The 72,089-nt window shown below is 37.3% G+C and overlaps 1 protein-coding gene across 2 annotated transcripts; it reads left to right on the forward strand.

Moving 5' to 3' along the window:
* The first annotated feature begins 22,003 nt into the window (after positions 1 to 22,003).
* On the forward strand, positions 22,004 to 47,227 carry LOC149303212 (synaptosomal-associated protein 25-like). Of its 2 annotated transcripts, none has more exons than XM_089481540.1 (7): positions 22,004 to 22,075; positions 23,565 to 23,606; positions 26,919 to 26,967; positions 43,100 to 43,217; positions 45,767 to 45,892; positions 46,666 to 46,810; positions 47,159 to 47,227. In XM_089481540.1, exons 1-7 carry the CDS (start codon positions 22,004 to 22,006, stop codon positions 47,225 to 47,227), a joined length of 621 nt encoding a protein of 206 aa, XP_089337666.1. The 2 variants fall into 2 exon arrangements, with proteins under 2 accessions (XP_089337666.1, XP_089337665.1); XM_089481539.1 differs by lacking the exon at positions 43,100 to 43,217 and adding an exon at positions 43,347 to 43,464.
* The last annotated feature ends 24,862 nt before the right edge of the window (positions 47,228 to 72,089 follow it).

Below are 72,089 nucleotides of genomic sequence, written 5' to 3' on the forward strand. Positions count from 1 at the left end.
TCTGTGTACATCATTTGGAGGCCACTAGCCTTAAAGTGCGGTCTATATGAAAATATTACATATATATTTTATATTATGAAAATGTCTTTACTCATATCAGCAATAGCATTTTATGGGGATCTTCTTTAGCAGGTACCTTCTTGATGTTGCTTGCCTGATATCAGTGAAATGTTATAAAATAGAATCTCAATATAGAAATTCTAAAATGTATAACAAAATGTATAATGTTGATTCTTAGGGAAGGAATGTTTTAACATGACTCCATTGCTAAAAGAGAACTCCCCCTCCCTTTTTCCTCTCTCCTTCTCACTACCATTCTCTTTCTTCTCTCTCTTTCTTCCTTCAAACTATCTTTTTACTTCTCTCCCTTCCTCCTCTCTAACTCTATTTTCTGTAGGCATGATCCAGCAGTCCCTCTCCTCCCCACACACTGCACTAATCTTCCTTTGGATTTTCGGTCATGCTGAGAAGAGTATTCAGCGAAGGTCCGCTCATAGTACGTGCCCTTTCTCCTTTTCTGTGTATAGAGATTTTAACTGCCAGATACTGTGTTTAGTTTAGTAATGTTGTTTACTTTTTTATTTAAAAGAAAATAATGCAGGAATTTTAGAAATGTTTCCAAATGAAATCCAAAAGAAAATTTAAATAAAAGATTGTGTTATATGACTAATCTGCATTTAGTTTGAGTCATCCGCTGATCAAAACACAACTGCTTGATAATGAGAGAGTAGCATAAAATTGGCAAGATGATGCTGGCAATAATTATACATCTGAAAGCATTAAACTGCATTACATCCAAGGGCACCAAATGAACTGAAGCCCTTGTACGCATTTAATTAGGCCTTTTATTGCTAGTAGTTATTAGTGGCCTAGATAGATAGATAGATAGATAGATAGATAGATACATAGATACATAGATACATAGATAGATGAAAGAAAGGAATGCTAATACAGAAAGAAAATCATATATATTTTTTAATGTAACGTAAATCAATAATCTAAGTTTAGCCGAGAAGGAAAGACAGAGTGGACGACATGTGTGAATATTTATTTTTTCAAATATAAGAAGGAATTTATTTTACTCTTTAAATTGTGGTGGAATACTCAGTTTAATAGACGTTCATGTTGTATAAAGTACAGACAATAATTTTATGGCAGTGAGATGTCTATGTAAAAAATAATAATATAGATAGATAGACAGACAGACATATGATGTATTGTAATCTAGTCATGCGCAGACTGGCCATATGGTCGTATCATCTCAGAAGGACATTTATCCAATATTGACTTTTTGTGTACAATATAACTTAGGAAATGTTTCACCAACTGTATTGTTTGTAATTTTTAGATGTTTCTTTCAGAGTTTCACAATCATTTTGGTAAAACTGTACCTTTTGTACCTTGTATCCTAGGTAATTGCTAAAACAGCTCTATATCTGGTATTAATATACCTGGGAACTTTACAGGGTTGGCCCCCTAGCGGTCTCCCGCTGACGTTCTTAATGGGAGACAGAAGAGAACCAAGTCGAGGGGGGGGGGGTAGGACTAGCCATGCACATAGAGGGACTAACCCAACATACATTAAATGGGTTGGGGGTTGGCAGAGCTTGGAATAAATATGAAGAATTGTTGGCTATCATGGAATTTGCTAACAGAAGAAAAAGTTTCTTAACCTGATGTTAGTTAGCCTCATATAACAACTTCTCCTTGGGCCAAGTTGGCCCTTAGTGAGTAGACCCCGTGAGGTAATCATCTTGTGGGACTTGCTGCAAAGCCTTTCACACAAAGCCTTTCTTCAGCTTGTTGTAACCTTTTATGACCATGGCAAAACTCAGGACCAACAAGTAAAGTAAAATAGTTGGCCAAGGATTCTGTACGCAATAGTGGGCATTATCCATACTCATCTCTAAAGATGCTCTTTTCACCTCTACACCAGGGCTCTCTGCTGTGCCTGGGGCATCTGCCTCATTAAGCCTCTGCTAACAACACCCCTAACATTAGTCTTTGGTGGTGAGTCACTGATCTTGAGTGTGTGTGCTGGTTATATGGTATTATATATTATTAAACTACAAGCATCATAGTAGGCATTAATCACCCCCATTGTGTCAGGAGCCATGCAGAAGAGACACTGTGGTCATGAAGAAAATGGTGCAGCATCATTTATTTCTAGCATCAAAGTGATGCTGAACCTTCCATATAAACAGGAATCTGGACATCTGATCTGATGTGACCATGCAGGTGTATGCTTAACAGGCAAATACTAAAAAATATACTTTTATATCTTATAAAATATACCTGCTATGAAAACCACAGCTGACAAGTATGTAATGATGGGATTTTCTAATGCTCTATTACAGCGTTTCAGCGTATTAACACTGTCTGGATACAATCAGGCATAATTCCTGCATTGCTCAAGCACATCAAAGACATCAGGGAATAGAAACCACTTAAGCTCATCTTTGTCGCCTGCCCACGTAATTTGACCATATATGGAGCGAACACGGGGCAGGGATCCCCCTTTGCACCATCGCTTTGGCGAAAAGAAATCAGTGCTGCATTCACTCATTTTATTGCACAAAGACACAGAAGAGAAACACAAATCAATACATTAGCTAAACGAAATTGCAGTTTTTTCACTATTTTCGAATGTACATCTCGGTCCTTTTGCAGACAGCTGCTGGAAACCGTACATGTTTTAAAATGCGAAGGGTTGCAGCATTATACGGCAGACGATGACTCAAGCTCCCCACCGAGCCTTTCTGCCTCCCCTCCCCACCTTACCCCCCGCCCCATGATAGATGTCTATTAAAAGCTGCTGACGTCAAGAAGGACGGCCATCTTTGATGAGGGCAGAGCTCTCTTCCATTGAAGAAGAAGAGTCGAGGAGGTCAGGGACGGTGGTTCTCGCCTCCTGCAGCCACAGCCTCAGCCAGGGTTATACGGCAGACTGCATCGGCTGAAGCCGGTGACGGTAAGGAAAATGATTACTTGTATCCCTCTAATTTTTTCACCCTCATTGTTGCTATTTTTCTATACATTGAGAGGAGGAAGTGCTGGATAACGACAGCTGCAGCCAGCAAATCCGCTCTCGCTTGTTTAACAAGAAGGCAAAGCTGCTTCTTCTTTTTTTGCTTGCAAACGCAGGCAGCTTGGAAGCGGTGATCTGAGCAGCGGCTGCCCGGATTTATGCAGCAATCATTGCGCTGCTCGGTGTCCCCCGGTGGGGCTGCGGGCTGCGGGCTCCGCACGCTGATCGATGATGATCTGCGAGCAGCCGGGAGACTGTGCTGGTGGGCGGATTCAGCACCACGGACAGCGCTCCAATGCAGCGTACGTGAGATCGCCCTGCAGCGCATAATCGGTGCCTTGTACCCCTCACTCTGCGGACGATGGCAATACCCGGCAGCCTTATACCCCTCACTGTGCGGACGGGGGCAATACCCGGCAGTCTTATACCCCTCACTGTGCGGACGGGGGCAATACCCGGCAGTCTTATACCCCTCACTGTGCGGACGGGGGCAATACCCGGCAGTCTTATACCCCTCACTGTGCGGACGGGGGCAATACCCGGCAGTCTTATACCCCTCACTGTGCGGACGGGGGCAATACCCGGCAGTCTTAAACCCCTCACTGTGGTGGACAAGGGCAAAACCCATCAGCCTCATACCCCTCACTGTGCCTAAAGGGGCAATACCCACCAGCCTCATCCCCCTCGTTGTATAAATTGCTATCGCGACACAGAATACAAGGTGATCATATAGTGCAGATCTCTCCTGCAGTAAAAAAGTCAGTTGGTATTTATTGTGATGCTAAAAATATGTGTCTGTAATATACGTGGATGTATGTGCGTGGAACACATATATGGGATGGTATGTTGGAAGCTGACTGTATTTACATACACATAGAGGTTTATAACCACAGTTCTGATCACGTTATAATAGATGTTGTCCTATGTTGGGGAGTTTCTATATGCTGCGTGTAACAATTATGTGTAATATATATATATATATATATATATATATATATGTGTGTGTGTGTGTGTAATATACATATATAACTGGCTATAAGGACAGCATTTGTTATAGCCCATTGACTCAGTGGGAAATTACATTGCTGTTTTGGAGTCAAGAAGGAATTAACCCCTTTTGTAGGACAGTGGGTTTTTGCCTTTGGGGTCAACAGTGGGGTCGAACGTGATGAACTGTCTTTGTTGAATCTAAATTACCATGTACCAAATATTTACATCTACAGTATTTCTCTACATCGTGTTCTTCCTTCTGCAATCTGGAACTCCAACCGCTGTAGGATTTTTGCACGTCCAGACAGTTTTGCGTATTTGCGTCAAAAGGCTGCCTTTGAAGCTGACAGTTACGTGATGGGGCATTAGTAATTACTGCTGGTTTTGTTACCCGCTAGTGAGAAAGCAGAGGGGAGGGGGTCTGCATTACAGCTCGAGTAGGGAAGGAGGCAGGGCGCTTTCAGACCATTATCTCCAGAGGGAGCGCTGAGGATTCAATGCCAGCGCCTGCAGAGCTGTTTGCAAAGCTTAGGGGCTTTAGTGGGTATTCACATGAACATTATCGTTATCGTTTTTTATATAGCGCCAACAATTTACGCAGAGCTTCTTACAGTCCGTACATTCAAAGGGTACGACAAAACTAGAACTGACGGACTAAGGCCAACCCATACATTAGGTCACGAGGGCCCTGCTCCCAGAAAGAGCGGAGAAGTCCCGCAGGGCACCTCTATGTTTGTGATATTTAAAAATAAATAACCCAACTTGAACAAATTGAATTCAGGTTCTTCTAGTGGGGGTAAATATAGCATCTATATACCCCATCTATGGCGCTAATTACCTTTAATTGGTTGCAGAACCCAACTTGTAATCAGCCTACAGGGTAGTCATTACCCCAACATTAAAGAATTAGAGTTGTTTGAACGTTACCTGCTAGATGCCAGCTGTCTGCCTGCCTAGAAATGAAAAGCAAGACTGGGATATATTTACGTGACTGCAAACAGAAACCTGTGCCATGAAAAGGCTAGCACTGTGATTTATTCAGGGCAGACAGGAGAGCCGGAGAACCCCACCCCGTTACTGCGCTTCTAGAATAAGCGTACATGTTGAGGATGCAACTCCAAGGGGGGGGGGGTTACATTTACCGCTGCAGCATGGATCTAAAAAAGCAAAAACACCATCAAAAAGCAATTCTAATTCTTAACAAAAGTGAACGCAACAGCCATGAGCAATCATGTTTTTCATATACAGTATATATTTTATTATTATTATTATTATTATTTTTTTTTTTCGTATTGATTGCCAGCCTTTGAGCCTTCATACAGCTTCATCAGCTAAGGTCAACAGTGTTGATTGGTTTATGTAACAGTTTGGATTTAATACGTAGCGATGCCATAATACAATATATAAAATGGCATCTGTGGTTTAATAACAATTGTGAATTATTTTGGGAAAACATTTCGTAACGACCTTCTTGCGTCCATTTTAAAACATGAAAATCCATATTTTTCTTGTAACGCGTGGACACATCAGCAAATTGAATAAAGGTTTCTGTACCAAGATACTCAGCGAGGAGGAGGGGTTGGAAGGAAGAATAACGTTAAAATAAATGATTGACCTGAAATGGAAATGTGTAAGCGTGTAGAGACATTTTCAGTTATTTAACTAATGGGTTGTTATGAACGTGCATACATAAATCATGAGAATACTGAAACAGATGGTATCTGTGTCAATGACAGTAAAGCTATAGGTGCTAGTCTGTATTAATGGAGGCTGTTCGGAGTGCCGCGTTTTATATATATATATATATATATATATATATATATATATATATATGCTATTATGTTATTAAGTGGATCTATTGCAGAAACTGCTATAATTTATACTATAGTTATATGCAAATTGTTGAATTTAGAGGAAAGTGCAAGATCTTTTGTTGGTTTCTCTGTCTCCAAGTCGAGATCAATAGGTCAGCAGCCTATGGGAATTCCCCGGGGTTCATTAACTCAATAAATACGGGGATTGCTTTGGTCAGATAATGAATATATTATCTATAATGGTATTAAACCAAGAAGGCAAAAAACAACTACCATCATTTTGGTTGTTAAATGTTAAATAATAATTTTTCAGCTATCATAAAGTGGACGTCTCCAACCAATATGCACCTGAGATCGGCTTCAGGTAACAAATAAAATTTTAAGGTGCTGTTCCACTTAGTCAAAGCATTCATTCAGCTCCCATTGAAGCAAATAAACCTTAGCAGCTTTTTGATTTATATTTAATCACATAGAAACAGCACTGACCTTTAAGAAGCATCATTAAGCAACCTATCAGTGCCCGCCTTTTTAATCACATGACAGTAAAGTGTTCCCTTAAAAATTATATGTGATGTTAAATTTTACAAGATTTAAGGATTTCTTTTTTCTGAAACAGAGTATATACAGGTGCTGAACTAGAATTTTTTCTTCAAATTGTGTATTAAGCTTTACAATGAGCCAGCTAAATAATATATAATGTCTCTATAATTATAGACGTAATGTACTGTGGGCTGGGAGTGTGTTGACACAATGTATTTGTCACCATCCTGTAATGCATTCTGGGAGCATGTATACGAAGATGTTTCACTAGCTGTTTATATGGATGCATTTAAGTCCTCTTTAGGATATACCAATGAAATGTTGGTATGAAATATGAATAAATTTAGTAGATTTTAACCTACCTGGTCAAGTGGATTAATGATCTAGTTCCAGTAACCATTATTATGATCTACAGATGTAAAATGAAGATTTCAAAGGACACACAGCAATAAAGCAGGGATAGTTTGTTGGGGGTTAGTAAATGTATTTTTTTTATTCTTATTCTTTATTTATTCATTTTTTGCTCTGTATTAAAGGGACGGTTTAATGTGCCTTTAAAGAAGAATGCATGTTAAAGTATTCTATGGGAAAACTCTTACCTGACCTAGAAGCTGCAGCCCTGATGCTGCAGGTGATGGGGAAATGCATATTCCGGAATTCAGCATTATAGTGCAAAAATGGCTGGAGTGTCCCTTTAAATCATTTTTTGAAAGCTACATGACTATTTTGAGAAAACCATAATTTCCAGTCTACCCCACAGAGACTTCATGAGCAGTTGTTTTTATTGAGTGGCACTGGCAATTTTAAAATTCATGAACTGGGGTTGGGAACCTATTAAATTAGTGAATTAATGATGAGGTATGATAAAGATGTTACATTTCCTATTCAATCGGGGGGGGGGGGGGGGAGATGTGCATTTGATGGACCACATCTACCCTTCTAGCCTGTGGAACAAACCTTATATAAATACATTGTGGCAGCACAGGGTATTGGTTTAGGAGACATGGAATCTTAAGTTACGTGTAATAGTATAATATGTGTAATGATATTTTATCCTCGTCATAAGGATCCAATAATCCAGTTGCTCAAAATGCTTTGTAGTGATTTTAAATATTATTCCTTCTAAATTGGAAATAATTGTCAAACGTCTGCAGATCCTATTTGTGTTGCATCACTGTAATTCAGAAAGCTAGAAAGCAATACAGTATGGGCATCATTAGGAAATGGCTGATAATGCCCTCTCTGTTGATTTACGCATCATATTAAGATGTCAGGAAGGCAACTTCTTAAATATTTAATGACCCACATGAAAGTCATTGGAAGAACATTATCTGGAAACAGCAAAACTAAAGATTATTCTAGTTTCATGGGTCATAGCTCAGGAGCTGAATAGTGTATTAATGATATTCCTTAAAATCAAGACATCTAGTGAAAAGGAATCAGTTACTGAAACACCTGGTATTAGCTTAACGTTTCAGCAGCATGGATCGGAATATTAAATATTGTATCTTATGAATCTGGTCCCACCAAGTTTTATTGACCTGTGCATCAGTAGTGGACAATTGAATTAGCAACGGGTTAAAATACATATATTATATATGTTACCCAATGATTGCTCACGACAGGACAAGCTACCAGTTTTTTAATATGGTACTCTACTTTAAATCCAGTAAGTCAAATAAAAATCAATACATCATATTGATGAAAGGAACACAAACACATCTTACTGCCTCATTTGTTTTCACATTTTTAATGTAGCAGTATGATACGGAGTAAGTGTGTTTATATTATAGATTGGTAGACAATAACAGTGTTAGAAACAATCATGATGTGACAAAACCTCTTAGTTACCCTTAAGAGGGTGAATAAATGTCACATTTCAGGATCTTAACCACAGCCCTCGTAAACAATAAGGCTAAGGAACACTACATTTCAACATACATTGCATTTTTATTTACAGGTGCACAAAAGAAAAAAATCCCCAAAACAAACTTTCTGGATATACTTTGCTGGCCCAAGTTTGCTAGCCTAAACACCCACTAACGATACCCCCTGGTAGACCCAGCTAAGCCAGGCTCTGGAAAACCACCAGAAAAAACACACAAGTCCACGCAGGTAACACACACTAGGCTTGGGGATGTTCAGGCCTCTTCTTTCCCTTGGAGTACACGGGGAATTCCTCTCCCATCAGCAGTCCCTCCTATTGGGAGGTCTCAGGGTGTCCATGGCCTGCACCTCTTGTAGGATTCATGAAAATCTCAGACTGGATCGTACAAACCCGGCTTAGGCATCCAGTCTCTTGAAAATTTGTAGTTGGTGCATTGGCCCTCCCTGCTCTCCAAACGCTCCACCCCAGGGACCCATACATAAGACTTGCACATCATTTGCGCTCCAGATACACACAGACCATCTCCCTGGGGCTGTAGAGTGTAACAATGACAAATAAGCAAATATTGTGTTGCCTAAAATGTTGTTTGATGTGATAATTGTAATAGATACAGAATCATCAAACCTTCCTTATATGGACAGTTTAATGTCCCTCACACCCCCTTTAAAGAAGAATGTATACCGAAGTACTCTGTGAGTAACCCTAACCCTCTGTGAGTACTTTAATATGCATTCTTCAAAAACAAAACAAAAAAGATAAAGTACTTAACCTGACAAAGAAGAGGCTGCCCTGCTGCAACAGATGCCCTCCTTCATGGTCTCACCATTCACTTTGAAATCAACGGCAGCACTTTCCACACAAGCGTACTGGCTGGAGTGTCCCTTTAAAAGATATACAAACAGAGCACCACTTACTTCCAATCTTAATGGTGGATCTTACAGGGTGCACCCTCAGCAACTTCCTCAAAATATAACGTGCCCTGTAGCTGCACAATGGTTATAGTGAGGAAATGGAGAACAACAACCACACCGCTTAAAAAAAGAGACGATTAATGAAGTCAGTTCCATTAGGCACATGGAAGAAATGTCGCAATGGATGCTCTACCACATATGAGAAGGTCTGGAATGGGTGGAAAAACCTCTCGATATAACCCAGAAAAAGAAGAGTGACATGTTAACTAATAATAATGGTATTGGAGAAAGCAGAGATAATCTGGAATGCTGTGGGGAGGTCGTGATGTATTATGTTACGCTATTTTGCATTTGTTACATTTGGACAAATACAACAAAAGGAGATATGCACTTGAGACCCCAGTCTGTCTGGTCTATGTACTAGATAGCTTTCTAGATCGCTTTCACACTGATAAAAGTAAACAGATGTATATTCTATTCCCTATGGGATACAGGATGAAGGGGGTTGTGGGTGTCATACATATATATGTTTAACTCGATACATCACGGAAAAAGTATATAAGCTGATGAAATGTGTAATGTAAATCTCTTGATGTGGATTTAAGGTGTTATATTTTCTGTTCTTTTATTTAGTATATATGCCTTCTTTTCTCTTTGGAAAAACAAAAACAGGAAAGTTAAAAGAAAATACATCATGCCCTGAAAAGTTTGATTTTAATAAAACTCAACACAGGTGTCTAACTCCATCATTCATAACACAGAAGGCAAATTGTTTGTAGCTTGCTGTCAGAATCGTAACATCACTGGAAATATACAGTATGAGTTCTGAAAGCATTGAGGAACTGCCATAAAACATTAAGAATATCAACGCCGATGCATATCAAGGAGGCACATTTAAAAAAGTAAAAGGTGGCCATGGTAGCCCAGAAGAAGGTACATGGAATTAAAGGGATGGGGGAATGTGTACAAAGACAATTTGGTTTAAATCACACAATGGAGACACAGTGAAGTGTCCGAAGACAATTAAAATTTCTGTTTAGAATTAATTGCAAAATAGGACCCTCTGATGACACTTGAAAGAACATTTTTAATCATTTAACTGATATGAAAATATTTAATAGTGAAATACTTTTATGTTTTATCACATTCTAATTTCATTTATAAATATACATTTTTACGTGTTAGGATAGATTACATGGAATAAAAAGTTGAGTTAATCAACCATGCAGCACCAGATGTTTTGGAAAATGCATTCTTTACATTTATAGAATACATTTTTTTCAAAGGAAGTAAATGGGCTGAGAATTTAAGTGAAGCCTTATAACCTTTTTTTTTTAAAAAAAACAATAGTTTTTATGAAGCCATATGTTTATACTGTATGTCTTAATAAGCTGATTTCTTAATCTTTCTATTTTGTTTTACTGTAAAGAAAACTGAAATAGCATGCTCTAAAATGAAAACTAGCTCGGTATTCTTAATCACCCTGCTGTTAACATTATATCCAAGTTTTAAAAGAAACATCTGGCATAAAATTTGTAGTAATGGGTTTGTAGTTTTGAAATGCCTGCACTCGCAACCCTACAATCTCTACTGACATCTGCAGAAAGTCTATGTCTTTCCAGCTGTTAGGGGGATAGGTGGTAAAAATATGAGAGATATTGGGTTTGACTGATCAATGCTTCATTAAAGATGGCACATGTTTGCCACTAATCACGTTGACATCCTTTAGGTACCAAACACGCTCTATTCCTTGATGACTTAATTTAAACCCTGCATATGACTTGCTCACTACAAGGCTGTGTTGGGTAAAATGTTGGAAATGCTTTTGGGGAATGGATGGATAAATAGATAAATAGATAGATAGATAGATAGATAGATAGAGCTGTAGGTATGGATTTGCCACCTATCTTTAGTGTTGAAATTTAATTTAATGTGTGCTTGGTGTTCATAAACATCGTTCTTAATACTTAGACAGTTGGCATACCATGATGTAATAAAGATACCGGGCACACGCAAATTAGTTCAGGTTTAAGCTGACCTACACATTTCCTATCAGCTTTGCCTGCACATTGTAGACTGTGGGCAACATATTATCTTTATGTTTGCTCTAATTGTGTTGTTTTCCCATGGCAGTAATTGTTGTGCATGTTTTGTTTTCAACAAATGCCTTCCTTTAATTGCATTTTATAACAAAAAAAAAAACTGCAATGCATGGAGAAAGAAGGTCTGTCTGTGGATCTGTATAGCTTTGCCCCAGAGTACCGAAGAGCTTAGGCGTTCACATTATAAATCTGGGGTGCGGTGGCAGGATCCTCTAGAAACCTGCATTGTAATCCACTAGACACACAAACAGGCATGGATCACCTCTCTCACATTGGTCCACTACTACTACTGAGAAGCATTCAGCAACATCAATATGCTTGTTAGAGGGCTCACAATGGTTGTGGGTCCATATTTTGCTGCCGTAGTGTGGGCCTAGGGCACCTAAAACCTGAATGAATAAAAAATGAATAAAAATTGTATAATAAGAGATATGGCATTTTAGTGCATGCGCATTAATGTGTGCATTTTTTACTCTTACAATGCAGCCAGTTATTAGTTCCATTATCAGATTTTCCATTTCATATTTGTTAGGTTAGAGAAATTAAATACTGTATTAATGAGCTTTGATTGGTTGATTTGAGATTTGCTTGAATTACATTACTACTGTGCTATAGCTACAAGAATATCCAGTCTGTGCCAAAGGTTGTCATTACAGATCATGTGCATGGAAATCATAAAATGTCTTTAAGGGGTGAAAAGCTGAATGCTACATACAATAAAAAATCAAACTGTGCGCATCAGAGCGCTCTTCTCAGTATGTGCTAGTCCACCAAAAATAGCAACTTCTTAATCTCCCTATAGCCATTCCATTGAAGTGTTACTCCTTGGACATTGTTAGTAACAGCGCACTGCTTGTGATTCTTACTAGGATGGGGATATGATGGATTAATCAGGGTGCTGGTGTTTGTTAAGAAGGAATAGCAGTGGCAGGTTTTCTAATGACAGTTTTGAATTTATATTAATTTGGGAGTCAGCTGCAATGTTCATGTAACTGAATCATTCTTTGTGAACATATGTTGATAATCTAGCTGTAGACTTATTGCCTATTGCTATAAAGCACCCGGTTAGTATATTTCACAGGGCTTTACGTGATGTGTACTGTGCGAGAGGTCAAGGAGCTAATAGTGTTGCTGGGGAAGACATTGCAGTCTCAGAGTAAGGCTTACTATTGTCTCCGTATCTTTACCTGAATTCTGGAATTTGAGAGAAACAAGTCATTTAATACACACATTTGGATGCCCACAGACCTACATGCAAGTAGTGTTGTTACCAATCTCACCTATCAAAGTGTACTTCTTGTTAATGACACTTTTCCCTGTAACGCCACTCTCTCCTGATATTGCTAAATAATCACCGTAGCATCATCTGGGTTTGTCCTACGCATGTGACCTGGTGTTACATGCAGCATTTCAGTCCATGGTGACTACATAACCCAGACACCGGCAAGTCTTATTTGTCCATGTAGTGAGCCAGATTGGTAGTCTTGGCAAGTCTTATTTGTCCATGTAGTGAGCCAGATTGGTAGTCTTGGCAAGTCTTATTTGTCCATGTAGTGAGCCAGATTGGTAGTCTTGGCAAGTCTTATTTGTCCATGTAGTGAGCCAGATTGGTAGTCTTTCGTGTGTGCGTTTTATTATTCTTGTCCTGGTTTTTTACCTTGCAATGCATGTTGACTTAATTTAATCTCTGTCTGCCCTGACTTTAATTGACTTCAAGTTAACATTTACCCTTAGTTCTTTGGTTCTCAAAGTGTAGCAGCTATGTCCTGGCAGTCATGGTAACTGGAGGTTTATCCAAAGAGGCACATCACTGTTATAGGCAGAAAACCAGCACTGTCTGGGTTTCTAGGTTCTGAGAATAAGGGCCCATCTGTGACAGGGAATAATTTCACTTACCCTGAACAGCTCACTACCTTCGTTATTATTATTAAAAAAATTTGTTCTTTTCCAGAAATGTTATCTATGTACCCTATAAACAAGATGTGCCACTTGATGCTAGCATCTGCCTGATACCTCCAACACCATCAATCATCCTTTAGACCCTTTGTTTCTCTTTTCACTTTGTGTGTTTCTTTGTGTGTTGTCTGTTCAAAGTTCCCAGATGCATCTCCTCTATTTATAATAATCCAAACGCACGTTCACATTTTACCATTTGTCCCATACCCTTACTTTGCCTCCTATATATATATATATATATGTATATATATATATATATATATATATATCACATTCCTTTTTCCATAAACCATGCCACATGGTATACACCTATGGAGCTAAAACAACACAAGAACAATATAAAAATGTAATTTATGGAAATATTAATGCCGTTTAATCCTTAACACACTGGTAAAAAGTTCTGTGCTACGATTGTGAATGCTGACTCATTTTCTATAGTAAAGCTGTAATTACAGGTAATTCAAATTCTTCCTTGTATAGCTATTTAAGGTGTGATTACCATATTAGCCACACAATATAAAATGCAGATTAATCTGGATAATATTTACATTATTTAAATTGACAGTATATTTAATATAATTCATATATTGCAGTCCCATGATTTTCTTATTGCTTCCTACAAAACATACATTCAAGGAGTATACAGGGACTGTAAAGTGGTCAATTTTTATAAACAATATATCTATATAACATGGTCTAGATGGCCCACCATTATCTTGAATCAGAGCACCATTTTTCCTTTACCTGTGACATATTAAAATCCACAGAACTGTTCCAGATTCACATGCTACCATACATTTTAGTTCATAGTTTTAGTATTCAGGCACCATGATATGCTGTGAAATACAAAGGCAGAAAATTTGTAAGGGTCTTGTGTTTAATGTCATTCGTTCATTACTGTTCAAACCATTATGGATCTCTCCTATAGTGTTTGTATGTATACTTAAGCGATGGGAAGAAATGCTGTAAAAGCATTTTACAATAGCGTGAGCAATAGCACACAGTAAATGTGTTCAGTTGAACTCATCTCCTGTAAGGCAAGGAGCTGAGCCAAGGAAAGAAGCAAATTCATAGGGGTTCTCCTTAATCCCTCCAAGTATTTGTAAGGTGAGAAAACTGCAATACAAAGGGGACAAATAGCTATCATATGCATTAAAGTGTATACAATGGATGGAGTGAATATAAAGTCTATAGGGTGGTGCTTTCTATAAAATCAGTTCTATATGTCTTATTTCTCAATAGTGTCTACAGTAGTATGGCCTGTATAGTACTGTTAAGTACGTAAGAGCACAGCTAAATAATAAAAGTTTATCTTCTCAGGAGAATTAAACATGCCTTGCGTGTTGACTAGTTCATTATTACTACAGAATGAGTTGCTTCCCCTAAACATTAGATTTATTTTTATCTTTTGAATAAATTCAGTGCACAGCTAGAAAAAATATTATATCTGTAACCCATACTTATGGCTTATTAAAATGTATATATATATATATATATATATATATATATATATATATATAGCTGTCATATAACCCCAGTGCTAATGTGTTTGTTGAATAAATTAAAGATTAAGGGGTATAAATTATACTGCCAAGTTGTGCGTACTGCACCGTTCTGCAGTTCTGGAATAGTTACATGAACAATGTACAATGAGAATTGAAAGCAACCTATATTGGACAAAGAGTAAGGAAACAAAAGTCCATGTCCTTCAAAAGTTAGTTTGGTTATGTAGAACTTTGAGTTGTCCAAATGTTCAATGTTTGATGTCGTTATTATAACTTCTTTCCCAGATGCTTAAATATAGTTGGACAAGAGGCGTTTTCTAACCAGAAATGCAACAAATATTCAGAAAATTCTTGCAGTTTGCATTGGAATATTGGTTACAAAAGCTAAAACTCGAAGCTTAGTGAATACTGTAGGTGACTTTGCCAGACTAGAATAGATGAATGTTTATACAGTATCATTGCTGCCTTCCTTTAATGGTCACAGTAGAAATGTTTAATAGCATATACCTTGTAATCGTTCTCCTACACTATGTTTCATAATATGTGCTCCATCTTGCTAACTGGAATCATAATGTTGCAGAACATTGGCATCACACTTTAGAATGTATTTGGTGGCAAAGAACAGATAATTCAGCAGACCTATAATGCACACACATTTTTAATGTTGTGACATTAAAGTCCCATTCAAGCTATTTGATAGCTTTTTTCCACATTGGCCAAATGATGAAAGTCATGATATGGAGCTTTGACCGAAGCAATTGGGGTCTTCGTTGCTGTGTGCACTGCTCATCTGGTTTTGGTGGTGAGATCCTGGTTCCTTTATTGTTTTCCTTCAGAGTTTGCTCCAAGTCAGATTTATGATCTGGAGCTCCAATTAGAATGTTTAAATGAAGGTGCACTTATGGACAAAAGTGAAAGAGTCTGTACGATCTACCTATATGTCACATATCTCTAGATATTTTTGGTAGTTGTATCCAACAATTGAAATGCCTGTACCTTGATCCCAAGGCAAAAGTCAAAGCAACATAAATAAATAACTGTTACACTGACAACAAAAGCAATGTATTTTTGCACAAAAGGCTAAAGGTATTTAAAAACGGGCTTCTTATTTTATTCCAAGTGGCATCTGTTGCAGCATATGGCAAACTACTTAAAATTATACTAAGACAGTTGGTATGCATTACAAAATTCAACATTAAACGAATAATGCTGTCATCATAGACTAGAAGTGGACGTTATTAATATATTTTCCTTCAAAAAATGGCCTAAATAAGTAATTCATTGGAGATAGTAAGTAGTATATGTGGTTGGTATCTATTAGTAAAGAGTAATGCAGTTTAATGGCTTAATAATATATATGTATTTTTTCTATATGTAGAACCTGCAAAGTTTGCCATTAAACTTGCAGCTATGACACAAAACTATTGACAACCCTTTCTCTGCCTGATTTAAGAAAAAGGCCACCTGCTGAAATTTCAAAAATGGCGCTCTTTCACAGATGATATTTCATAAGGAAAAATCTGAAAAGATTCCTAAATCTGCTTAAGGTTAAAAAAAAAAAACAGACCCTGATGGTTCATACCTGGAAACTTTGATAATCAGTTAGAATGGAGAGCAGACAGGTGGTTGGAAACATATTATCAATAAAGCAGGGGGTAAACTCTTTTTTTATTCAAAATCCTGTAGAGTACTAATTTGAATCACTAATAAATTATCACTGCAATTTCAGGACCTTTATTTTTTACATTTGGCCACACTTAGATGAACAGTATCTTTACTTACAGTAAGGGGTCGAGTCACAACATTTCTGTGTCTCAGCTGGAATCAAGACAGGTTGCTAAATTATCAGAGAAGGACATATAGCAGAGGTTGTCTAGCCCAAGCATGACATTTATGATAAATAACTGGGGAATTGCTGAGAATGAGTGAAGAAATATCTAATAGTCAATGGTGTTCTTATGGGAAAATATGATCGTAGGTCAGAAGAGATTCTAAGATTGGGGACTCATTGTGAGTGGCATGACGATACATACAGTTTCCACAAAAGAGTGAAAATTGCTAGAAATAGGAGAGATAAACCATTGGGTTAATTGGGAGAGTTGTCCTCTGCATTACTACCAATCACCTTGGTAGACAGACAATAATATTGACTGAGCAGAGGTATGCAAGAATGCAGTGTGGCCTTGCCCCCTGGTCATCTTTAGCAAAGGACACCAGACTGCCTCCATTGCATCATTTTCTCCCCCTGTTGTTGTAGAGCACAAGGATATTATGTAAAATCCCAATGCCCAGCCAAGGTATCATGTAGACTACGGACCTTAAATCAGGTGCAGTTGGACTGGGGTGGCGCAAGAAAGTAATTGGCCCTGGGCCCCTTTATGCTTAAAGACGGCCCTGCTCACGTCCCTCTCGCAGTCTTACATGGGATCGTATTTGCAGTCTTACAAGGGATCGTATGTCCTATTGACACAAAGACACATTTTCACCAATGCATATTACTAAAGAAACATTAAGTACGTATATTTTGCAATATCTCTGAATGTTTGTATAGACATCATACTGTATGTCTGTCATCCAAGGTTCCAAGTCATATATTTCAAAATGTTTCTGTTTGTCAAATCCCTGCTAGACAATTTTAATTAATGCGCTGGTCCCTTTGCTGTCTGTTATTGAGACTATTCCAAAGAGAAGCCAATTGGGGATTCATTTAAATTAACTTTATACATGTTTACCACTAAAATCCCTGTCTTTTTTCTGTTCATTAACAATAGGCTTCTTTCTGATAACATTTCCTCTTTGGGATTTATCTCATGAGTTAACGTGTTAACACTTTATTAGTTGAACAAAACCAATATTCTAATGTAAACAATGTTGGAACTGTAATTAAAAATTGTAATTTATAACGCTAGACATTTTGTAGAACAGCTGAAGAACACTAGTCCAGACTTTCTGCAGGGTCATGCCAGTTTTACAACCCGGCTTGCTTAAAGGAGCTGCTCCGCATAGGGGGGGCTCTTGAAATATCCCCAGATAAATTCTGCATCATCTATAGAAAAATAAAAGTAATCAATTTTTTATTTTGTTTTTCTCTTAAAAACTGTGTTTTAAACATTTATTGTCATTGTCATTCCACTGTGTGACCACCAGCAGCCACTCCTACCTGCCATTTTAGGCTCATACATGTGAAACAGCACAACTTTACAGTCTTGCAGTTGAAGGATATTAAAATATTTTCCAACAACCCAGCCAGACACTGAAATATTCCCATCAGTATGGATCAGCCATTATTGTCATAGGACTGCAGTAATTAAGTAGAAACTGAAGACCTCGTCTACCTACACTGATTGAAAGGTCAAAATTTAGCAGCATGCTACTTTTATTCTAGAAAATGACCCCTTGATATGCACATTCCTGAGAACTCTCTGGATTTGCTCCAGTGGATCTCAGCTAACCCTTTGGCCACGAGGCCATTTTTATCTCCCACCTACTCCGTGACAACTTCCAACTGCTTCCCACCCATTCATGGCTAGCCGCAATGTTCAATGGGGGAACCCTCTCTTCCTTCGAAGCTTAGCAAAAACAAGAGAACTATAGTGAACTTGTAAGTGCAACATTTACACAAGATTGCGTCTCTCACTACCTCCCGTGGTGTACAGATGAGCTATTATGTATGCACACTGTGTAAATAGAATTCAGATGATCTAGTGTGTATTAAGAAGAACTCAGGTTGATCCTGAGGCTTCGATTGTACTCACACAGCTGTGTCATTGTTATAGGTGGCTCTGGGGGAAAGCTCCATATCTGTTAACAGGTACGGTGAATGAATTAGCAATGTGCAGCTGCAAAAACATGAAAGCTATAATAGCACCCATGCTTTAATTTACATATGATTAGTATGTGTGCAACCAACAAATAATAGCAGTAGTGGGTACAAAAAGGTGAAATGATGGGTAACACTGTGCTGAGAGCCTGCGACAAAAATAGTAACACTAATGTATATTTATATTCTATGATAACAAGTTGTGTTATTTATAAATCTACTTTTCTAAGAATAGCAATTATATTTATTGTATAAAATATATAAAACAAGTGCTAAAAAAAGGATTACCTGCATATATATGGTCATGAAAATAGAAATGTTTATAGGAATGAAAAAATATTTACCTAAGAACAAACTATGATGTCATATTTATTGTACAAAATAATGTGGTGCTATATCAGTGTCTCTATGTATTTTGCTATCTACCGTAACTTAAATAATAAAGAAAATTGTTTATGGTTGGCCAATTCCATTTAAAATTAGAAATACTTTAATTGGCAGAGGTAATCCCCGGTTACTGTAAGCACCAGGAGAAGAAGCTCCTTCCTTCAAAGGCTATAAAGCGGAAAGGATTTTCTAATGTCTGATTTAATCCACAGATCACGTGACTCCTAAAGCGTAGTGCTTAAAATATCATCCAGCAAGTCACATGGCACACTCATTTATCTGATTGGTCCATATAAACTGTGCTTCTATGTTTGAGTTCAGAAAAATCCTCTTCCTTCATTCGGTTTAATCTTCGCCATGCTGTATAGTACTCGAAACAACAAGGGCTAAAATTAAAAAAAGTGAATGGAAAATATTTCCAAACAATTTTTTTTTTACCCCCCCCCGCCCCCACAATTGTTGGGTAATAATTCTGTATTCATACTTAGGGGGTATGGTGCAAAATAAAGTGCAACACAATATAACTGTGTTATAAATCAATGAAGATGATTTATTGACTGCAGTAAGGTATTTGACTTCATAATAAAATGTCCATGGATTAAGTTTGTCTACAAGAGCGTAGGGTTAATATCTGATTATGAGATGTCATTTAAAAAGTTATTTGTTCAGAGATTTGTAAAAAAAAAAAAAAGCAAGGGGGCAAATAGAATTTCCTTTCCGTAGTTCGGAGACAACTTTAACCTACTTAGAACAGGTCTTTACGGTAGCACGCTCTGCTTCCTAATGAAAAGGGATAAAGGAGCCAGCTGAAGGCTGTTCTAAAGCCGGTGTGTGGCAAGTATCAAGATTACCCTAGCTGCAATTCAAATACTAATGTAGAAAAAATGTTGAACATGCTACATTTCTTTTTTCTGCATTTTATCATATAAGAAAATTAGAACCAAAGTGTTTATGCAAAGGAAAATATTTGAAAAGTACATTTTTAGTTGATGAGTATTTTATGTGTTACCTTTAAACTGAGTTAGATTCATTGGTGGATCTGAGCAGCTGCGGTTATGATATTGAAATATTTTTATGTATTGGGGTTTTAACACAGGGGTAGGCAGCAACTGGTTTGTGGCAGATATTTTACTGCCCCAGGGGTACCGATGACTTAATGTTATACTGTTGGCTATTTCTGTACACGGATTGCTAATCATATAACCCCTAAAGGAGAAATAATGGTGCACTAACAGAATCTTGGGTATTTTGGGTATTTTTATGTGCTAACATGATCAAGTCCTACCCAAAGTAACCCATCAGTTACATGCTCCTCTACATCTCAACTGTTGAGCAAATTAAGATTTCAACAACGTGTACACAGACCAAGCATTATTTACACAGATGGTATCGCTAGCTCAGGTGTAAACAGAACTAGTCACCAAAAAGAGGTCTCCAGGAGGATATACAACACATCGCCCATCAGTCCACACGACTGGTAATGATATTATTCATAGAAATTGTAAACTATCCCTTCCCTATGAGGGTCTTGTACCCCTGGTTAAACATATGGATCGTGATGTATTAGGGGAAGAAAGGACATAACATAAGCTTTTGAGTTATATTTTATATCTTATTAGCCAATCTGCCCATTATAAAAATCACGGTAGGTGTCCCACCTACTGGATCCGGGGGCCTGGCATGTAAAGAGCATATAGACAGAATGGGCAGGGGGTTTGGCAGGAGAGCCTAAGCCATAAAAGCACACAATGAACTAACAATTCTAAAAACATTGCCCTGTAAAATAAATAATATGTAGTGGAAATAGTAAAATAAAAGTGAATAGATGTTCCCTTGCATGCCTCTAGGAAAACATTGCTTCTACTGTTTTGGACTACCACCTGTCTGGTTGAGGATTATAGGAGTTGTAGTTTTAATGCTGGAATACAAGAATTGGTCAGCTCTTGATATACAGTCAGCATAGTATACAATAATAAAGGTAACTATAGTACACTTGGATACAGCCACTATTCTTTATATGATACAATATTTATTTAAGTTTTATGATTAAAAGAGAGAAAGAGCTCAATAATGGGACTTGTAGTCCAGGTGTATTTTCAAAGCTTTCATGTGACTGTTCTAGGATAGCCCAGCCTTATTGTAGTATTTCTGTGCAGCTGTCTACTAAATAGGACTGTTCTTGTATTTCTTGTTCAAATATTTACAACATATTCTCCATTCATTTTTTTACCACTGTAAAGATAGAGAATCCAGAATGAATTAGCCTGTGGTATACACGTCTGAGTATAATCGCCATTGTGCTTTATGGAATGGATTGAGCAATATTTGCAACGGTATGGCGTGCTATAAGATCAGTATGTGATCTAGTGCTGCTCTACCTATATAGTTTAAAGGTATAACATATATGCAAATATTTATTTTGGCTAGTATGGAGTTTTTAGATGTTTATATCACGTGCTAACTCATATATAGATCTGAATGATGTAGTCCTCTGGGCTAGTAATCCCTTATAATGTTTCTATACAGTAGAGAACACAGAGGACTAAGTATATTTTTTAATAAATAGAGCTTAAGGTAACAAATAAACAGATAAGATCGCAGTGCAGATGTAGTCCTAATCCTAAATGCAGCCCTATGGATAGGCATTAGGTTATCATGGTATATGTCAAGGCCAAGTACCAACTCAGAAATGAGGTAGACAAAGTGGGCTCTAGCTGGTACGACTGGCTCTTGTTAGCTATTATATACTATGTTTCTATGCTAATGTGAAATCCAATTAAAATGCCATTGAAATTAGAATGCACAGATCTCTGAGATCACGATAGCTGAAAAACACTTTTCTGAATGTGTTCCATTGCTTAAAGAATATGCGTAGCAATCCGATTCTCTCTGTCTCTTGTGATTCGATAAACCAGTGTATAATGTGGATGTTTATTTTTTTGTCTGGTGTGCGTCATCTCAGCTACGTCATTAAATTTTAATGTCTTATATTTGTTGCATTACAGATCTGAGAATACCTGTACACAGTAAACCCCTAATCCCAAAACACACATCAGACCACCATGGCAGAAGATGCTGACATGCGCAATGAGCTGGAAGAAATGCAAAGGCGTGCGGACCAGCTGGCTGATGAGGTGAGCAAAGCAGACAAAGAAGCTTCTTGACACATTCTTGGGTTGCATATGTGGTTAAAGAGACCCCCAGTGCCCCATGCAGCCCCACAAGATTTAAAGTAATTTATCACATTAATGCACTGACCTTTAGGAGATGCTTCATCTCCAGAGCTGCAGAGCATCTCCCCTGTAATTGTCTAATTTCTGCTCCCATTGTGTCTTCTTCAAGTATCCATTCACTGGCATGAAGGAACCATAATGGGAGCATTTTTTGTGTATGTGTACAGGGGCTTTTGTAGACCTCCTGAAATGCCGGGGCAGGTAGGCAGCGAATAAAACACATTTGCACATTGGCATGCAGGAGATATATCTGGTAGAAAGCCCAGTAGCTGAAGGTGAGGACAGAAAACAAATGCATGGGGGGATTCTACTGAATCTATACATGCATTTGCACGTAGGGAAATGTTTAAAGAGACACTCAGTTATTATATGTATTAAAGAGCCCGAAGTGTCCCTTTAACACTAGAGACAAACTGCCATTTACATATTATATTAAATCCCATTTAAAAACATAATGAAACATATATATATACATATATATCAGCCCTTCTTCTTTGTCTCTCAATGTTTCCGTTTCTTAAGCCATAATTTACATACATTCATTTTTCTGCAACATTCTACACATTATATGAGGATGCAGTCATGATGACTACTGTACTTTGTTACTAAGCAGTGTAAAGTAATGTAGTAATATATTTTTAAAGGTGGGATACTAATCCAAGGTACACATTTCATTTACATCTTCTAACATGTCTGTGTACTCAACTCTATATTCTTTGTACCAACATGTAATCACAAAAGATTCAATTCACTGAATTAGCACCAGAAAAAGCATGTAGTAATCCCCCCCCCCCCATGCAATTTACAATCCCACATGTAGTAACCTATTGAAATGCAAGTTGTAATGATTTATATTAGTAAATTATTGGAGTAAGAGAGAAAACAAAAATGGAAATTCTAAACGTATGGGACTAAAAACACGCATGGAGCCTATAATTCCACATATACCTTTGCTGCTGCATTTCAGCAGATCCCTGTTGTAAATGATACATTGCTCCCTAGGGCGTTGTAGCTCTCTAACTTTTTTATTTATGGACAAATTAAGATACAGAACTGAAATAGAGAGCAAAAAATTCCAAACACCAAAAAATCAGGAAGGCTACATCCTGGAAAATCACTCGAGAACCTGAATGCATAAAAATGCAATGTAATAGGTCTATATGACACTGAAGACATATATGATCCATTGCATGCCCACCTTCCTTTATGAGCGCCCCTCACTTTTACTTTGGGGGGGATAACTGTCTTTGAATAAGTAAAACAATAGTATATTTAGCATTATGTCTACGATTTCTATTATATTACTACAATTGTTTGATAAGTTTACTACACTTGACAATATTTGTATTCATAGAAAGATGTTTCTAATGTATAATATTTTGTTTTTCAGTCACTGGAGAGCACCCGCCGAATGCTTCAGTATGTTGAAGGGGTGAGTGATTCCTTACATTATAAAGTTTAATTGTATGCCTTTTTATGTAACTACATTTTTCCTGTATGTGGTGTTAAGCGGTCGATTTCCAGTGTCTTTTATGTAAATTAATAAAATAATGATGTATCAACAATTTTTTTTTTATCCAAAAAATGTCATTATTACGTAAATGAAAATTATGTCAAATAAATGTTCGTATTATAATTAAGCTATTTTTACTTATGAAAAGTAATTTATTAATATATAACATGGGTGAGTTTACAATTTTCCATGTTTCTCCTTTTAAGCATAAGCAATAATAGGTGAAAAGCTTTAAAATGGGCACATACTATATATATACATATATCCTATGAATAAGCACATAATACATGTATGTATATACGTCCTTCTAAAAGATTAAACATAATTTATCTCCGGAAAAATATCATTTACGGCATGCAGACGCTATTAAATTCTATTAACTGAAAAAATATATACGAGGTTCGGGAAATGAATCATAAAATACCTTGTTTATTACGTTATCCTATAATTTAATCTGTTCCTATTCTTGAATGCCTTTACGTAAAAACAAGGATGCTGATTTTATTTCATAATAATAGCCTGTCACCTGGTGGTACCATAGTCATTTGTTGTCCCACAGTTTCACCTGTGGGCTGACTCAAAGCACTATGCAAGCGACTAGAGATTACCTTGAAAATTATGGTTACTGGAAAAACTGCAGCTTGTGGCAAGCTTTTGGAAATCAAAGAACAAGTTCTTACTGTGCCCTAAAATATAAGGGTTAAAAATACCTTTATAGGAAACACAATCAGTAATCTCATTTCTCTGATCTACAATTCTCCTATTTAGTAATTTTGCGCTCAAACCAATCATTTATCAAGTTTCTAGACTATTGCGGCAATAAAGACAACAGGCCCTAAATTGATACAAAAGTATTCCACTCCACGCCAATAACATGCACTAATTGTTCATCCACACATACACATTTAGCACATGGTACTTTGTATGCTCTTACAATGCAAACCTCAGGGCAGCCAATTAAGATTACAGCTCAATTAAGCTAATACTAGCCCTAACAACGTTATTCTACCTTTTTTTTTTTTACTGATCTCCGCTTCTAGGTAAAAGAGTCTCTTACTATTAAACCAAATATCTTTAAAACAATTACTCTGGTTTAAAAAGCAAATTTCTAATCACTTGATTAGTCTTAATCTCACTAACTACAACTGAATTTTATAAATTCTACAAAGCAATTTAGCAAACTAAAGTGTAAAGTACAAAACCAGGTACCTAAAACTAGAAGGCAACATAATGACGCTGTTCTTTCAGTTAAGCTTGTTGCCTCTTAGTAATATAACCCATGTTGAATGTTTTGCTACAGGGCAATCTCAATGTGTATTTCAGTATATTTATTCATTGCCAACCATAGAGTAATTATTTCCTTCTAATGGCAGATCCATAGTAGCCATTATTATAAGCCAAAGGCATTTGCTTTCACATACTGTTTTCTAAATTACATTGCATGTTGACTTTTATAATTTTTCTTGTGGATTGTGCTGTGATTGTTGGTAGTAGTAGTTTCTCAAGAAAACAAACATATTTTTTACTAGGAAAAGTACACACAGTTTGCGTAAATGCACCTTACACATAATGTGCTTTAGGTCAGATTAAATATTCTAATTCCTTGTTACTTGAAGAGGAATAGGAGTGTTTCTTTATGTCAAGTGAATAAGGTTTTTATGATCTGGGGTTTTTTTTTAGGAAGGAAAATCTACTTAGTGTCTTAAAAAAAATCTAAACATAACTATATTAGTAAATAAAAAATAATAAAAAGATCAATTATTGTGCCATTAATTATGTACCCTGACTGATATGCTTCGTATTACATACTCTTTGGTATGGAGACTGTTGTATAGACGTAGATGTGGTAAGGGCATTGTGTAAGCTTTATGTAATATTTCATAAATAAGTGTGTGGTTGTAGAAGAAGAGAGATTTAATATTCCATGTATTTCACATGTAGAATACAAATGGTATAAACCATCAAATTACAACATTTCAATGTATGTGTGAAGGGTAAGTCATTTTCAAACCTTTCTTAAATGCACATTGAAAATGTGATGTTAATATATAAGAATGAACCACTAATAATAAACCACTAATACCTGTTATATTCAGTAAGAATATCAGCCCCAAAGAGACAGTATGTACGGTATACAGTATGTACGGTATAATTGTTTAGAGTATAGGTTCCTCAGACCTTTAGCTTTCTCTTAAGGTCACTCTTGCAAGAAGAAAGATTCCAGAATGTGCTGTATTGATTAGTTGAAGACTAATCATAAGACTTCAAAGAAATGCTCATAACTCGCCTGACATTTTCTGTAATGTGTCCTTTTTTGAGGTGGGCTAAAGATTTGTCCTTGGTATTGACTTACAGAAAAAACGTTTGTGTGCGCAAGGCTTTGAATAGTATAGATTACAGAATATTTATAAACATCCATTATTGAAGGTCAAATTCAGCAGTCAACATGATCTTACATGTCATCCATCACAAAGTCATCTAGGACTATATAAAAGAATATATTAACCACTCATATTTGCCAAGTGTCAGCGTTATAATCTGGATCGGTAACAAATATTCTTTCTGCTGTCCAAGCATACTTTTAATTAATTAGGATATTGGTGCATGAATACTAAGAGTGTAGTAAATTAACAAAAACAGGGCTCATTATCAATTTAATGTATACATCCTGTGCAATAGGACATATATATATTGTTGGCCTATAGCTGTCACATGCTGTCAGTGAGTTAGTACTATCTACTTAATATTTGGGTAAATTCTCTGGGGATATAGATGTTTCTAGTGAATTTATGCATGAATGGGATTGGTAGAAGGATATTTGAAAAGGCGAAGAAGCAAATAAGGTATGCAGTGTTGCCAATGGAAGTAACATGGGTAGACTCGACGCGTGGAATAGTCTTTGATCACAATCCATCATTTAAAAATGAATATCACATATAACTACTAGGACACGAAATACATTCTTTTTGGCATTAATATAGGTCAATTGAAATCAATACAGAAAAATATATATTTGTCTTACTACTTTAAGTGCTTGGAAATGCTATATACATGTTATATAAAATCCCAGGACACAAACACTCAACATATTCATGAAGCACCCAGCAAAATAATGTGAAATGAGTCACCAATAACCCTGTCTATATTTCTTATCTTTTCAATTTTGACTGTACTTTTTACTGATCGTTCTTTCTGTCTCTTTTCTGTTTTTCTATTATTCTGGGGACATAGAGTAAAGATGCTGGTATCAGGACTTTGGTTATGTTGGATGAGCAAGGAGGTAAGTTGAGTTCTCTAGAGTACATATTATGTTATAATGTGTAAGCAACAACAATGTATTTCTATGACTAATTCCTTACTTTAATATGACATAAAAGCAAGATCATGAGACTAATCTCCCACTTTAAATGGTCTCATGTGAAGTCATGAAAATAAAAATATTTTCTGAAAAACCTTATGCTACAATCAATAGCAACCAAAGGGGGGGTTGAACACTGAATCACAAAGTCATTTATCATCCACTACTTTTCATGCAGCGTTATGAGATTTAAAACTCCTACGCGGTTTGTGGTTATAAAAAAGCTAAAAATGTAATTATTTGATTCAGGTGATTCAAAATGCCTGCTTCTGTGTTATTATGTTTTGGGGCTGAATTTGTTTAAAGCCACACTGCTGGATTCTGGGGTTACTATGACTACTGCTGGGCTAGACAAATGTTTTTGGCTTTGCTTCTGAGATTTTTGTTAAAACAACCCATGGAAACTATTTGTAATACACAATTTTAATATATATACAAACAAGTCACAAAACACCTACACATTGTTGGCTTTTTTTCTAACTACATATTGTATAGAAGTATAAAGTGTACCTTCTGATTCTACACTAGTTTGTACATGAAGTCATTGATGTTTTATTATAACATTTTAGAAATGTGTTCTGCCACTTGTAGTCAGGCTGGGTACATCTCTGTGAGGTAACACAAAATTCTGGTTCTCCTCTGCAAGCTGTTTTGAACAAGGTCCTCCCTATGTATGTATTCTTTTTTGATCTGAATGGCTTAAGTGTCTTGTAGAACAAATAAACCAATTTGTGCTCAAAATAAGGACAGTTTAGAGATACCTTGTATATGTTCTGTAATAATATATTGACATCAACTGATTAAGGCCACTTTTTAAGGGGCCAAGAAATCTTGGTGGCCACCTAAGACCTTGGGCCCCATTAGAGGGGTTTGTGTTATGCCTCTGATACATCTATATTTTTTCTTTTTATTTTATTTTTTTTAAGTAATACACATACTGAAAATGTGCTTCTAACTTTAAACATGCATTTAATATTTATTATTATTATTATAGTTAAGTTGAGTAATATAAATAATTATTTATATTAAATGCAAATTATTATTAATATTATCATTACACATATTCCCAGATGTCCTTTGTAAATCCATATTTACTGTCACTTTACAACCATGTCAAATGGTTGGTAGAGTAATGTTATAGTCAATGGGTAACTCTAGCCACGGCTCCATTTCTCTACTGGAGCAAAAACATAAAAAACATAGAACATAAAGCTGACCTACTCACCATACAAAAAAAAACTGTTAAAAATCACATTCGCATGATAGATCCTCGCTAATGCAATGAGAACCTGGTGTCAAGTAATTACTGAACAAGGAGGTTATTTAGTATTTAGTGATCATTCATACATCTAACTTGGTAACGCATATGTACATAATGTATAAAGATCCTTATTGACTGCTTGCAAAATCACAATGCAAACATAATTCAATGGCAGACACACATGTTTCCAGATTTAGGAGTTACAAAGAAATGCTACCATGTGTTGTATTTAGCACCCTTTTCTTTACAGAGCAGTTTGATGGTCTCCTTCCATGCTGGTTAGCCTTTTAGGTGTCAGTGTGGTGGGAAATCCATTGTATTCCCCTCTGTCATTTATTGTAAATGGTAAATACCCTGAAATTGTTAACCTGTATCTGAATCGGTTTGTTATTCACTTCAATCTTTTTGCTCCTCTAGCTTGGTCGGAATTTTAAACACATTTTATTTCAGTCTTTCTGGGCAAAGGCTTCCTTCAACCTTTTACATCTTCACTATGCGTCTGTTTCCACATGTTTCTTGTCCCCGTAGTGTTCCTTCCACTGATCATTAATGGCTACTTTGTGTTTAACACAGACCACGCAATTCCATTTTATAGAAGAAATAACATTTTTATGCAATGGGAGATATATATATATATATATATATATATATATATATATTGTAATTAAATGTGAAAATCTACACACAGTAAATAGATAAGTTACCTAAATGCTGCTTGTAAATAGTCTGTTGGTTATTTTTCTAACATATATAAAAACTACAACATAAAAGAAATTCAACAGTTGTCTATATGTAAGAGTAAATTTTGTCACTGTTTACTATACTTTTTGGAGAATTTTTGGATTTCTAATAAACACAAGGGACAAAAAAAGGAACAACCAGAGGATACAGCTCATTTAAAATATTTCATCTCAGGGAATTTACTGCTACATTTAAATTGTCCCACAGTAGGGAGAGATCTCCAGAACAATAAATTGAACAGTGATCAATGCACAGCCAAATCATACAATGTAAAGGTACATTTTTAACCATTTCAGTTCATAAACAATTGCCCGCAATCATCATTTCACAGCATAAATACTTTCGCATAACATCTAGCTTTGCCCAATAATATAGTAAACTTCATCATGAATTGTGCACACAAAAAATATTTTACAACCAAAAAATCAGTGCCTCAAAGCGACTAATATCTACTGAAAGTAAATATAGATTTTCAGTTTAGCACTTAAATGCAAATAAGAAAAGTCAATTGTTTTTTTGTTGTTGAATTCCAACAACAGAACCTTGTGCAATTTTTTTTTTCCATTAGAAGTAGTTACTACACAATATGTAAAGGACATCTTGCCATCTGGAAGCATAATTACATTACAGAACATAATAGACTAAATTTCCACATCAATATGATCTTGCGAACAAGACACGCCAGCAAATTGCCCCATTTTTTCTTATTTTACAAAGTATGTCATGCATTATGATAACTGCTACATTGACAGCTTACACAAAAATACTTAAAGAAATGTTTGCTTCAATAAGCAACAGAACAGCCACGGGAGATTAAGTTGTAGGACGTGTGCCATACAACAGAGATGTAGCTGCTCAAAAGAGCGTGTAACTTGCAGTAAAAAAAAATTACATTAGAGGAGTATGTGTTTTTATACGACCCAAAAATATGGCGCATGCAAAATAATAGACACAAAATAAATCTTTAAATTGTTAAAACACTCCAAAATCTTGTGCAAAGCCTTCCCAGAAGAGTGGAAGCTGTTATAGCTGCAAACAGGGAGACCAACTACATATAAATGTCTATGTATTTAGAATGCAATGGCACAGTGTTCTACAGCCCTAAAAATCTAAATAATGTGTATAGAAACAGCAAGGAATGTGTAAGGATAGTATTTTGTGCAATTAAATACATTATTCGCACTGCCTTACAAAAATAGCTATAAAAAGTTCACAAATGAAAGCTAACCACACATACACTCTCTCTCGCACTCCCTCATAGTCATGCTGCGCCGCTAACTACATGCTAAAAATCAAATGTACCCCCCTCTGGTCATTTAAAATTCTGGGAGGTATGAGATGTGTTTAGTAACACGATACGAGTTCTGAAGTGCAGGAATATTACCTGAAGACAAACAGTGACAAATCGATTCAATTATTTTTGAGGAACTTGCCCACAAGCTTACACTTCACTGTACAGTATCCGTAGTGGGTGAGAAGGCAGCTGGTTAGAGGAGGGGAGTTTTTGAGGTCATTTCGAAAACTGGGCCAGGAGCTTTGCATTGGTTTGAAGGGGAGAAGGTAAATGTGCAGAACCACCAAAGCAGGCCATAGGCCATAGTAACAGATTTCACACAATGCTGTGTCTAAGGAGATAAACTACTAGAATGTTTAAGCGGAGTTAACTAGCTTCATGCGCAACAAAAATTCCCAGTCATCCATCATTTTTGGCATAATGCTGCCCCAAGAACACACAAAATATGAATAATTGATACATAGAAATTAAAAATAACTAGAAAAGGGTTGACCTTAACCAACCCCATGGCAGGAGCCAGATTGCATCACACATTTAACGAGAGAGAACAGTGTATGCTGCACTAACCCTTACGTACAAAACTGCTGTATCCTGGAAGGACAAAATACAATTCATATGTGTCCCATAGTTGTGAGCAGCTAGTTATATGCTGGCTCAATCTAATAAGGTGCAAGAGACTTTAGGGGTAAAATCACATTAGGGATGCTGGCCTTAGTAGTATGTGGTCTAAATGGGTACGTTGAGAGGCAACCACTGAACGTCTCAAAAGTTCTTTGGAATTTCTATGAACAGAAAAATGGAATCCACAACTGGGCCAGCCTATCACACGTGAAACATTTTTGAGTGACATTTTGGGGTTTGGTAAATCGATAACAGGAACAGCACTAACTTGCTCTTAGTGTGTGGATGATTATTCTACTCCGTATGTTTATTTCTGCCCTTTTGTTAAGTTACTGTCCATCATATATATATATATATATATATATATATAAAAATAATACTCACAGACATATGCAAATGTATATAAAATTATGGTAATGTGTGGTATTTTAAATGTGAATGCAAAGGTCGAATTTGGCTTGTATCAATTTCAGTTCCTATCAAGAGCACCCGGACATTTTTTTACAGCTAGGTTAGCTTCATTGAACCTAATTGTTCAATTACTTTGGTCTAAATTGGCTGCCTAAAGGTTAGCTTTAATGTGCTTTTAATTGAAAATAGGGTTTATTGTGTGGCTTTTGATAGTTATGTGCACTAAACCCATATGCAAGGTTGCACAGTAAGCACTAGCATTAATTCATTTTTTGAATGGAGTCCATGAAGTCTTCTGCAATAAGCAGGTTCATTCGCTGCACTCCTGACCTTCAGATAATATTCAAAGTAAATATCCATTTCAGATGGGAACACATGGACAACATTAAGACATTTAAACACATGCTTTCCTTCATCCATGCAACAAATGTTGGTTGTACACATATTTCCTAAAGGTTGTGTAGCAATCAGTGTATTTTTTCTTATATATGTTTTTATTTCATTTGATGGATCCTGCATGGTTTGAAATAAAAAATAAAATGGTATAATTAGAGCAGGCTGAATCGCAGAATCTTCTGCATGCAGCCAAGAGGCTATTAGAATTAACACAACACGACCACATGCTTGAGAAAGCATGTGTTTCTCCTGCAGCTTGAATTATATCTACCACTCTACATATCTAACACTTAATTCACTTTGCTCGAGATCCTGACCTGCTCAGCATTAGACAGCATTTAAAACACTTGGCAAGAACAGTGCTGAAAAAATCTTTTACAGTGTAACAGTCTATTGACGCTTTCTAGCATGGATAGTGACCCACATTTCTTGCAAGGCTAAAAAATAGCAGCCTAAATTTATTGCTAAACAACCACTCATATAACTCTCAGCCAGTCAATAGCCTTAAAAAAGGTGACATCCATAGGTTCTAGGAGGACCTTTGGAAATGTCAAATTAAAATAACAATGTGCTAAAACTGTAGTCTATACAATTCTTCACTATGACACACAAAAAAAATAACCCAGCACATGGGATTCCTTGTCCAAAAATGAACATGAAAATACCAGAAGATATTTTTGACGTTGGTCTTTGGTTATGTAGCCACAGACGTGTGAAAAACATACACTGCATCTTCTTCAATGTGCTATTCTACCTTCTCTGATGAATTTGGTGCTTTTATAACTTAATGTGGCATTGTTAACACAATTTGTATTACTACTGAATGCCCAAACTCATCTCATTCATAATTTAATGAACATGTGACCAAAGACGACACTGTTACCATCATCATGGGACCAATAAGTAGCACCTTAGAACCTGTTTCAGTGTTATTTGTGTTTGATCAAATGTTCAGATCTGCTAAGGTTTATTTTATTAACATACCAGAAAGCACAACTAATTATTTTTTTTCGTTAATGAATGTGGATCAGTGCATTTAAAAATCATTTTCCTTTAAATATTTAATTGCTTAAAGTGTACTTTCGCTTGCTTGAGACAAAATGGAAGCATAAAACTATAGGTATCCAATGCAGTCCTAAGAAAATCAATACAGGCCCACAGGCCCAACGACCTACAGCAATTATCTGTGTATCTGTTTCAGTGTGGTAGCAACGGAGGTAAAACAAGAGAGGCAAGGGATAAACGTACTATTTTTCATATTATGGCATAATTCAAAATGCCAATACTATCCATCTATTAATAGTTTGTAGAGGGAACAATGCTTTAAATCTTAGAGGAATTATCGACGCAGCAAAACATGGAGACTTTAACAACAACTTTAACATGCGATCAATGTTTTTATAGGGGGAGAGCCATTATCACTGAACCTAAACCCAGTGAGACAGTGACAGAAAATACATTTATTTATAGAGCGCCAGAACATTAAGTAGATTTTTTACAATAGGGACACATTGTAAATAATTATCGCTAAAACATTAACATAAGACATACTGGTACAGAAGGAATACAGGGCCCTTCTCTTCCATGCTTACAATGTATTAGAAGTAAGGCCTAACAGATGACAAGCCGGCCCTGGCACTTTAAGGCCAGCGGCCGCCTGTTCATGTCATACGCAGCCGCAGGCAATGTTTTTCTGCTCACGTTTTTTTGCATGCAACCAGTCATATGCACCAAAAGAAGAGACAGATCAGACAACTGTTGGCCGCTGTCTGCCCAGTATGTCAGATGGCCAGTCCAGACTAGGAGATTGAAAGGCAATGAGACAGGAGAACCCAGAGCACACCATCCAGTCCTGTCCAACACATATTGGCCATCAGGGACTACACAGAATATCTGAAAACGGAACAGAGAATCGATCCATGTCAGCGCTATCTGCAGTAGGAACTCTAGACATTCTGGTAGCTATTAGTGGAACGGAAGTAAAACACAAAATAAGCCTTGAGAAACAAACAAAATAAGATTTATGGCATTTGCTTTAAACCCCTGGCATCATAGACTTCACCTATAGATTTGTGGCTCATGTAAAGCCTTATGTTGTGCCTGCTCTTTTAAAACTATTAATTCCATAAGCCAGTTAAAAAGCAATGTTCATGTATGAATTATCACTTGCCCTTTGCGAGGCGTGGTTAATCATTTACTGTTTCTTCTGCCGTCTACTAAATGTAATTGGATTTATTAATCCCCTTGAGTTTAATTTACCACAAGCAATTTGATGTAATAAATCATGAAAGAGCCATTGTACTCAAATCTGTAATGAGACACAATGTGAATGGCAGATTAATGTAGCCCTTTCCCAACCCTTGGGTTTTTTCTTTGTTTTAATATCTTTATCCTATTTTCCACATATTGTTATTTATTGATTTATAGAGCACCATCATATTCTATGACATGCATTTGTATCACATTCATGTTTTCTTGATAACCATTTTCCGGTTAAATATAGAGTAGCTTAACTTTCTGAACATATATTAAACATTGTATATATGTTTTAGAGGGAGGTACTGATACAGGGGTGTGTGTGCTGTAGTGTTTCAGCCATACAATAGTTCTAGGTTGTACTAAGGATAGTGCTAAGGATAAGCATGGTAGGTCGGAAGTCTACCATTACAATTGGCAGTGTTCCTAACAATACATCTCTCTCTCTTTCTCTCTCTCTCTCCTCTATCTCTCCTCTCTCTTCCTCTATATATACATATAAATGTACTCTTCCCCATTCTGCCAGGTATTGGCTCCAGGCCACAATAGCTCTGCCAGCATCTGATGGTTAATTGCCGCATATAAAGGGGGTACTTGGCCTTTTATTTTGGTGGCCAAAACAGTATTATTCATTTTGCCTATTACGCTAAAAAATCAGTTTACGTTGTGTGACAATTCCAACCGCTGCATTAGCTTTCATATTGTTCTGTCGGGATGACTAATATTTTTTTACAACAGTCTGTGTTTGAAAGGCAAAGCTACCCAGAGACTTAAATTTATTCTGAGCTCATACGAAGAAGAGGAAAACAGCACTGCATGTTTCCACATTTTGTTTCCTCTGAATAAAATGGCCGACAGCTTACTGTACAGAGAAAACCAAGAACTGTGCGCTTTTCTAAATACAGATTCAAATTTCCTTTTCTTCCTTCCATTTCAAATGTGAACAGCTTTAAGAACATTGCAGTTTTTAAGTCTCCCATTTTGTGTTTCTATTTAAAATAAAAATACTAAAATACTAAATCTGACAGCTTTTGAAGATATAAAACTACACAATTAAATCTTCATTCTACAGCATTTATATAAGAAGAATAAATTACATTTATTTTTGCAGTGGTAAGCAGAAGTCGACCTAAAAGACAATTGTCTGGATAAGACATGTTTTTTGAGTTGCTTCTTGAGACAGGCTGATGCCGACAAAATTATTTCAATACCTGCAATATTTTACTGATTTACACGCATAGAGTATTAAATATATGTGTTATTTATATCTACCAACATCTAACATTTTGATCAAGTTCCTAGTGCCTAGAAATGTCTGGATTGCACAGAAAATATGATCGGGAACCTGTTAAGAATATTTTAATGTCTTTCCCTTGATAAAACACAAATTGTACTGGAATCCATTCCTTGGAAGAATGACCTGTTGTCTACATCAGTGTCCAACATCACAATAGGTTTTTACATATATTTTTTACATGGGAGAGTTACATTTTTACATATATAGCTGATGTAGTTTTGTGTCATGATCACACTAGGAATGCTATATACAAGCTGACCCCAAAGTGCTGCTTAGTAACCCTTTAGTGGCCGTTACAAGCAGTTTATTGTAGTGGTGGTAGCCAAATGGTTCCAATAACCCTCCACCAGAAGTGGTGGAGTCTAATACAGTGAGTGAGTTTAAACATGCATTGGATAGGCATACGGCTATCTTGAATCTAAGACAAGACCGAGAAATGATTAAGGGTTGAATGTTTGCATCAGAAACAAATGAGCAGACTGGATATGCCCATCAGTTTTTATTCGGCAACATCTTTATCTTTATTAAGTAAAAAATAACTTTATTTGGTAGAGGACTGATATATTGTGAATTATTTCACTTGTGTTCAAAATGGAATTTCAACATATCACTGAGGAAAGCTCTGGTTGAGATGCTCAGGTATCATTAAATTAGAAAAAAAACATGAAAGAGCCATCTCCAGAAATTTGCCCAATCAACAGAAGACAGAAGTTGATATAAAAACACTGAAGTTTAGGTCAAACTCTGAGAGTTCCTTATTTCAGTTTTATAAACTTATATTAACGTGTGTGAGGTTTAATCGAGACCGTCAGACAGGGGAGGGCTGGCAGCCTAAGGCCTGGGGGGCAAGTCAAGTGAAGTGGCCCGTTGTGCCACGAATCGCATACGGCTGCTGGGTGCTGATGCTGGTGGCCGGCGCTACTTTAATACTTTTTTGTTTAATTTAATAGCCGATCGGGCTTGCCATATTAAATTTTTTTTTAAAAGTATTAAAGTAGCGCCGGCCGGTGGCATCAGCACCCAGCGGCCGTTAAGATAAGCCCCTGCCGTCAGATAAGCACAGTCAGATTTTGGTTGTCTCTCCACCTCTTTTCAATTTCTTATCGAGATTTTCTACAAAGATGTCACTAATGACTATGTAACTCAACATATTTAATTATGGGAAATGTGATTCATAACAGATGTTTTGCATGTGCACCTAACAACAAATATGTCACTAAGTGATTATGATCGCTCCATGAAAGTCAGTCGCAGTGACAGCAATAGTATTTCTAAGAAAATACATGTCATAGTCATTTAAGAATAAATGGTAACTAATTTAATGATATTTTTAGTAAGTGATGTGTTTCAATTTAAAATACGGCATACGTGTCTTATTTGTTAAACACGTCTTACTAATGATGAATCTGTCATAACAGCAGGACATCATCAGATTTTGAGTACGTGTGTCTGGCTGAATCTGCTCATTAAATACAGAGTATTCTATCAAACAGAAAGCTGAGTCCTCCATATTGTCAAATAATCAATTGAATATTACCTTCGTTATGCTATATAAATAACATAATTACAAAAATGGCTTAATACCGTATTTGCTCGATTATAAGACGACCCTGATTATAAGACGACCCCCCAAAATCTGAATATTAACTTAGGAAAAAAAGAAAAAGCCTGAATATAAGACGACCCTAAAGGAAAAAAGTTTTACCAGTAAATGTTAATTCATGTAAACTATTTTTTTTAATAAAAGCTATGATTGAGAAAAATATTTTTTTTGTTTTTATTTCTTGTATTTTCCAACCTGTCCCCCAGTTACGCACATCTGCCCCCAGGCTTGCCACTCCAATATGGCACTGTGGCCCATGATATGCCTTTTAACCCTCTATATGCCACTGTGCCCCATGGTATGCCTTTTGACCCCCTATGTGCCACTCTGCCTCCAGAAATGCCTTATACCCCTATATGCCACTCTGCCTCCAGAAATGCCTTATACCCCTATATCCCATTCTGGCATTTAGGGGGTTAAAATGCATATTATGGGGCAGAGTGGCATATAGGGAGGTATAAGGCATTTCAGGAGGCAGAGTGGCATTAAGGGAGTTAAAAGGCATTGTATAGAGCACTCTGCCTCCAGAAATGCCTTATACCCCTATATGCCACTCTGGCATTTAGGGGGTTAAAATGCATATTATGGGGCAGAGTGGCATATAGGTGTATAAGGCATTTCAGGAGGCAGAGTGCTCTATTAAATGCCCCCTTAACGCCACTCCAGAAATGCCCTATGCCCCCATTTAACACACACACACACACACACCCTATACCCCCATTTAACTAACACACACACACACACACACTCTCCCCTCCCCTCCCCTCTCAGCCCTCTCTTACCGGTGCTTCCAGCCGGGGCAGCGGGTTGACGTCGCCTTCTGCTGCAGCCGGAAGGAGGTGGAGTTGGCAGCGGGGGTTTGTATCCGTCCGTCGCGTATACTTTCCCCGGCTGTCAGAGATCAGAGTTCCCCGCACCGGTGCGGGGAACTCTGATCTCTGACAGTCGGGGAAGGTTTGCGCGACGGACGCAGACAACCCCCGCTGCTAGCCACACCTCCTTCCGGCTGCAGCGGACGTTGTCTACGCGGATCGCGTAGACGTCAACCCGCTGCCCCGGCAATACAGCAGGAAGCACCGGTAAGTGTGTATGATGGGGGGGGGGGGGTGAGACAGGAGGATCCAGGTCCCCTGCAGCGGTGCGGGGGATCTGGATCTTAGTCTCCTAATCAGACTCTATTTGAGGTCTGATTAGAAGACGACCCCGATTAGAAGACGAGGGGTATTTTTCAGAGCATTTGCTCTGAAAAAAACCTCGTCTTATAATCGAGCAAATACGGTATTTTTTGGAAAATAAAGAAGAAAAAAAAGTATTGTACTAAAATTAATTTAATTTAATAAACACAATAACCTTCAGTAAAACTACATGATTTCAAAATAAATATCTGAATGAGGGACATGCCATAAATGCCAGGATCAATAGCTGATTCGGAGAATACCGTGCTACAGAGTCCTGGAAAAGATGTGTTCTGTTTTGAAAACCATGAAAAAGATAAGAAATATTTTAGCAAAAAAATCTTTAATTATCTTTAACATAAATCTTTAAATGCATAGGCCAAGAATGAATGTATAAAAGAAACATTACACCGCCCACCCCCAGAATTTTATATCGAAACATACAAATTGATGGCAGAGAGGAACTATTTGGCTTAATTTGTCTACCCATTTTTCCTTGTGTATATCTCCAATACAAATCATACATACAGGTATACCTACTATATTTACATTTTTTTAACAGTACCTATTATTTCAAAACTATGAAGTGTGGCCCACTTACACAATATCTAACTATTAATTGTAACCACACTTAACTGTACAATTTCTGTATTTAAGACTTTAGCAATAATAAAATAACTCAGCATTTTAGATAAACACCTGTAGTATACATCGTCCTGGTGTATTTATAGAAACATAGAAACATAGAAAGTGACGGCAGATAAGAACCAGTAGGCCCATTCCCATGCTTGCTTAAATGACTTTACTGTATTAACATCTACCACTTCTGCTGGAAGGCTATTCCATGCGTCCTCTACCCTTTCCGTAAAGTAATATTTTCTGATGTTACCATTAAACCTTTGCCCCTCTAGTTTATGGTTGTGTCCTCTTGTTGTGGTAGTATTTCTCCTTTTAACCCCTTAAGGACCGGGCTCATTTTTCGTTTTGTACCCTGTGGGACCGAGGCTGTTTTGACACTTTTGTGGTGCTTGTGTTCAGCTGTAATTTTCTCCTCACCCATTTAGTGTACCCACATAAGTTATATATTGTTTTTTTCAGGACAAGATGGGCTTTCTTCAGATACCATTATTTTGATCGTATCATCTTATTTACTATAAAAAAAATAAAAAAAACGGTGCAAAATTGAACAAAAAAAACACATTTTATGACTTTTATTTGAAAAATCTTTTACTCACCTAAAAAAGCAAGTAAAAAAACTAGCTAAATAGATTCTACTACTTGTCCTGAGTTTAGAAATACCCAATGTTTTTATGTTTTTTTGCTGTTTTTTGTAAGTTATAGGGCAATAAGTACAAGCAGCGTTTTATGATTTCCAAATCTTTTTTAACAAATCTGGTCAGTCTGCCTCCATCTCCTCTTTGGAACATCTTTGAAGCCGGTTAACTCAATTTAACCCATTCAAACCATATATTTTTGAAAACTAGACACCCCAGGGTATTCCAAATGCTGTTATTTTAACCCTTTCCATGCACCAATTATACAACTACACTTTGTCAAACTTTGTAATAGTAATTTTTTTTCTTTTTTTTTCCACACAAATTGTACTTTAGTTATAGATATACAGGTGCTGGTATATGTCACTGTCAAACAACACCCCAATATGTGTTCAGCAACATCTCCTGAGTACAGCGATACCCCACATGCATGGGTTTGTCAGATTGTTTGGCTGGTAAAAGGCTACTTTTGGGGCATGCGTAATTCAGGTGGTCATTTGGTCATTGTGCCTCCCTCTCCTCTTTGGAATATCTTTGAAGCCGGTTAACTCAATTTAACCCATTCAAACCATATATTTTTGAAAACTAGACACCCCAGGGTATTCCAAATGCTGTTATTTTAACCCTTTCCATGCACCAATTATAGAACTACACTTTGTCAAACTTTGTAATAGTAATTTTTTTTATTTTTTTTTCACACAAATTGTACTTTAGTTATAGATATACAGGTCCTGGTATATGCCACTGTCAAACAACATGCCAATGTGTGTTCAGGAACATCTCCTGAGTGCAGTGATACCCGACATGCATGGGTTTGTCGGGTTGTTTCAGATTTAAAATGCCACATTTGGGAAGTGCGCTTTTTTTCTCCATTTTGGTCAGTCTGTACCTATGCCCTATCTTTGAGCTAGGCCACTCCAATTTACCCCATCAGCCATTTTTTTTATATATTAGACACCCCTTGGGTATTTGAAGTGCTTTTATTTTAACTCTTTGTTGAGATTTTTGAGAAATTTTAGCACTTGCTCAAAATAATAAACTTTATTTTTTAATTTAATTTTATTTTTTTAATACTTTTTTTATATTTTTTTTTACACATTTTGCTGGTACTGGATGGTTCATCTAGTGACATCACTGCATAATTATTTTTAAATGTTAGCACATTTTTTTTAAATTTTTTTTTCCATTTTTTATTTATTTTATTTTTTTTTAATATTTTACTAATCACATAGTGATTAGAAAGCTGGGCTCCATTGACTTGCATGGTTGAATGCAGTACCTGTATTCAACCAGCAAGTGGAGCCAGTTCTCTAGAGGGTCTGGAGACCCTCTAGCGAACTTTTTCGTCTTTATTGTTTTATTTCCCGGGCCGCCGCCATCTTGCTTGATGGCGAAGATCACCGGCAGCGGCGGCTGTGACCGCTCTCCGGAGCGGTCACAGCCCACCCAGAGGTAAGTGTTTGGTGTCGCTGGATGCCTCCTGATCGAGGCATTCCAGCGACACCATTTAAGTTTAGGAGGCGATCGTTGATCGCCTCCTAAACGCTTTTAAAACGGGCGTCCGCCGCCATACAATGTATGGCGGCTGTTGACGCCCCGGGGAGGGGCCAGACATGGCCCCCGATGCCGATCTCGGCCTTGCTGAATGCCTCGACATCGAGGCATTGCAGCAAGGCCGTTTAAGCGAAGAAAGTGATCCTTGATCACTTTCTAAGCTTATTTAATTTTTTGACGGTTCAGGACCGTCAAAGGTCATTTAGTGACCTTCTTGTTATGACGGTCCTGAACCGGCAAAGGTCGCGAAGGGGTTAAATAAACTCTCTTCCTTTACCTTGTTGATTCCCTTTAAGTATTTAAATGTTTCTATCATATCCCCCCTGTCCCGTCTTTTTTCCAGGCTATATAGGTTAAGATCCTTTAACCTGTCCTGGTAAGGTTTATCTTGTAATCCATGAACCATTTTAGTAGCCCTTCTCTGCACTTTCTCCAACATTTCTATATCCTTCTGGAGATACGGTCTCCAGTACTGTACACAACACTCCAAGTGAGGTCTCACCAGTGATCTGTACAACGGCATGAGCTCTTCCCTCTTTCTACTGCTAATACCTCTCCATATACAACCAAGCATTCTGCTAGCATTACCTGCTGCTCTACTGCATTGTCTGCCTACCTTTAAATCCTCAGAAATAATTACTCCTAAATCCCTTTCCTCACACGTTGAGGTTAGGACAGTATCAAATATTCTATACTCTGTCCTTGGGTTTTTATGCCCCAGGTGCATTACTTGGCATTTATCTACATTAAATGCCAATTGCCACAGCTCTGACCATTTTTCCAGTTTAACTAGATCGTTTGCCATTTGGCTTCTTCCTCCAGGAACATCAACCCTGTTGCTAATTTTTGTGTCGTCAGCAAATAGACATACCTTTCCATCAAGACCATCTGCAATATCACTAATAAAAATATTAAAGAGAATGGGTCAAAGTACAGATCCCTGAGGTATCCCACTGGTAACAAGACCTTGTTCTGAATATACGCCATTCACTACAACCCTCTGTTGTCTGTCACTCAGCCACTCCTTAATCCATTCAACAACATTGGGATCTAAACCCAGAGATTGCAGTTTATTTATGTCTTCTATGTGGGACAGTGTCAAAGGCCTTACTGAAATCCAGATACACAATGTCTACTGCACCACCTCGATCAATTTGAAGAGGACTTCTTGTGCATAGTGCATAGTGCAGGGATATGACTTCATATACCCAGTGTTTTTCATTACTTCATACAGAAACAATACTATTCAAGCATTCGTAGTACAACTGGGCCAATTTCAAGAGAAATCTAGCCCACCAACTGGTCTATTGTTAGGCACATCTGGTGACGCTACTGCCCCCAGTTATGGGAAGTCGGCCGAGCCCAGACTACACCATTGCTTATAAGCATCTTTCTCTTTTGCTGCCCTTGACTTGATCTGTTGGTATTAAATATGGTCAGAATATCCCCATCTAATTCGGTTTTCTTGGCAAGTAATTTTGATTGTTACGATTACATAGGTTTCTTAAGGAATTAGGAATCTGGTAGATAATAAAAAGTCCAGTTGTCTGATAAGTCGGGTTTCTTGTACTGGCAGGATATATATTCTTACCCAATTATTTTCATAACATGCATAACTGGTAATATGTTTTAGTGTTGTATGGTGCAAAATAAAGAATAATAATTTGGTAAATGACCCCATAACAAAAATAGTAAAACACTCCTAAAATATACATCAATCTCATTTCTAGTTACAGGCATAAACATTGCCAGAAAGGATTAACATTTCTCTCTTGCAGGATTTTTTCTTTATTTAGAAATATTGAACTGATATGATCCACCAGCACCTACACACAGAACCTCTGAACCTCTGGATGTTGTGGAGTCCATGTCAATAAACTGTGTTTTTGAATGACCATTTCTGGATTGAAATAATGTTTCCATGCCGTTACATGTGTTAAAAAAACAAAAGTATTAATGCTCATGTTATCATTTTTTCAATCATTTTACTTCTTTGTAAACATTTGTTTTCATTAAAAGACATCTAAGACCAGCGTCTTCTCAACACCAATGCATCCCTTCCTGTAATGCATTGAAATACCATAATAATTCCACGTACCTAGTCCTATTTCATATTCTGTTCAAGACAAAATAAAATTCATTCCACACTGTCATCCCTTTGTCCTGACCAGAACAACTTGATCGTGTTGAAGATGGCTTGAACCATATCAACCAAGACATGAAGGAGGCCGAGAAAAATTTAAAAGATTTAGGGAAATGCTGTGGCCTTTTCATATGTCCTTGTAACAAGTAGGTACTGGGTACCGACTCTGTAATGTCCAGTTTTTGTCACAGTGAATGTCTTAAGTTTTTGTCTTTCTTCTTTGTCCTTTTCCATCTGCTTCATTCTGTGGGGATATAATGCTTGTATTTAATCAGAACAACTGGAGCGCATCGAGGAGGGAATGGAACAAATCAATAAGGATATGAAAGAAGCAGAAAAGAATTTGACGGACCTAGGAAAATTCTGTGGTCTATGTGTCTGTCCATGTAACAAGTAGGTGCTGCCTGCCTGCCTAAATCTTTGAGAACCAGAGGCTTATTTAAGCCATGCAAAGATCATCCCTGCTAGACACATGGGATGAGCATGCAGCATGCAGAGAGATTGATACTGGTGATATCTCATCCATCTCATAGACTAGACTATCGAGTGGAAATTCTGCGTGTTAAAATCAGGCATTCTGCAGTGTCGATTACACTGCGTTCCCCCAGTAAACAAATAATTCAACATTTCTTTTAATGTGCACGGTAAAAAAAAACAAAAAAAAAACTGATTAGAAATTTGAAGTAGCGAAGCTAAAATTCATTATTTGCTGTACATTTTAGCTAACAGGACACTTCACAAACAATATCAAAAACTAGGTTAAATCCTATGCAACTTTGATTTATATACGTGCACTGACAGAAATGTTGAACTCTGATCTTTTGCATAATAATCAATCAACCCCTCCCCCAAATTCCAATAGGTCTTTATTAAATTACAAAATAGTTTCATTAATTTTCACGAGCAGTGAAATATAATAGATCTAATTACATGACTAATTCTGTGCATTTAACAATCAATGAATAGACTAAGCTGTAACCTGATGATAATCATCAAATTATCAAAAAGCTATATTCCATCACCCTTCACACTCTCTATCCATTATAGTACATAAGTTATTTTATTGTATTATTTAATGTTTTAATCACTAAGTCAGCATGGGGTTGGAGAAAGTATCCAGCAGCCATTGGCACATACCTAAAAACAATCTAGTATTATCTAGTAGTATGTTACGCTTAGTCTATTCAGTCTGAAATGCCAGTTAGAGATAGTTTTTGGCATGTAATGGGGATTTGTACAGCGATATAACTAACAGGTTATGTGCAGCATGGTGGGGGAATATATCTTGGGGGTTTTTTTTACAGGAGAAAGTCTAAGACCTCTTTGTATATAAGTTACGCCCAAGCTTTAACCAGCAGCGTAATTGCAAAACCCACTAAACTGGGCTGCCACCTTATTATGTAGGAGGACTATGGATTACTTAGACCAAGACTGGAGAGAAGCAGGCGTCAATAGCTACATTAATTGTTATTATGTGGCTATTATTTTTGGCCAGTAAATGTGCAAATGTACAGTCAAGATTAACAGGTCCACATCTGAACTCTGTATAACGACATGTAAGACGTTCATAATAGCCGTTAATGACACAGCGGCATTTTTGCCGGTTGCTGTTGCCTAGTCAGTCTTCATGCCACAACAGAAGAATCCTTTACTATGATGGTTATTGTGGGTTACGGTGAGGCATAAAGAAAAGATTAAATAGGGATCATGATCAAATTAATAGAATAACATCCCAGATAATGCTGTACATTTTAACATCTGCCACTGCAGGCATGCCTAGATTTTAATGTTTCTTGCTATGGCAACTCAGTCAAAAATGGCTCTGCAATGGCTTGGTTGAATGCCAAAGAAGCAGCCTTCGCTTTTGTTACGTGGGGCTTCTTAGGAGATCCACTTTTGACTGGCTTGGGCTCTTCTGTGACAGCTGTTACTTATGGTGCATTAACTAGTGAACCAGTGGAGCAGTCGTGTTTAGTGAAAGTGCCTCACCCCTTTTCATGCCAGCAGCTAGTGCATGAACAAGGTGAATGGGATTATTTGGCATCAATGCTAGAATGCTTGTATTATTTGCTCTCGCATTCATTCCACTTTGGCTGTTCTACTTTGTGTCTGTGTTGACAAAGGTTTGTACATCAACTCTCGATGTATGGCTACTGTTTTCAAGTACCGATATATTATCACAAAATTTGAAATTAAGAACATAGGAGCCCTGGCTGCTTCTTACATTTTTACTGCAGGAAACAATTGACTACATAAGTCTATGTGCTATGCAACTTGAACAGTAATGCACTGTTGCAAAGCGCTGATAGAATGTAGCCGGAGTGACATATCACACTGATGGGGGCATGTTAATGTGATGTGATGTACACACTAAATGTGGCAGTTACGTTCTATGTGTGTCTGCCGGTATGTTTATTTTCCTTTTTTTTTTCTGTGTGTTCCATGTAATCAAAAATACTTGTTGTTTTCAAAATGTAACTAAAAGAAAAACTTAAATAAATTAAAAGTAATTACCTTAGGGTTGCAAAGTTCAAAAAGGCAGCTCATTATAATTAGATTGGGTTCATGATATATCGGTATACCACAACATCCTTGTTAAAAGCTCATTTGCCTGATTCAGCTCTTACCATGATTTCCATGGAGAATGTTTGCTAAAGACCATCTGTGTTGTGTTGTTAACAATGTTTTTTGATAGGCTTAAATCAAGTGATGCTTACAAAAAGGCTTGGGGCAATAATCAAGATGGCGTTGTAGCAAGTCAGCCTGCACGTGTTGTCGATGAACGTGAGCAAATGGCCATTAGTGGTGGCTTTGTCCGTAGGTGAGTAATGACCAGAACATACTTGTGATTTCCTTGTATGCCAAAACACAAATATAGGGCCTTTGATTGTGACCTTCATCTATTGTTGGACATCAACTAAACAATCCTCAAGCAAGCGGGTGGCTTTCTCATGTTAACTGAGCTTTTGATGTTGAGGGATATGCATAAAATATAAGGAAAATGTTCTCTCTAGTATTATATGGCCCTACAGCCCAATTCTATTGGTCTGGTGAATCTTAATTTGGGACAACATGTCTGTCATACTTTGAATGTATATTTGATATCATGAGCCCCTCATCCCCCTTTAGTTAGAAGGAAGCACTATATGCTTAACATGGCTCAGCATTATCCTATCTATAAGGCCAACAGAGGGTGTTAGAGTAAATTTAGTATGCTGATTATCCCTAAAAAAACCTTGATATTTATATAATGTCATCCACCATGGAGGCATTACCAATTGCTTGTTCTATATGATTACAGAATAAAGACATTATTCATGATCAGGTTATTTGCATTGTATAAAAGCATCCTGAAACATTTGTCTTAGGGGACCATAGAAAGTGCATTCTAATTATATGTTTTGCAGTTGATATTGTTTATTGATTTGTCTGATACCTTAGTTCCTCTCCAGTCTAAGTTTATTGGAAAAGTTTACACTCTCATAGATTACCTTCTGTTACAAATTATGTTCTGTCAACATTATAGGGAATATATATTTTCAGTTTCCTACTCATTGCCTGGACCTTAATCACTCGCTGTTCTGTTCTCCTCAGGGTAACAAATGATGCTCGAGAAACAGAAATGGATGAGAATCTGGATCAAGTCAATAGCATTATTGGAAATCTTCGTCACATGGCTCTTGACATGGGCAATGAGATTGACACGCAAAATCGCCAGATTGACAGGATCATGGAGAAGGTATGGGAGCATTTTTCCGGAAAAGGGATTGGACGTTTTGATATTGTTCTAAGGGTTATTATAATAAACTGTTTCTAGGAAGGGAACCAGGCAACGTATCTCATTGAAAAGAGTCCCATGTTTTTAGAGCACAGTTAATAAGCTATGATCCATGTTTTACCCAGGGAAAAGCAAGAAAGCAGTTGTAAACATTGGCAATAGTACTACAACACACTGGGACGTGTCTTCATGGGCTATATGCCACTATTGTGTTTAGTCCCTGTCCTAAAAAATAGATGTAAGATGCTTCCGAGTGAAAGAGCTGGACAACAACTGGGTAATATTTCTTTCCTTCTGTTTTTTAACCAGGCTGATTCCAACAAAGCCAGGATTGATGAAGCCAATCAACGCGCTACAAAGATGCTGGGCAGTGGTTAGAGGACACAAAGTATATTTGAAACCCCAAGCTGTCCCACCAGACAGTACTTTCATGCTTTTATCATGGTATTTCAATACTAGGTTTGCACACATGCACATATCAGCCCCCAATGTAAATGTTGTCCTGTGTAGTATGTCAGCTTTCCAAAAATTATACTTATTTCTTTTCTAGATATCTTCCTTTCCAAAGGTTGTATATATATATATATATATATATATATATATATATATAGTGATAAAGCTCACTATTACATTTTTTATTTTTTTTTAATGATGTTTGCTGAATGACAACAATGTAGGAATGTTAAACGTGCTGTTGTCCTTAAACTATACAGTATTGTTCTTGTAAAACTGTGACATTCCACAGAGCTACTGCCATCTTTTTATTTTGACGTCATAAATAATAATGCTGTTGAACTTGCTGTCATCGGTTCTCAATGGCTTCCGTTTGTTATGATTTCATGAATAGAACGTGGAACTATATAACTATAATAAGCATTGCAACACAAGTGATGTGAGTTATGCAGTTATGCATGAAAATAATAGACATTTAGATGCCTACAAAAAAGATCTCTCCGTGGCAGTAGCACATCTAAAAATAGCATGCTGAGTATTTAAACAATGTCGGGACTATGTTATACCAGCAAGTTTTGCAGTAGTGCCACCTTTCTGTCGATATTTATCTTCATATTTATACATGATCATGCTTTTTATTGTTTGGAAAAGAAAGACTTGGCACATGTTCCCAGCAGAAATGTGCTTTTTTTTTTTAATATGTATATTTTTTTGCTGGTAATATATATAATACTAAAACTAAAGGTTGTAATATAGGGTTTGGATAATGTTTTTGAAGATCCTCTTTTGGAGGAAATGACTTCAATTTTAATCCATTGAGTGCTAAAGGGGCGTGCAAGGCATTCGCACTCAATGTATTATGTGCCTCTCTGGCAGTCAAAAGGTTAAAGGGTTAAAAAAAAAGACATGTAATTTTTATAAGGCTGAGTCTTGTTAACCACTTAATCTCCACGTGGTTTCTTTTAAGTAAAGTTCTCTGTTGCTTACCTAGAGCTATGCACACTAAATCGCTGAGATGTTTAAGTAGATTTAAAGTCATTACAATAACTTAATGAATTGAATGAGATCTAGATAAACTGTGATCTCAATATCATTGCAGCATGTACTATTAAATTCCTCCTGTCTCCTGTCGGTTTGTGAAGTGATTGACATTTTGTAGCTAGTTAAAAACAATTAAAAATTATAAATTTAACCCTGTGTGGTTTGTTTTATTGCTTCTTTTTTTTGTCAATCTACAAGCAGAATTGAAGCAGGGATAGTTTTACATCACAATTGGTCCTTGGCACTAAAGAGGCACTTCTATTCCACATTGTAATAAAAATAAATTTTAGAGAAACAGATTGGGTGGCCAAATGGGTGGGGTTTAATGTCATAAAGCCATACCCACTTTTGTTTGGTAGCACCAAATCTGCCTAGCCTGTGTTTTGGGAGGTCTGCTATCGGAAGGTTTCCTGGTGAGGCTGGTGATAAAGATTATGATGAAATGTGAGCATGCTATGCAAAAAAAAGCATATCTCTTCGCCAGGATTTCATTTACAATCCAGATGCAGAAAGAAAGAAAGAAAGAAAGAGAGAAAGGAAGAAAGAAAATACTTTGTAGTAGGGTTATAGGCAAAATATAGTGTGAACAAAATTAAGAAATACATTTGAAAGCATGTGAAACCTAAGTTGGAGTTTGAGTCCAAATTGACGGAGCTAGACATAACCCACTTTTTTGCTGTTCAAAATTATTACTTAACCATTCAGCTAGCCTGTCGTACGTAAGACTTCTGTAGAGAGTTTGAGCTTTCAGATCCCTGCTGCATCACCAAGGTCACAGCCCCTTGCAATTTTTATACCGTTGTTAATAAATGAACATTTTTGCAGATGGAAAAAGCATTAATTTGCTTCTAGTATAGGAAAATCCCCAAAATGCATTATCTTAAGACTAACCAGCACTTATTTTTCAGTGTTTCTTAAAGGGATACCAAAATATATATATACCAGTATATGTATATAGACATATAGTGTCTTTATTTTGTTTCAAATATATGGTAAATTTAAAAGAAAAAAATAGATGTTTATTCCTCCTAGCTATTTAATGGTTTATTCCCCATGATGCTCCAATAGGATTTCACAATCCTAATAGCGGGTCTCATGTTACAGTCTGCTATTCATGAGTACTCATGAGTGACAACATAATGTGATAAGACACCTACATCATCTCACAGCTTCACTGTTTAGTCTCATCTACCCAAAGACATAAAGTGAGGTGGAAGTGCTGTGCTTGTCATATTGGGTGTGCAGTCGATGGTATATAATGGTAGCACAACTGTCCTTTGCAACTGAAATACTCATTGATAATTTTTTTGCCAATAAAACATGCATGTTCATTCATTAATGCTGCAAAATTGAGAAAACACTAGAAAGGTATATAAAAAAATCTTGTACCAGGGGTGTCACTAAAGCTTCAGATGCCCAGGGGCGGGCTGGGCAGGGGGGCAATTGCCCCCCAGGCCGCCCTAAATCCGGGCCGGTGGGCCGGACGGACGACCGGCAGACGAGCATTCAATGCGGCCGCAAAGTTAAAAACTAAGCGGCCGCGAGCAGGATTGAATGCGGCCGTCATGCGTACCTGGCGGGGGGGGAGGGGGGCGCACAACACTGAAGCCACGCCCACCGTCTTCCGCGCTCAGTGCACCGGAAGGACAGGAAGAAGAAGAAGAAGAAGTAGAAGAAAAAGAGGAGGAGGAGGAAAACTGAGAGTGAAAGAAGAAAAGGTAGGAGAGAGTGGATTAGTAAGTGTGTGAGAGTGATTGGTGTTATGCTGAATGTAAGTGTGTAAGAGTGATGGGTGTTATGCTGAATGTAAGTGTGTGAGAGTGATGGGTGTTATGCTGAATGTAAGTGTGTGAGAGTGATGGGTGTTATGCTGAATGTTTGTGAATGAGGGTTTCAGATAGCATGGATGTGTAAGTGTTGGGGGATAGCTTGGCATAGGGAGTCCGTAATCACATTCCTTTCATGCCCAGATTCCAGCATGTAGTGGCTGCCTAGGCATGATAGGAGTGTGATTGGTGTTATAAATTATTTTTTGGTCCAACTTCGGTGTGTTAACACTTTTATTGGACAGAATAATTCAATGACAGTATTAATATATATATATATATATATATATTTGCAAACAGCAATCACACTCCTATCATGCTAAGTCAGCCAGCACATGCTAGAACCTGGGCATGATAGGATTGTGATTGTTGTTATATATATGTGTATATATATATATATGTTAATATTGTTGTTGATTTTTTTGTCTAATTTTGGTGTTACTTTTAATAAAGTATTTTAAAGGTTTTTGGGGGTTTTTTTTCAGTTTTGGCCAAGTGAATGCTGAATTTTTAGTTTCAGTCCAGAATTTTCATTTCGGTGCATCCCTACTATATACTATGCCAGTCACTAAAGTGGTAAGCCTACACCACATCAATGTTTGGCTTAGTATATAGTGATAGGGGTTGTCAGTGTCTGGCTTAATCTATAGGCACACATTGACGGTGGTACCGCGTAATGCCTAAGCATATAATGATAACAAATATGCTGTACCCCTGTCAATGTTTGCCTAACCATAGAAACTATGCAGTTTTAAAGTGTGTGTGTGGGGGGGGTGCCACATACAGGGTCTGCCACAGGTGCCAAATACTCTAGGTACCCCCCTGCATCATGCGGCTGTCAGACCCAACGGCCATTCCTCAGCTCCTCTTCCCACGTCTTAAAAGGGGTGTGATGAAGAGCTGAGGCATGCGGTGCGTGCACGCCGGCCAATTTTATTTCATTAGGCGCTGGTGGAGTGACTGCCACACGACGGCCGCTTTCAATGTCGATCGCAGTCGCTTTGATGGTGCAATGGGCCAGTTGACTAGACTTGCCCCCAGGCCTTAGGCTGACAGCCCTCCCCTGCCTCGAGGTGCGGCCCGCGTAAGATCGGCAGCCAGGGCAACCGATCTTACGCGGTCCGCACCTCGAGCCCTGCTACTTACCTGTGGGAGGGTCTTCTGTACTGCACAGAGGAACTGGAACCCAGCAGAGTTCAAGTGACATTACATCACATCCTCTGTGCAGTACCAGAGAACGCAGAGGGAGGCCGCGCCCCCTGCTGAAGTCTGTGAGCGGCATCGAGGAGCTGCAGTGCAGGTAAGGGGGTGGGGAGGGTGTTTGAATGAGTATGTGTGATTGAGGGAATGAATCTGAATGAATGAGTATATGAATGAATGAGTGTGTGTGTGTGATAGAATGGATGTGTAAGTGCTGGAACCTAGGCATGATTGGACTGTGATTGATGTTAGCAATCACACTCCTATCATGCCAAGTCAGCCAGTACATGCTGAAACATAGCTAGCTGCCCCCCTTGTGTATTGATGCTGCCAGCAGTATGGGGTCTGCACATCCCTTACAGCCACCGTGTACCAGCATGTACTGGCTGACTTGGCATGATAGGAGTGTGATTGCTAACAGCAATCACAGTCCCATCATGCCTAGGTTACAGCATTTACTAGTTGGATGTGTAAGTGCTGGAACCTAGGCATGATGGGACTGTGATTGCTGTTAGCAATCACACTCCAATCATGCCAAGTCAGCCAGTACATGCTGAAACCTAGCTAGCTGCCCCCCTTGTGTATTGATGCTGCCAGCAGTATGGGGTCTGCACATCACTTACAGCCACCCTGTACCAGCATGTACTGGCTGACTTGGCATGATAGGAGTGTGATTGCTAACAGCAATCACAGTCCCATCATGCCTAGGTTACAGCATTTACTGGTTGGATGTGTAAGTGCTGGAACCTAGGCATGATGGGACTGTGATTGCCGTTAGCAATCACACTCCTATCATGCCAAGTCAGCCAGTACATGCTGAAACCTAGCTAGCTGCCCCCCTTGTGTATTGATGCTGCCAGCAGTATGGGGTCTGCACATCACTTACAGCCACCCTGTACCAGCATGTACTGGCTGCCTGGGTATGATAGGAGTGTGATTGCTGTTAGCAATCACACTCCTATCATGCCAAGTCATATTGCAAATTTTGTTTTTGTTCAATTGTGGTGTGTTACCTACTTTTATTAAAAATGTGAGTTTTTATTATTATTTTTAAAGGTGGGGGGTCATTTTCGGTTTTGACTAAGTGAACCGTGAATGTTTTGGTCCAGAATTTTCATTTTAGTGCATCCCTAGAATAAATAGAACTATTTCATTTTTAATTATCCTGAGTCCTGAATTTGTAGTCACAAAACTTTCTAGGCCCAGAAATCAGTGAGAGGAAAAGTAAAGGTTTTGTGTCATTTACTTTATTTTAATCTGCATATTTTATTAAAGGCCATATTTTCTCACAGAGAAAAATGAGTGCGGCCCGCACACGTATACAATTCTGATGAAGTGGCCCACTTCAGAAAAAACTTGGACACCCCTGGGGTAGACAGTGTGAAGGGGGGTTAGGGAGAGGGTAGCTAGTGAGAAGGGGGGGTGGGGAGAGGGTAGCTAGTGAGAAGGGGGGGTAGGGAGAGGGTAGCTAGTGTGAAGGGGTGGTAGGGAGAGGGTAGCTAGTGAGAAGGGGGCGAAAGGGAGAGGGTAGCTAGTTAGAAGGGAGGGTAGGGAGAGGGTAGCTAGTGAGAAGGGAGGGTAGGGAGGGGGGTAGATAGTAAGAAAGTGTGAGAGGGGGAGATGGGGTAGATAGTGTGAGAAAGTGGGGATCTGATGGGGGAAAATGCTGTCCCCCCCAGATTTTTAGGGGTTCCTACGCCCATGATTGCACATGCACACGTTTGGATCTATTTAGCTTCAACCTCAAATTAGCCACAAATCTGACCGATCCTGAGCAGAGTTTTGGAGCAAACAGCTTAATAAACACCAGAACACAGCCCATTGATTTCTTGACCTTGCTTGACTACTAATCTCTTATTTTTCTACCCAAGCTGGATGCTTAACCCACAGATAAATCAATGCGTATTAGTCATAGTGCATTTGCAGCACTTAATAGTTGTAAGAATGAGTCAGTGCTTAAGCTTTACATACAGAGATTTAAATTTCTGTCCTGTGCAGCCTCACCAACAAATAATGCATGTTAAACACTTGTTTGCATTTAAAGATTTTAAGATCTTTAAAAATCTCTCCAAGTGTGCAAACGTGATATCCCAGTTGTGCGTACCTCATACATTTTATAGGCCAACATTCATAAAGTAAGATGTTGAGTTTAAAGAATATCATCTGGGGCTCTGATTATTAACCCCTGTTTATTCCGCCACAAGTACGACAGAAAGAAACTGATATGTTCTTGCACCACAGATGGAATAAAATGAAAGAGAGAGATGAGTGCAGGAAGCGCAGCATTCTGAATAGTTGATATGTCATAATAGTCTCTTGCACTCCAACAAATAATGAATGTTGATTCATTTAATCTATAAAAGACACTGATATAATACCTAAGAGTCTTTGACTCGTTAAAAGGGGCTATCACCTTCATAATTTGCTCTTTTGATCATGGTAATTGTTTTGCTCTAATTTGGTTCGGATGTAAATGCATAATCCAGGGAGAAAATGTAGTAAAAATTACATCACAAGTTACATTTCATTTACTGTAATTGTGTCAACTGTCCCTTTCCCCTTCTAAGACTAAATAAACAGAATAGCCTCCAGTAATGTGAAGGAGTTAATGAAACAAAGAAACATTCAATTTGACAGCAGATAAGAACCATTCATCCATTGTTGTCTGCCCATGTTTTCCTGATTTAAAGACTCAGACCTTAATCAGTCCTCGACTCCATACCAGTAACAGCTTTATGTTTTAAGTCTCTCACTGTATTAACCCCTGCCACTTCTGTCTGATGTCTGCTCAATTTATCTAGCACCCTCTCTTAGGAGACTTAACCATATACCAAGTCAGGGGCATAACTAGAAACTGGTGCACACATTACCACGGGGTCCTCCAAAAGCTGGTCTGTCACATCATTGCCCCCAAACAACTTGTCTGTACCTTCTATGCCCTTTGCCCCCCCCCCATCCAACATACACTCTGGCACAAATATGTAAACACACTTACAAAGATTACACATACTCACTAACACACATACACATTCATTCTAACACACACTCCATCTCACGCCACTTACACATCCATGCTCACACACACAATTACACATGCATGCTCAAATTATAAGGTCGGAAGATCCCTGTCTAAACTATTTTGAATCGGTATGATGCGACCGCTGTAACCCCTGTTGTTACGCCGATGACTTACATGTTGTAAGGTGACCGTATCCATGGTATTTTCTTAAGGTGCTTTCTATGATGCTTATATTGCTATGAAATATTAAATGTAGGATTTGAGAAGGGTGCAAAGTACACTCTAAAAATAATGTATGTGTGTATATATATATATATATATATATATATATATATATATATATATATATGTGTATATATATATATATATATATATTCTAAAATGTTCTGCAAACCCCTCTGAATCCTCTAGTGTTTTTATCCAGGAATAGCTTCAGCCAGGCATTCAATTGCTAGTGTCATGTAACACATATTAAGAAGCAAGGAAGTGCTTGGCACTGCAACATTTTCTTCCATTGTCCTGCTTTCTAGACAGATGTTCTCAGTATTTGCTGACTTTTCATAAGAGCCGCATAATAACATATTCATGGTGCGACCTAAAATCCTCTGTATCCCAGCTAAGTACTTACAATAACAATCTCAGCTCATTACAGTAACCGATAAGGCTTTCACGGCCTTGTTTTATTGATTTGCTATATCCTGAGGAAAAAAACTAGGCCAATTTGTGAGTGTTTTTAAATTTATACAGTGTAGCCGATTAATTGTATTCTTAATGACTGAAGCAAGTCAGTATATAATCTTCTACGCATACCTATAATTGACCTGGAATGTGTTCCCTTATTGTCATATTTGCTGATCTAGTGTCTATCAGCAAAAGATGATAATGTAATAGAAAGAATGTAAAACAGATCAACAGATTAGTTTATTATGAAATACTGATGAATCCTAACAATTCCGTACAGGAGATATAAATAGAGTATATATTCTTAAATCTATCATAATTTTTATTTTCTTATGGTTCATCTTGAATTACCCTCTCAAATGTCATCTTCTGGGGCCCCATAGATTACGCAGCACCTCCAGTTTGACTGTACATGTACACACAGAGTTGTAAAATGATTGTTTTTTTAAGCAGGGAATATCAGCTATTATTTATTTAGGTCTATTCACTTAACTGCAAGTGTATGTGAGTGGCGTAGAAATGCAAGCTTATAGCCACAAACTCAGTTGAGATCAAACTTTACAAAGATCAAAGATTTACAGAAATTCACTGAGAATTCCAGGTCCAGAATGGTGATGAAGAGGCAGCCCTTGCACTTTTAAGGTCCTCAGCCACCTGATGATGTAAGTGGGGCACTACGTTTTTATGCCTGCACGGCATGCGACCAGGCATATCCAGCCGCTGGCCACACACTTCAGCACCCCGGATCTAATGCTGGAGTGGCAGACTCGGTGTGAAGTCCAGCCAGTGGCCCACTAGACATTGGCATATACTCGACTACAAGGGAGTTGAGAAGATGTGAGTGGACCCAAGATAAAAAAAAAACATACAATAGATTCTTTGATTTGTGAATTGTTTGCAAGTTGCAAAAGCGAGTTGGAACACAAATAGGTCTATGAGGTGACTTGCGAGTTCCACCATCATGAAAGGGTAAGTGATCGTAATTTTTTCTCTGATGTTTTACATGGCCAGACCAGTTTTACGTGTAGCATTGTAGAGTGGGCACATGCCCTATTCTGGGCCTCTGGAACATTACTACTAGGGCATTTGGGTGTGTTTGTCCTAGGCAGCCATGTTTTGATTGGCTCTCCGGAACTCACATTTTTAATTATGATTTATTGATTTATAAAGATCCATCATATTCAGCAACACCTTACAATATCATTTAATGTAGAAAATATGTTTCAACACCAGGCCCAGATTGGCCATCTGGTGCTGACTGGGTGTTGTAGCCGCATGCTATGTAAGCATAAAAGCGAAGTGTGCAACCGTGCATTTCCATCGGTCGGCCACACCAATGTCATTAAGCAGCTGCCAGTCTGGCCTTGTACAACACTGACTAAAATTACCAATACAAATTTGACGTTACTCTAAATAATAGCCAATATTTGTTTGTTGATAGGAACCTAAAAAATCAATGTGTAACTGTTCAGATATAATAGGCCATTTTGGAACTTATAGTTAAGAAAATAAAGCAAAAGGGAATATTACATACCTGGAATATTACCAATAAAATGCAGTAATTTGAAAACCCATTGTAGCTTATAATCAATACATCATAAGATACGGTTGGCGGACAGTATGTTGGTGCTTAATAAATCTTACATGTCAAAGGACAGAAGTATAGGCTACCTCCACGGTTGTTCTATACAGAGATGCGCTAAGGCACACAGAGTGTCAGCTGCAGGGATGACCTTTCTCCACGAATGAGTAGTAGTGTTTTTGTGTGTTATATAGTGTTAGATTCAGTGTGTGTGTGTATATGTAGAGTGTAAAAGTCAGTGTATGGTGTGTGTGTGTGTGTATGTGTTACAGTGTATTGTGTTAGCATGCATGTGTTTTACTGTTTTGGTACTAGTACTTAGTGTATGGTGTCAGAGTGTGTGAGTGTATGTCAGTGTATTGTGTTAGCATGAGTGTGTGTCTGTTAGTATTTGGTGTTAGCTTAAGGTATTAGAGTGTCAGGGGTGAGCCTTAGGCTAGTGGAGAGGGAGAGGAGGAAGAGCAGGAGAAAGATGTGTGTCTATCTGGAAGTATAAATGCACAGTGTTAAGAGTCAGTGGGTGTTAAAGGGGTGTGCATTTTAGTATTTGTTTGTGTTAGCTATGGGAAAGGCAAATAAATACTGCACCCAGAGACCACTAACCTTACAGTCATCTTGGTTTAACATCTGTAGAGAATGCAAAAATGAGTGTTTACCAGGAAAAAAATGGGAATTGGATACTCATGAAACTAAAGGATACCAGGATTTCAGACAAAGCTTGCCAAAGTCCCAGGGGTTAAATTAATAAAACAAATTGGAAACTGACAGCTTTGTTTTTAAATACTAAACTAAGTCATTCTGATCTTACTATCCTGGGGACATTTTCTGTCAGCAATAAGGCATCCTTATCAAGCTGATTTCATAATATGATGAACCTTTTTCCTCAGAAGCCTAAAATTAACATAATAGTTCATTGGTTAAAAGATTTACAGGTTTTATGGAATATTTATGTTTTTTTATACATTTTACATAGGCAATACAATTAAACATAATCTGTTGTGTTTGATATGTTGCGGTTAAACTAACATAACATAACATAGTGACCCGAAAATGCATGTATATTTAATTGATACTAGAGTGTTAAATAGATAATATATTAAATTATAGGCATTATAGGGCATTAAATATTTGAAGCATTGTTGCATTGTTATTACTGTAAATGATGTTTTATTCAATGATGTTCTTCATCGTGATAATCATATCTGGCAATGCTCCAGGTTTGAACGAGATTCTCTAAGTAAATATGGGATAGTGATGGTAGGGGATGGAAATTTTGGTGGTTGTGGGATAATGATTGTGGTGGAGGCTGTTAAAGAATTATGATGTGGGGTATGATGATGGTCAGGGACAAATTTATACATACACAAAGATACAGGAATTTTGAGTTTCATGGCATTTGAGTTCAAAGGGAACTTGCATATACTCATCTGAAACTTGCAAAACTCCACCTGTTACATTTATTTAAATAAATAAATGAGGGGAGATGGTAGCTGGTGGAGTCAGGGTAATTAAAGTACTTTGGGGGCTAAAGACGCACGATACCCCCATTCCCTGCCAATAGGGACAGAACAGTATTAAAAAGTAGTAAAATCTCTATGGGAGAAACAGACCCCGTGTTGTGCCTCCAAACCCCCCCCCCCATTTCACCCTTGTTCAAAGTCATCATTGAGCTCCATAGACTTGAAAGCGGTCCATTGAAGTTAATGAGGGGTGAAATAAAGACATCCAACACTAGGCACAGGACATAAAAACACTTCCGTGCTGCCAGCAGCCATTTTTCTAATACATGCCATTAGGCAAAAATGGATTATATTTTTGCAAACACTGGGGACCAATCACCAGAAGGGTCCTTAAAAAAGGGTAAGTGACTATTGTTTTCTTTACAGGTGGAACCCTTTTGCTGCGAACATCATGGCACCCAAAGGAGATTCTTAGTTAATCATAGGAGAGGCAGTAAAGATTCAGTGAATGCTCAAAAGAAATAGTGGGTGCTTTTGTAGCAAATATAGGCATTCATGGTTATAACAACTGAACTTTAGCATAGGTAATGTTGATCCTGGAAAAAATCTAATTGTCTTTGAAGTACTTTTTTACCTCTTGGCACAATATTGCACAAAAGTCTCTGTTATGGTTATGCCCCAGCCCGCATTCACAGGTCTTAAAATGGCTCATTAGGGTCGTGACTGGCACAGGACTTGAGTCTCCCATTTTCAAGCAGGCTCTCAGTTAGGCTGCTGATCCATTTTATTGCAGTTACCTGCCTTCTCCCCTGTATTTTTGAGCACACTCAGAGTATTTACACCTGCAGATACTGATAACTGAGTACTGATAATCTGCACCAGATAGGATATTTAAACCTGTTTTCCTTGCTTAGCTCCTTCCTTTCTTCCTTGCTCTGCCTGTTGTGCTTGTGCTGTGGCCAGTTTTATTGGATCCGATTTCTTGCCTGTTTACCTAATTACGAACCCGTGCTGACTGCCCCATAACCTGGACTGTCTGACACTGGTTAATGCTTCTGTACCCTGCCCCTTGACCGGGCTATGTGCCTACACATGCCCTTGTGTGATTTGGGGCTTGCAAGATTGTGTTTTGCAATGATGTGCATTCCCTGCAACTGGTCTCCACTGAATCATCGTGTAGGACCCAGTCTCTTTTTGTATCTTCTTATGGATGAATAAATATGCGTGAATGTGCAAAACAAAGACTTTAGTTGATGTTGATACTTTGTATTAGGCCACCATAGAAAAATTATGTAACGCTTCAAGAGCTTTCAGGTCCTTAGAGGTCTCTTCTTCAGATGGAATAAGAAGACCTATAGAGCCCCTAAAGTTTGTATCACTTTACATCTTTCTCTATATTGGCAGAATAAAAGACTAAAGTCTCAATTTTCCCTTTAGTGAACATGGCAATATTTGTTTTTTTTATTAATGTCTAATATACTACCCCTGCAGTGCTATAAAGTGCTATAAAGGTTACAATGCAAAGAACAGAACCATGCATACATTATTTTTGTATGGATCCTTCAGATCTTCTTGCAACTCAGATCACTTTGAAAGAACCTCATGAATCATCATTTGTCAAATAAGGCAAACAATGCTCCATACTCCCGTGTTATTCCTACTCAAATGCAGAAGAGGTCTGTATTATTTAAAAGTGCTTCCTTCGTCATTTCACTAAGGTCAGCAGCACTGATTTATAGTGAAAAACATTAGCTCTGCCATAGAGCTGCCATCACATTGACTTATCTACATGATCTTCCGCATTTGGAGTTCATCCAGCAAAGAACATTCATTGCCAGATAATCCATTAATTTTGGTTCACTAAGACATACAAAAGGAAAAGCAAAAACATCTAACTCTCATGATGCAGATAATATTACGTTATTAAATACTTCCGCATGGGTCCGCAGTTTACCTCTGTGTTGCTGACACACTATAAAAGGGAGTTTGTTCGCACAGTGCGAGTGGCACAGAGATATCTGTTAGTGAGGTTAGAAGGAGGCAGTATGGATGAGTATGTGTGAATAAGTGAATATGTGTAAATGCATATGTGTGAATGAGTTAATGAGTATGTGTGAATGAATGAGTATGTCTGAATCGGTATGTATTTATTTATGTATATGTATATATAGGTGTGTGATAGCATAGATGTGTAAGTGGTGGGCAAATATGGCGCAGGCAGGTTGTTTGGGACAAAAATGGCACAGGCAGGCTGCTTGAGGAAAATATGGCACCGGCAAGCTGTTTGGGGGCAACGATGACACAGAAAAGCTGTTTGGGGACAAATGATGGCAAGTCCTATGGATTCAATCTGGGTATTGGATAGGTCCTGTGAATGCAATCTGGGTGCTGGCTGGCCTTTGGGTGATAAATATTTGATCTATATCTTCAATGCTGAATATACATGTGATTTCCAGTTGATCTATACCTGCAAGAATAGGTTTGTGTGCTATTCAGTTGCTCAATACCTGCAATGCTATGTTCCTATGTGTTATTTAATAATACCTGCAAATACAGGGTTTGTGTGTCTTATTCATCTATACCTGCAATGCCGTGGCTCAATGTGTTGTTTATTTGTCTACACCTGAACTACATGAGGGAAGAAAAAAACACCTGGCACAGTTGAGGGGACAAATGGACTCTGGGAGTGGTGATGGAGAGGGAACTCCACAACAGAGGAAGCACCATGGTTGCCTGCCTAGGATGCCTGAACACCTAAAGCCAGGCCCTAATAGTGACTTGCACATCTGTTTCAGGTCACTCGCTGGACCGCACAATTCATTTGCTATGTATCGGCATAGTATTGCGACCCCTCCCCTGCCTGTGTGGTGTCAGTACATCTCACGTGGAGTCATGCTAGGGTCAGAAGGAGCGAAGTCTGCCCTGACTCCTAATCTGCAGAGTCAGTGCGGAAAATACTTTTTTTTATTTTTTTTTATGGCAGCTTTCCTGCTGCCCTAAATGACATGAACACATATTTGTAACTTCTATCCCTGGCATGACTAAACACACATATATATCAAATATGTAAATCTCCAGCCATTTACTACATGAGGCTAATATATCAATTTGGAGTATTAAATTATATATTATTCCTATTATATTATTCTTCTGATATTATTTTAGCTGTCTACCATAGTAGATCTTTTTATTTTCTATTTTATGCAGAATCTTTGCTGTACATATGAATATGTTCCGAAAAATTGTACCTGTCTATAATTAACCATGAATGAACAGATGAATTGATGGATTAATGGGTAGGTGAGAGAGTGTTTTAGCAAGAACTAATCAGAAAAGCAAGGGAAAGGAACTGATGCAAGCTCCTTCTGTAAGAGGCATCTGACAATACCAGAAAGTAAAACTGAAGCTGGGGCAAAGCCATACATCCAAGGATAATTATCAGGAAGACCTGAGGTTTAAAACATTGTCTGTTCCTAACACCCAAGTTGTCAGGGCAGACTAATTTAAGTCACTGTTTACTTTAATTTCATTTTTAGTTTTATTGTCTGAGATTCTGGAAGCAATTCAGAAATTACATAATACTACAGTTCATGGTTTCTAAGCTTAAAAAAGCTTGGAAGGGCAGCCTGAAAAGTGGATTAGCCCTTAATTTTCCTCTGTTTATCACCTTCAATCAAATGACTATAACAGAGCTGCGGAATCTGCTGGCGCTTTATAAATAAATATAATGTAATGTAATGAAAATAGAGAAGAAGGTAAATCAATACCTCAGGCATTACATTTGCTGATTAATTTATGAGCTACTTGATGGGTGACTTGGTCAGCTATGGTGGAATACATTTGCGACAATCTTACTCAAACATTAATCATTTTAACATTTGTTTGTCTACTGTAACTTTTCATGCCAAAGTTAAAACTCTTCTAAAGTACTTTTCTTTGATCAATATGCTGAAGGAGTACAAACACATATTCTGACACATTCAGATTTCCGTTTACCTTACCTTTTCAAAACCGAAATAAATGGTCGAAGGAACTTCAGCGTAAAATTTATTTGGTCATACTCTCCATCTCCTACGTGTCAGAACTGTGGTGTTCATGAGCATTTGGCACCCTTGCAGCCCATTTTATTAACCTACTTTTAAGTTGGGACTGGAGCCTTGCATAGCCTGAGACCAACCTTTGCACTCCCATAATGTGTAGTTGTGAGGTTTTAGGAGGATAATGAGTCCGGTATGCAGGAAAGCAACAGCTAGAGCGAAGACTAATAGATGGACAGCGTACTAACCTTTCTCCAGGAGTGACGAAGATCATAAAGTAAAGCCAGGATCACAGAGGGCAACAAAGTCCAAATAACGATAGGCAGGATCAGGTTCACAGAAGACAGCAAAGTCCAAATAACGATAGCCAGGGTCAGGTTCACAGAAGACAGCAAAGTCCAAATAACGATAACCAGGGTCAGGTTCACAGAAGGCAGCAAAGTCCAAGTAACGATAGCCAGGGTCAGCAACAAGATCAATCTAAATAAACTGCATGCAGAGAGGAGCTCAATCAAGCACAATAACTGAGCAATACTCAGTGCTGGGTTTTAAACTTGTTGCTTGTGAAAGCTCTGCCCAGGAATGAATAAGTTGAGGGCACGCACGCGCATAGTACTATCCGTTCAGGAGGCAGCAGAGGAGGAGGCTGAAAGAGCAGCACAGGACCAGGCACCTCCTGTTAGAAGGTACTCCGGTGAGTGACTCTGTTGGGGCCTCTGACAGTAGTCCATGCCTCTATAGCCTAAACACAGTTCTTCTCAGTACTTCTCACTGTACTTTAAAATTAGCCACACAATCACAATGGAGTAGAGCAGGAGAAAAAGTGGATAATATATATATGGATAATAGTGTATTATGTTTATATATATCAACCCTTTTTACTGCAACGTGAACCTAACAAATGATATCCTGACCTAAAACCATAATTAGTCATGGCTAGCATTTAGTAGTATGATTACAACAATTATGTGATAGAAAAGATTGTGCGTCTATATGTTTGTTATGTTTTATAGATGTAAACATTGCAGGGAACATTTTTCATAATGTTTATGTCTGCTTACATTACCTTCTGGGCTTTCGCAGCATTTTTATTAGAAGAAAATTATTTCAAGTATTGTACGTGCTGAAAACATCTTCATGACCCACTTATACTTTCTGAAGTTCGGAAACAGGAATTTACTTCATGCAATCAAATGCAGATTCTAACATTTATCTTGGTTCTGTCAGATATTGCTGAATAATAGATCACAGCTATAGCAGTGGGTAACAATTGTATATGAGGTGTCCTAATGTAACCACAATAGGCACTCTGTTTTGTTCTTTCTTTCTTTAAAGTGTTGTACGTGTAAGGACAAGTATCTTTATAATAGGAGGAATTTATATCATTAACAGATACTTTCATCTCTTGATGAAGGTTGTAATAACTTTTCATTTGGAAACCAACTCAGTTTTGCTACTGGCTTTGCTCTAAAACAGCAAAATTCATAAATTATAAAATTTATATAAGCTCAACATGTGATCCAAATATGTAAAAAATTATATCATAGTGATGAGTCGATTCACCAACAATAGAACTACTTATGTGATATTCCAACAGACTGCTGCGGAAATGTTTAAATTCCTTTGATATTGACACAGTGTGATGTATTATTCCACTGGCCTTTTTTGGGACAAACACATCAATTACATCATCACAATTTGTTCTTGAGGTGAATTAATTTTTATTAACAGCTGTTGGGAGATGGCAAGCAGTTCTGAGCTGTTCCTTGGGGCTCCATGGTGAGACTGAGCACCAAGACTGTTTTGCTTGTGGGACCTAAGCTGAAAACTTAACTCATTTGAAATCTTCCTGCATGGTGATGGACTCATATTGCTGCTTTTTTTAACTCTGACTTTTTGTATAATACATCTTAACTTAATTAATGAATCTGAATTCAGTGGATGTTTGCCATATAAGGTTGACATTATGTTACATTATGGAATATGTTTCTTGACATTTACCATAGGAGCCTATTATTGATGTATGGCTTGTGTTGAGGAGTTAATATGTATTATTGATGAAGTCACTGATGTCGAAATGAACATTCATTGCTCATGTTCATGCATGATATATATATGTATGTATATATATATATATATATATAATCACTGCCACTGTAGATATAGATATAGTAAGGGTCAGACTGGCAATTAAGAGGCTGCCCTGGCACTTTGAGGCGAGCAGCTGTCTGATGATATAAGTGCAGCCGATGGCTGGATATGCACAGCTACACGCTACCTTTTTATGCTAACGTAGCATTCTGTCAGCATATCAATGCACTCAGTGGTGAGTGAGTACACCCCTAAGTGAAAATGTCCAAATTGGCCTCAAAGTGTCAATATTTTGTGTGGCCACCATTATTTTCAAGCACTGCCTTAACCCTCTTGGGGCATTGGGTTTACCAGAGCTTCACAGGTTGCCACTAGAGTCCTCTTCCACTCCTCCATGATGACATCACGGAGCTGGTGGATGTTAGAGACCTTGCTCTTCCCCACCTTCCATTTGAGGATGCCCCACAGATGCTAAATAAGGTTTAGGTCTGGAGACATGCTAGGCCAGTCCATCAACTTTACCCTCAGCTTCTTTAGGAAGGCAGTGGTCATGTTGGAGGTCGTGTTTGGGGTCGTTATCATGTTGGAATACTGCCCTGCGGCCCAGTCTCCTAAGGGAGGGGATCATGCTCTGCTACAGTATGTCGCAGTACATGTTCATGGTTCCCTTAATGAACTATAGCACCCCAGTGCCGGCAGCACTCATGCAGGCCCAGACCATGACACTCCCACCACCATGCTTGACTATAGGCAAGACACACTTGTCTTTGTACTCCTCACCTGGTTCCAGCCACACACGCTTGACACCATCTGAACCAAATAAGTTTATCTTGGTCTAATCAGACCACAGGCCATAGTTCCAGTAATCCATGTCTTTAGTCTGTTTGTCTTCAGCTAACTGTTTGCAGGCTTTCTTGTGCATCATCTTTAGAAGAGGCTTCCTTCTGGGACGACCAATTTGATGCAGTGTGCGGCGTATGGTCTTAGCACTGACAGGCTGACCCCCCACCCCTTCAACCTCTGCAGCAATGTTGGCAGCACTTATATGTCTATTTCCGAAAGACAACCTCTGGATATGACACTAAGCATGTGCACTCAACTTCTTTGGTCGACCATGGCGAGGCCTGTTCTGAGTGGAACCTGTCATGTGAAAACGCTGTATGTTCATCCCCACTATGCTGCAGCTCTGTTTCAGGGTCTTGGCAACCTTATTATAGCCTAGGCCATCTTTATATAGAGCAACAATTCTTTTTTCAGATCCTCAGAGAGTTCTTTGCCATGAGGTGCCATGTTGAACAGTATGAAAGAGTGTGAGAGCGATAACACCAAATTTAACACATCTGCTTCCCATTCACACTCACAATTAACAAGTCACATGACACCAGGGAGGGGAAATGGCTCATTGGGGCCAATTTTCACTTTTTCACTTAGTACTCACTTTTGTTACCAATGTTTTAGACATTAATGTGTTACGTTAATTTGAGAGGACAGCAAATTTACACTGTTATAAATGGCTGTACACTCACTACTTTACATACGTAGCATAGTGTCATTTCTTCAGTGTTGTCACATGAAAAGATATAATAAAATATTTATAAAAAAATGAGGGGGGTACTCACTTTTTTGAGATACTGTGTATCTATCTATCTATATATATATATATATATATATATATATATATATATATATATATATAAATATATTGTTCAAGTAATAGGAAAGTTTATAAGGAAACATGTCTTTTATTATACTGGAATCCATTTTGTATGGATCCTGGTGCATTTTATGTATGTGAATTGCAGTGAGTTCAAGTGTTCGTTAAATCTGAAATTTATCTGAAATAGAAAGTGAGACTTCATGTACTGGGAACCCACACTTTCATCAGTATATACACAGGGATAGCCACTCGAATCAGATACCGCTACCAGTGGGCCCAGCAGCACTCCCCCCCCGTAAACCCTGCCTCTGACATGTTGTGATGCAGGTTGACCTGTGACATCACCATCATAGATCTTTCTGTTCCTGCGCCCCATGAGTTTCAAGAGACACAGTGAGCATAAGTTGCTGTTGTTATAACTTGGTGCTGTTGTCAAGACACTGGTGACCCTGATGTGCCACCATATACTATATACAGAAAGAAAGGTTGGAATACAGCACACAGTACTGAAATGGTGTACGAGCCAGGGTACCACCAAGTCCTTATATAAATCCAAAATAAAGAAGCAGAGGCTCAGCACTGAAATGATAAGGTGAGTTTATTTCACGCAGACAACGTTTCAACACACAGGTCTTTCTCAAGGCTTGTGGGAGCATTTGTGGGAGCATTTAGGCATTCACTTTACTTTCTGCTTCAAGGTTAGGTGGTTTGGGGTGGAAAAGGAGGGGACCGGGCATTTCATACATTGGGGGCACTAATAAGGATAGAGGGAGAGAGCAGAAATTAAATACTTCTGGGCTTTCATGCAGGGGGCAGGGCATTTCATACTTCTGGGTGTTTATATGGGGGCGCAGTCGCTTTGAGTGTCCTAACCATTGTCTCCCCGGGTTAAATTTCTATTTTTTGCTTTTAGATTGGCTTTCTCTTTCCTAGAAGGCAGGCCCTCTATCCCTACCTAGGTGGCATTTGTAGGTCTAGGCACACCTCCTACCTCCTCAGGTGCATTCACTCGAATTAGACCCCTACCACAAATATATCTTTATATTTTAAAATATGCAAATTTATAACATACAACCATGTAATTACTTATTTAGTGAACTGTATTAATTTAAGATCCTTATGGATGTTATTGCTGTTTTATGCAGAATTCTATGGTGAAATTTTACTTTTTATATAAACCCAACCAAAACTAATTGCATATTTATAAAATGGATACTGATCAGTCTTTATATTTACCTAAGGTTAAACTCCACATAACTTCAATCTAGATGCCAATGGCCGTGGAGAGTCATGAACAATAAAAACCACAACAATCAGGCAAATCATTTAATTAAAACATATTTATTTAATTTATAACATTTAGGCTGCCTAAATCCAAATAAAGTAAGTGTCAAGGCTGCACACAAAGACTACCTCTGGGCTCACAAAGAGTCATCCTTCAGCACTCAGGAGAGGAAAAACCCCTGGGGGGAAACCTCTGGGGAACCATGGCTGAAAGGATTGTCCTTCCCTCAAGACACTAAGAGGTTAATTCTGTGTTAAGACCTGTGGAGGAGTATAAAAGTAAAGGATGATTAACCACATACTGAACACAGGAACACAAAGCTTTGGTATATGACTATACACAACCCTCATACTGACCCTGCTGAATCCTGGACCTAATTAGTTATACACATATATGTAGACATGTATTTAATATAAATTATACTACTTTTTAAAAATAGATATCTTTAAACATCTACCTCTCTGTGATCATTCTCTCATGAAATTTAAGTGCATAATATTTTAAACATTGGTTAATGAAGCCATTGCTACATTCATCCATTAACTGAAATAAATTGTGTTAAAAGAATGAATTTTCAGACTTATGTGCATTAAACTTTTCTGATGTGGCTCTCCTTCAATGCAGCTGTAAAGAATGCAACACATACATGCAACTTGTTAAATATTTCTATAATGCTACAATGTTTGCATTAATAATCCTACAAATAGCTTTACTTTAAAATATATTAGCATCCTTAATTACCTTAAAACAGGGCTTAAAATTGAAGAATATATAATTACCGGGGTCTGTCAAGGGTAGGAGTCAGTAAGATAATACCCAAATAATATTTAATGTGATACATAAAATGAATCAGCAACAACTAGCACTAGAAGGTGAAAAAGCCTTTGGTTAAATGGAAATTTTCAGACATAGTATTGGAAATATTTCAGATTATTTAACATTTTAAGAAAAATATGATTCTTGATTCAAATATATATGCACAATCATTTGGTCCTGTGATCGCTCCTATCTCTGACAAACCTCGTACAATTGAGTCCAGCTGATTATAAAACAAGGCTCAAAATTGAAGAACAGGAAAGAAACAATATCTGAGATAGGTACTACACTTTATAAATATCAAAGATCAGAGAGGACATACACTGAAAAGATTATGAGAAAATAAAAATAGCAATTCTATATGTAAAACAAAAGCGGTATTTCAACAATAATAGGATAGGAACATTTTAACTAATTAACTAAACTAAAAATAAGACAATAAGAAGAATTATAGTTGGCAATAAAAGTCTTTTGTCACCCAAAGAGATCTCTAGTGCCTTTGCAGATTACCGTACGTCTTTGTATAATGGACAAGATAAACATTTATCTTGTCCATTATACAAAGACGTATGGTAATCTGCAGATGATTAGTTTTTAGATAAATGAATTTTCAAAAAATAACTAAGGAAAAACTAGATATGCTAAAAAGATCCCATTCTTTGTTCAAAATTAAAATTACCGGTATTATTAAAACGCACCAGGCCTGGGTGGCTTTAAACCTGCTTTTATATAAAAAAAAAATAACATTAATGTATCATTATTAAAAAAAAAAACTTTCTTTATAATTCTATACCTCAAGAGATTCTATATGCTACATATACCCAATATTAAAAACCGGAAAAGACAATACCTCTAATTATCATCCTATTTCATTAATAGCCTTAGATTTTAAGATTTTCTCAAAAAATTTGGCTGGGAGATTGAGAACGGTGATCTCAGACATTATACATAATGATCGGGGTTTGTCTAAGGGAGGAGTTTATAAGATAATATCCGACAGGTATCTAATCTGATACATCAAGTTCATCAGCAACAAACAAGATGTGTCTTATTACCACTAGAAGCTGAAAAAGCCTTTGATAAGTTTTTAGAAATAGTATTGGAAATATGTCATATTATTTAACATTTTAAGAATAATACAATTATTCTCTGTTCAAATTCATGTGCAAAAGTAGTTGGTACTATGATTGAATCTGATTTGTTTGCTATAAAAAATGTGACTAGACAACAATACAACAAAGCACCATTATATATATTGTGACCATTGAATCTATACAAAATCTAGAAGTTCAGGGTTTAAATGGATACTCAAAATAAAACAAAAATAATGTATGCAGATAGTGTCCTCCTATCTCTGACACATCGCATACACTTTAAAGTTCAGCTGTTTATAAAACTAGTCTCAAAATTGAAGAAGAACAGGGAAGAGACCCAATCGGAGTCCTATCTAAAAGTTGCTAAAGCTGAAATGTTAAAATCAGGGTTGCATACTTTGGAAATATAATACTAATAAATTAACTATGCTCTGCACATTACTATAGATATTTGTTTATTTTAAAAGACAAAAATTTATAATTTGATATTGGTAATATTTTTGATAAATTAAACTTTCCAAAACAACTAAGGAAAAACTAGATATGCTAAATAAAGAGTTTCTTTATTTACAATTAAAAATATTATTAAAATCTAAAAAAATTGAATTGTCAAACAATACCCGAAAGATATCTAATCTGATACAGAAAATTAATCAGCAACAAACTAGTTTTCTCTTACTAGCACTAGAAACTGAAAAAACTTTTAATAAGGTTTTTTTGACTTAGTATTGGAAATATATAATATCGGTTTCCCTTTTCAGTATGATACAATGAATCTGTATTCAAATCTATATGGAAAAGTAGTTGGTCCTATGACTCAAAATCATACGATAACATTATACGCAGATGATGTCGTCCTATCTCTGACAAAGCCCGTACACTTAAGTCTAGATGTTTATAAAACTAGGCACAACATTGAAGAAGAAAAGGGATGAGACTATATCTGAGAAACATATTAAACCTGCTAAAGATGAAAGATTACCATCGCATTCTTTAGAAATATCAAAGATTAGAGAGGATATACAGCAGAAAAGATAGGAGAAAATAAATAAAGCAATTCTAGATCTAAACCAAAAGCTGCATTACAGCAACAATAGGGCAGTGAATTCTTTAACATAACATAATTTGGAGAATTATAGTTGGCGAAAAATGTTTTCTGTCACCCAAAGAGATGGCATGGTCCTTTGCAGATTACTATAGATATTTGTATGGTTTATAAGACAAAGATTGTCATATGATATTGGTAAGTTTTTGATTAATTAAGACTTCCAAAAATCACTAACAAAGAACTAGATATGCTAAATAGACCCCTTTCTTTGTTCTTTACAACCTCCTTTCAAAAAAATGATAATGAAAACCTTTCTTTACAATTCTTTACCTCAAAAGATGCTATATGCTACAGTTAATCCTATCTTAAAAAAACAGAAAAAGACCATTCAGATGCCTTAAATACTATAATGCTACATTAAATAATATCTCAAAAATGGTAAAGACCCTTCACATGCCTCTTATTATACTCCTTTCCTTTAATAAATTTAGATCTTAGGACTTTGTATGAGACATAAAGAACGGTGATCTCAGACCTTATACATAATGATCGGGGTTTGTCCAGGGTAGGAGTTTGTCAGATAATATCCAAAATATATTTAATCTGATAGATAAAATTAATCAGCAACAAACTAGTTTTCTCTTAGTAGCACTAGAAGCTGAAAAGGTTGTATAGTTGGGGATAAAAAGTTTCTGCCCCCAAAAGGATTGCTAGTGACTTTACAGAGACAAAAATTTGTCATCATATGATATTGGTTATTTTGAGAAAATAAACAAAGCAATTGTATATCTAAACCAAAAGTATTTTGTACCTGTATTACAGCAACAATGGAACATGCATATTTTAATTCAATACATTAACTAAACTAAAAATAAGACAATTTGGAAAATTACAGTTGCTGATAAAAGTTTTCTGTCACCCATAGAGATGGCACGAGTCTCTGCAGATTACTATAGATCTTTGTATTTTTTTGTTAAAGTAAAACTTCCAGAAATAACTAAGAAAAAAATAGATATGATAAATCGAGCTTTCTTTTCTCACAATTAAAAATATTATTAAAACCCAAAAAATATGGACAGGCACCAGGTCCGAGTGGCCCTAAAGCCTCTTTTTATATAAAAAAGTGATAACATTAATGCACCATTATTAATAAAAACCTTTCTTTATAATTCTATACCTCACAAGATGCTATATGCTACGTTAATGCCTATGTTAAAAACCGGCAAAGATCCTTCACATTCCTCTAATTATCATCCTATTTCATTAATACATTTAGATGTGAAGATTTTCTCAAAAATTTTGAGAGATTGAGCCCTTTGATCTAAGACCTTATACATAATGATCAGGGTTTCTCGAGGGTAAGCACTAGAAGCTGAAAAAGCCTTTGATAAGGCTAAATAGAAGTTTTTAGACATAGTATTGGAAATATTTCATATTACTTTACCTTTTAAGAATAATACAATGATTCTCTACTCAAATCCATTTGTGAAAGTAGTTGGTCCTATGATTAAATTGGATTTGTTCCTTATCAAAAATGAAGCTAGACAACAGTGGCTGTTAGCACCATTATTATTATATATTGTCATTATTTCACCTTTAGCCTTAATGATTATATAAAATCTAGTAGTTAAGAGGATGAAAAAGGAAACTCAAAATCATATAAAAACATTGTACGAAGATGATGTCCTCCCATTTCTGACAAACCCTATAGAATTAAGTCCAGCTGTTTATAAAACTAAGCTCAAAATTAAAGAAGAAAAGGGAAGACACCCTATTTGAAATACATATTACTTTCTTAAGAACTATCAAAGATGGGAAAGAACATGCAGATTTTTTTTATGAGAAAATAAACAAAGCAATTCCATAACGAAACCAAAAGCTGTAACAACAGAAGAGAGAAGATTTAAGTAATTAACTTACTAAACTAAAAATAAGACTAAGGCTAAAAAA

The sequence above is a fragment of the Sceloporus occidentalis genome, unplaced genomic scaffold (genome assembly GCF_023333645.1).
Source record: "Sceloporus occidentalis isolate IW3139 unplaced genomic scaffold, rSceOcc1.0.p SCAF_15, whole genome shotgun sequence".
Lineage (NCBI taxonomy): Eukaryota > Metazoa > Chordata > Lepidosauria > Squamata > Phrynosomatidae > Sceloporus > Sceloporus occidentalis.

Coding starts and splice junctions, on each gene's coding strand:
- LOC149303212 (XM_089481540.1), top strand. CDS start 22,004: ATGGCAGAAGATGCTGACATGCGCAATGAGCTGGAAGAAATGCAAAGG. Junction 22,076..23,564: donor CGGACCAGCTGGCTGATGAG/GTGAGCAAAGCA, acceptor TTTGTTTTTCAG/TCACTGGAGAGCACCCGCCG. Junction 43,218..45,766: donor TTCATATGTCCTTGTAACAA/GTAGGTACTGGG, acceptor GTTTTTTGATAG/GCTTAAATCAAGTGATGCTT.